The 67,044-nt window shown below is 39.7% G+C and overlaps 1 long non-coding RNA gene across 1 annotated transcript; it reads left to right on the top strand.

Annotated features, from left to right (window-relative positions):
• The first annotated feature begins 9,825 nt into the window (after nucleotides 1–9,825).
• On the top strand, nucleotides 9,826–52,482 carry LOC105024823. The gene is made up of 3 exons (XR_829083.3): nucleotides 9,826–9,884; nucleotides 52,121–52,161; nucleotides 52,340–52,482. It is a non-coding gene; the product is annotated as an uncharacterized LOC105024823 (long non-coding RNA).
• The last annotated feature ends 14,562 nt before the right edge of the window (nucleotides 52,483–67,044 follow it).

The following is a 67,044-nucleotide window of genomic DNA, read 5'->3' as shown; positions in this document are numbered from 1 at the left end:
TTGTCTCCTTTATGTTTCCTCAATATCCATACTCTATATTCCTAATCCTGACAGTCATTCTGGCAGGATTCCAATAGGAATTACGCATCAATTTGCCAAACAACATAATGTAAATGGCAGTCCTTATGTGGCCTCTACAGCAGGAGTTTTCTAATACATAATGTATTATTGTATTTTAATAGCTTCATTGTAATGATTCCATTGACATAGGAACTCAGTTGGTACAAAGACACAAGCAAACATTACTGAACATATTCCATAAAAAGAGGTAAATATACTTCACACAAAAAACAGAAGCCACCTGAGAAAAAGCACCACATAGGGTTAAACTACAGGTGTTAATGTCGTACACTTAGAACGTGTAACACCGTCCGTTTCCAGTCGGGTCAAAATCCGGTTCTGTTCAACACTAGTTGTTGCATTTGACACCTCAATAAAGTTCATTCGAACAAGAGTTAAAGAGTTTCCTGGTCTAGTTGTAAAAGTGGGGGTGTCGCACAAAGAAGCCCCCCCCCCCCCCCGAAGGTTGCGTACTATGTAGCGTGTGTCTCCACGTCTACATGTAACACAGGGTTTCCCTCTGAGTGGTTGGGGACACTTTTCAACCTCATTTTACGACATTGTGCAGGCTGGTGCTAGTCCCCTTATTTCAGAATAACAAACTTTATGAGCGAGTTCTGTACGGGAAGAGGTCGCTTAATTCTTTTACTAGAGGAATAATGCATGGTAATTGAATATTCCTCCCTTGTCTACTACTGCAGACTTAGACTTTCAATAGCTTGCAACCAGGAACACTAATTTAACATCAGCAAGGCTAACTATAACATTGAACATGAATTCTCTATCGGGCATTGGTGAGTATTTGCAAAATGCTGTAATCCTAGTGCAGCTTTAACTACAGTGGCAATGTGCAAAATGTATAACTTAAAATAAATACAAATATCTTTTTCCACAGTACCGAAATGAACCGTTACCTAACCGTGACTTTAGCATACTGTTACACCCCTATTAAAAATACTGACTTTGTACTGTAAATGTAAGCCACTCCATGCTATATACTATATCGAAAGTATAGAAAGGGTTTTCAGTGAGTATGGATTGATATCCTGCGAATGGTAGATGTGGTTTCAGTTGCTGGGTAGGATGGAAGGTCGCTAGCTACGATATGTACAGTACCTACAGTATTGTATCTTGTAAGCTAATGAATCATTAATAATAAGAATAGTCCTCACGGTGCACATACACTGTTTCCGGCGCCCCCACCTCCTCAGACAGATACAATTAACTTCCTATGGATAGCCGTCAAGGCATCGTTGGCGGCTGTGCAAAGCATCTTGGGAAGGCAGCGCGGCCGTTAGACGTTGCACGTCCAGTTTTCCGGCGCAAATTCGCTGCCTTGCCCGAGATGGCCGCTTATGTTTTTCTGCGTGGGGAGGGCTGTGTTGACATCTCTTCATGAACGTTTTTAATTTAACATGAAACCAAACAAAATAATTGTTCACACTCACGGGAAAAATAAAAACACACATTATCATGAGCACTATGCCATGATGCACCAGTTTTCTGTAAAACAAACAACTCACTGCTAAATAAACACACCACATTTTATAAACACATTGCTAACTTACAAAACTGACCTGAGACCCCAGCAATCTCTGCCACCATCCTAAGCAGTATTGCGCTTGTCTAGTTGGTAGCATAACGTTGAACATGGAACAAATATTTCAAGGGCCGTTGCAGTACAACATGACGTTGTGTGGATGTGCACTGTGAGCTGTTCAGGTGCATTCAGAATTTTGGCCACGGTCAATATTATTCAAGGAAACTTTTTCCGCTGGTTCCCTTTACATTGGTTGGGAATACTACTTATAAACACATTTAATTTGGTAATATAAAGCTACGTCGTCAACAAATACACAAATATTAGCTACATAGCTAGCTTCTACGACACTTACTAGTGGTACAGCAGTTGCTATGAGTCCTATAGAGAAATTAAGATTTTCATTACCCTAATTATCGGGTATCCTACCAGTGTGGATTGACATCATACTACTACTACGTAGCTGTAACTGAGCTGTAGGCCTGTACTAGCTAGCTACACAGGCCCTAGTAAACATGAACGTTCGGCATTGATAAACACAACAAATAGTAGTGTCCACGCCCACAAGAGGCTAGCGATGAGCGAATCAAGAGAAAAGCCAAAAAATCAGATGGACACCCACCGTCAGCGTTCCGTGAAGCTTGGACGCTGCCATTGGCACAGTGGCAGCAGTCATTTATTATAGTGTAGCAGCAGTCATTTATTTCAAAGGGGCATTCCATTATGGTTGACGGCTGATGGCAATGCTGAATGCTTGATGGCTCCACTGTAGCTTCTACGTTACACTATGGATTGTGAAGATGTGAGCAGCATATTACAACCACGTCTATGTGAGGAACGCAAAAGTGTTATTTTAAGTGTTATTTTGAACAAGGGGCCGCATATAATTTTTTATGTAATCCAAAATGTACAATGGTCAAACAAGATGTTTTGTTGTTTTTAAGGCATACAAAATATGAAAAACACATTACATATTGTTAAGAAATTTAATTAGCACCTCTCTCCGATTAGGTTTTTCCAGAAAAGAAAAAAAATAAACTTTCAACATTTGAATCATTCCATGAACAATCAACTCACTGCCTAAAATGAGTAAAAAATACTTGGTTCTGAAATTTCACTTTCTCACTTTTGAAAAATAAGTGCAATCAGAACGTATGAGGTCCTTATGGTCTGATTTTCTCAGTCTGGCTTTTCTTGTGAAAAACCTTTAAACAAGTTTGGTTATTTCAAATTAACATGGAGATCTCATACTAAATATGAAAACATGGCATAATGTTTCAAAAGTGGTGTCTGTGTTAACTTTACAGTGTTTTGTGCCTTAAATTCAGATAACAGTAAACATTTGTTCAAAAGGAATGGAAAAGATTGTGGGGAAAAAATTGTTAAACAGGATTGTTAGCCATGTATTTCAGATCTGTGAGCTGCTCAGCCTACAGTAGTTGATGAGATGACCAAAGTTACATAGCGCAACTACACATTTCCAGTGCCCATATTTCCAGTGCTTCAAATAATGTAAGTGTGATACATTTATTTACTATAATAATGAAAAACTGAATTAAATTTAAAACAACTTTTTTCAGCATCTTTAAATACTTCTTTCCCTCTAGCCTCTGGACTTGATTTAGCTAGTCGTCTTAATGTTGGCCATTCTAGAGTTCTAAAAACATTTAGAACTGGATGGAATGCTGGAATGCGGCCTGAAAGCTGAGGTATATAAGACCAGATATCAATGGAATGACAATAATTCACTTGTTATTGTTCTAATGTTATTAGTAACTGGTTTATAATAGCAATAAGGCATCAGGCTGGTTATTGTTCTTGTGCCTTAGTATTTAAGTAGGCCTAACATTTGAACGGATTATGGAAAACACATGAGGATTATGGATTACAGAAATGTAATATTATATTCCTCCTTACTTCCCCACACTGCCTTTACAACCTGGCTAACAACATTTTAATTGTCTTAGGACAAATATGATGTGATGTCCGGTTCCTGGAGAAACCTTTTGCATTTAATGACACTTTCTTGTATAAAATAAGGTGACCAGAATACCAGTTTTCACCGTGTGGTGGGGCCTGGCTGGGTTCATCCATACTGAAGAGCTGGCTATCATATCCCCTAACTTACTCTTTATCACACAGAAGAGTTAATGATCTGGCGAACGTTCATTATTTTCTTTATTACTTCCGGTAGGAATGCCATTAATGATTGGGAATACCATTGTGCAAAAGAAAAATCACTCTCAATCAATCGTGAAAGGAAACCCTCTCCTTTGCGTGGAATTCACAAGATCTTTCATGAGTTTCTATACTAAAACCAAATGTGACTTTTTAGCTGTTGATCCTAGTATAAAATATTTCTCATCTGTGCCCTCTTAAAATCATTATCTTACAGTATCTTTTCTAGTTTAAGCACCGCCATTGGCCATGCCTGATTTGTCCAAAATAATCAATGACGAAAACCCCAAAACCAGGTACTGCCACTGCTCGTAAATCACATTATTCTCTGTGGGCCTTGACAGATTCACAACATGTAATCTGTCCATGGGAATCAATGATGATCCTCCAATGTTTAATCTTTTCCTTAAATGGGTTGCATTCATCATTTTAGCATCCCATCAGGTTTCATGTTCTTCTTTAAATCAGCACATGGCGTGTTTATAAAACAAGGATAGGACTGTATTCATAATGCATTCACACCAGAAACTGTATTGCAAATTACTGGGATATATTATCAGACAATGTATACTGCATTCCATATGGTGCAAGATCTCATAAAATATTGATCTTGCTTTGTGAATTCTTAAGTGAACAAATGCTATTCTTATATTCTTCCCCCAGAAATGTATCACTTTGTTCTGGCTCCTCAACATAACATTCAACAATTTAAATTGTATGTCAGCTCAGAAAACAAAGATGTATTTGTCATAAACGGTGACTCAGAGGTAAATCAGACCCTTTAAGGTACTGATTATGAAGAAGAATTAGCTAATGCCTTGCGATAAATCTTATTAACAGTCATTGAGGACCATATGTATGGTTTGATAAAACATGAACATATTGCTTAGACAGGTTTTCTAGCAGTAACTAAAAGGTTCCATGTTGAACACCCCTTGTACCGGTGTAACTAAGTGAACTATAAGCATCTACCTAACTATTATTGTTACTAACATCAAGGTTTAAACTAACTAATCAAGGTTTAAACTATGAAGAATCAGTGTTAGAACTTTTGTTGTGTGTAGTAATCATAAATGCTACCATAATGTATCGATTAGAATTTGATACATGACCTTTATTTGAATCAACGTTTTGCTGGAGAAGTCATAAGTTACCTATACCAATGGACGGTGGAGAGGGTTTTCACCAGGTCGACCAATTCCTTGCACAGACACCTGCTCTTGCAGAGGATTATAGTTTTCTACAGTATATACCGATAAAAACTTGATCTAACTACAATTCAGACATGAATACACTTTGAATCTACACTGAGAACTGTATTGGTGTGCACTCTCTGAAACGTAGTTATTAACTAGGGCAGATTACAAAAGTAGTCAATTGAATCAACGTTTTGTCTGAATTCTTTTTGACAAAAACATAGATATGCTTAGTTGCAGTCAATGAAGTTCATACAGGTATTTCAATGGGGTAGCTTTTGATAGAGCTGTAGTACAGTAAAAGCAAATGTTTACTACAAATATTGACATATTTGTGTTTGATGATTTAATAAAGAACAAAAAAAGTTTTCTACTGTTGCTTTTTCCGAAGGTTTCTTCTTAGGGTCAACATGTCCAAGTTGGTAATCAATGTATGTAAAATATGTTTTCAATTCAATGGTTAATCATTATACGCATCTATAAGCCCTTCAATTTACTCTTAACTGCAAACTGGAGATTGTCGACCCAGTCAATGGAATCTCATTAAGTATAACATTGATGTCCAGATGTAGACATAGTCAATTGGGATTCCACTTAAGCATGTTGCCTGCCAAAACCACTAGTTCTGAAGCAATTCCCTGATTCCATCCTGATCAATAGGTTTTAATTATAGCCTGAATGGAGGTGAGGCCTTGCCCACCCTACCCGTTATGCAGGGTTAATTTGAGTCACAATGGCTCACTGGATCTCTGCCTGTCGATCTCCACAGAAGAGGGTCATAATCATTAAGCAGAGGGAAGAGCAAATTCACTGAAGATCACTGCCTTGGCCTACTGCTCCGAGTGAAATCATATAATCATTTTTTCTTTTAATAGGCTGCTGTTCAGTGACAAAAATATTTTGGCTCAGTTCCGGGGAACATGGAACTGAAAGAAAATCAGTGCTGTTATTTGTGGTTGTCCAAGGTAAACGTTGTTACTTTTTTGGCAGTCACTAGATTTGAAGAAATAAGATACTAGCTGTAACCAACAGCTGTGCCTACAAGGCCAGCATATTTGCATTTCATTGAAATACCAAAGACACAAATTGCTGCACTATCGTCAGTACTAATAGCATCTACTGAGTAGTAACAGAGGTCCAAATGGTGGCAGAATTTATATTTACTTTAGCAGACACTCATCCACTTGTAGCTGAAAACAGGTGGTCAAACAGTAAATTTAGCAGTTCCTATAGTGTTATAGTTACAGTGCAACACAAACCAGAGAAATACACATCACTGACCCTCAAAAGCGCTTGACACAGTCTATTAGGTTAAAACATTGGTGTCTATTCTCACCAGTATCGAGGTTGTGTTTAAGAATACTAGTATGATGGCACTAGTGGCGGCAGGAGTATTTGACTGGAGGAGGTAAGACAAAGCTAGGTCGAGAACAAGGGGTGCTTATCCCAGGGACGCTGATCATGTAGCCAGCTGCCCATGGCTTACACAGGCAGTAGGTTGACATGTGGCCGTTGGCTCAAGTGACATGCCTCGACACTATGTGCACGGTTATTTGAATATGGGAATGACCGGAATTAAGTTGGTATTTGAGTACTTGTGTGTGTATTCATTTTTGCCTCCCGCTTGTTATTTTTTATATGTATGTATTTTCTTTGGTTGAAATACATAGACCTGAACAAGATTTTTCTAAATACTATCAAATTCTCAAATGTTTACATACGATGACATACCACAATATTGATCAGGGTATTCAAGAATTTACAACTATTCTGTTGTTCGTGCTTTCATTGCCTTAAAACATTTTTGGCCGATTGGTTATGTTTTTATGGTAACACTTTCATAGCTGTATTTAAGCTGTTGAAGTTTTTTTAAATGGCATAAATCTGATGATAGATCCCTAAGGCCTGTGGAAATAATATAGTGTATAAACAAAAAATTTCTGAGCAATAAAAGCTCCACTGATATGACTTGATGTGACTCCTGAAAGAGGAGTTGAACTAGCTCAAACTTGTATGGTCTGGCATCCACAATGTTGCAGATTTTATTTTTTCCGCTTTCCATAGGCAGTTCAGGGCTGCTCTTCTTCATTTAAAACATTATTGAGTTATATAGGCAAAATTTTAACATTGTGTTTTACACTAACGAATAGCAACTATGGACGATAAGGTCACTTTTGATTATACAGCGCAATAATTTTTTTTTAAAGATATTAAGTTATTGCAATACAGTAGGGCTATGTTAGAAACCAGATCAAAATGGTCTTCCATTTTTCCATGCAGACATCCTTTTCTGAATTTAAAAGGTAATCCAAGGGCTGCTGGATGGTGCAGCGGTAAAGATACTGACTTGCATTTAGCTTTATACCAGGCTTTGTTTGATAATCTGGGAGGAAAACTGGGTAAATGGAGTTATCGAAGGAGCAGTATGTTTTATCTATTCTTACCCAACCCTGATAAAAACTACAAATAAACAATATGCAGACCATTGCTGGCAGGGTATCTAGAACTGAATAGAAAATATGAGAAATGTCACCCAGTAGAGATTACCATATATAATGTACATACTTTAACACCAAGAAATAATCACTAGTGTGAAAACATGACAGGCTCACAGGTGCCAAAGAGACTTGCTTTTGCCACGAAGATCTCCTCACTACTTTCCTGAACACACTTTTTTTCTTCTGTAAAATTGGACTATATTCTGTTCTGCCTCTTAAGAACTTCGACAAACAGACACATCCTAGCTACTCCCAGACCTAATTGGCGACAAATTTTCTTTCTGAATAAAATTGCAGTCTGAAAGCTGCTCCAGCAGTAGTTCCCCAGAGAACGAGCTATGGTAGCTCTGAGGCTGTCAACATCTTATGGATGTCTCTTCCTTCCCTACACTCCCAATAACAACCAAAGCTTTCATGCAACACACAAATGACCATCTTTACCCCCATAAAATGCACTCCCAGCAACGTTTTTAAGAGTATTTTTCTGTAGTGTTTTAGTAGTTTAAAGCAAAACATTTATATTTTTCTCTTTTACATTTTTTTGTGGATTACAGAATAATCTAAAAATGTTTTGTTTTTGTCAGTCCTCCCTGTTCCATATGTCTGTATGTATGCGGTAGGCTAATGTCTTAGGGCCCTGAATAACATATATAGAGCTTCTAAAATAAACTGGTAAACAATTTTCATATTAACTAAATTGAGAATAGCATCTTGCAGTTGATGGAGATTTGTGGGATGCACATCCAGGGCACGAAGCTCCCATTCCACCACATCCCAAAGATGATCTATTGGGTTGAGATCTGGTGACTGTGGGGGCCATTTCAGTACAGTGAACTCATTGTCATGTTCAAGAAACCAATTGGAAATGATTCGAGCTTTGTGACATGGTGCATTATCCTGCTGGAAGTAGCCATCAGAGGATGGGTACATGATGGTCATAAAGGGATGGACATGGTCAGAAACAATGCTCAGGTAGGCCGTGGCATTTAAACGATGGCCAATTGGCACTAAGGGGCCTAAAGTGTGCCAAGAAAACATCCCCCACACCATTACACCACCACCACCAGCCTGCACAGTGGTAACAAGGCATGATGGATCCATGTTCTCATTCTGTTTATGCCAAATTCTGACTCTACCATCTGAATGTCTCAACCGAAATCGAGACTCATCAGACCAGGCAACATTCTTCCAGTTTTCAACTGTCCAATTTTGGTGAGCTCGTGCAAATTGTAGCCTATTTTTCCTATTTGTAGTGGAGATGAGTGGTACCCGGTGGGGTCTTCTGCTGTTGTAGCCCATCCGCCTCAAGGTTGTGCGTGTTGTGGCTTCACAAATGCTTTGCTGCATACCTCGGTTGTAACGAGTGGTTATTTCAGTCAAAGTTGCTCTTTTATCAGCTTGAATCAGTCGGCCCATTCTCCTCTGACCTCTAGCATCAACAAGGCATTTTCGCCCACAGGACTGCCGCATACTGGATGTTTTTCCCTTTTCACACCATTCTTTGTAAACCCTAGAAATGTTTGTGCGTGAAAATCCCAGTAACTGAGCAGATTATGAAATACTCAGACCGGCCCGCCTGGCACCAACAACCACGCCATGCTCAAAATTGCTTAAATCACCTTTCTTTCCCATTCTGACATTCAGTTTGGAGTTCAGGAGATTGTCTTGACCAGGACCACACCCCTAAATGCATTGAAGCAACTGCCATGTGATTGGTTGATTAGATAATTGCATTCATGAGAAATTGAACAGGTGTTCCTAATAATCCTTTAGGTGAGTGTATAAAAAAGGAATTTCATGTTACACTGTGTGAGATTAATCTTAGTTACATCAATGCATCATCATAAGGAATTATGAAATATGTAAGTTGTTTTGGAAAACTGGAATACATTCAGTATTAACAAGGGATGACACTGATCAGGGTATTGTTGGAAGGCATTGTAATGACAGCCGCCCACCGGTGTCCCGACTACGACGCGCGATATTAAGAAAAGATAAAGCTATTGGGCCGCCGGTGGGCCGCTGGCGTGTTGCTTGCTCGGTATAGGCTTAACAATAAACCTTGGTAAAATTCCCGACGGTTAGTATTACTATTTCAAATTAAAATGGTAGTTAAAACCATGTTTGCTTACCGCGGTTTGAAAAACTTACGGCAAATACTTTCCAGCATCTATAGCAAAGTTAGTAACAGTTTTAAACTGGTGCAACATGCAAAGTGGGTTTTGTTTTGTGTGAAAACATGGTGGAAGGCATTTGCAGCCTTCTAAGTGGATCAAAAGTGTGGTCGTATTTTGGGTTTTACAAGAATGCTGATGGAAACTTAATCGCAGGTGGTCACCCTGTCTGCAGAACATGATAAAGAAAGTTCAGCCATCGAGATCTCGACCACCACTACTTCATAGCGAATGCAAGGTAGGTAAAATCAGACACAGTAAATAGGCTGACATGTATAAATTTTAACCTCAAGTGAACAAAGATGTAGGCCTATACATGCGCCTTTATGAGAGAGATTGGACATACAATCAGTGCTGTTCATTTGGTTTGTTCACACATTTTGTGTTGTCATTGTAATGTCAACTTCTGCACATTGGACTTGTTTATGTATGGTTGTATTGTTCTTACATGCACATTGCTTCACTTTTGCTTTTATATGAACATTTGATTTGCTTACTTAAGGTTATGTTCATTAAAACTTGCATTAGGGAAACTTTTACCTCTCATGGCCATTAATGTTAATCCTATTATTTTAATGTTTATGCACACAAAAATGCATAGCGCTGCAAATGTATATTTTCTGTTTGTTCGCTAGTTTTCAGTATAAAACCTGGTGAAATCATTTCAATGGGTGTATCAGCACTTTTTGAACATTTCCAGCATATTTTAAGACAACTGTGATAATACTGATAACCACTGCAACAGTGATATGGATTTTTCATTCTGTTTCATCTCTAGTATTAACATATCAGCAGTGCTATTATGTTCAATATCAATATATTCCATTGCTACTGGTCCTTATGATCGTGAATACGTTCACTGTCAATTATGAGAATTGTTGTTTACAGTCGGAACCTGGCCACTAGGGGCAGTTCCGACAGTATATTTTCGAGCCGTTCGGTACGCCCCCAACAGTTCAATACACAGGCGTGAACCGCAGAGTTACGATATGCCAGTAATTTTCCTATCATTTCCGAAACATGCTTATTGTGCTGCAATACACATATTTTAGATTCAGATCCACAGAACCAGATGCGTAACTTGTGAACCGATAAGACAGGCAACTGCTTGGGACCCCAGACCGTTAGGGGGCTCAGAGGGCTGACAAACCAATAGCATCCAGCTGCAGACCCACAGACTCCGCTGGCTAAAACTCATACTTTTCTGTTTTGTCATTTCCTGACACACTCCTTGCAATTTCAAACTGTTGTCACTTGAGTAACCTTAGTAACATTTGGACAATGCCACCGTTGTTTACTTCCATTTCATAATTTCCCTTACATCTACCTCTTGCTAAAACTAGCTGGTTAAAAACATTATACCCTATACATAAGGTGGCACGATACTGACATGTGCAATTTCCAAATCAACAATTTATGCAATTTTCAGCTCAAGAAAAGAGCGAATTAGATGCACTTCACGCAAGGCAATGGCCAATGGACTTCTAAGTCTTGTATGTTGTGAGGTGGGGCCTCCATGGATCTGACCTGTTAATCCCATCCTAACTCAAAACTCTTAAAACCCCATACACATTTGTAGTTGTACATCGACAATGATTATATTATTTGCATTGATATGCCAAAATGATCAGACAAACAATTTTGTCTCAATGTATTAACCTTATATAAATAAACAATAAAAAAAGCGTAATACCCGGTCCACTCCCCTGCCCTAAAACTGACATTCTGGGCACTGTCCAGGAAATCAGGGGTCCATAAAATATCCCCGGAGAACCCCACGCTTCCCGTTACTGGAGTGTCCCACACAGTCTTTATAAAAGCAGTCTGCAAATGGGACACACATTTCTTCCCTTACACTCCAGGGCATCTTGTTGAGGTTCAGCACACCAAAATCAAGAACAAAGGATTAGAATGAGCATGCTTATATTTACAACACTACCCAAGGCAACATAATACACAAGACAGGTGAAAGGGTAACAGCAGACAGTTTACTGTCATATATCAATCAACTGTGATCTAACATATTATAAGGCTGTAGCTCTGCTGCCCTGAACACAAGTTTGATAAGGGAATATACTTTTTATTCCTAATACTTACTCTACTGCCCGCAAAATTGGGCCAGCTTTCTAAACTCCAGTGTTTAGTGTTCACATCCCTGAAGGATTTGCAAGTTACCGGGGTGAACTGAACACAATGCGTCAAATTGAGTAAAAATAAGTTATGCACTCCCTATCATGTTTGTGTATAATAAACTGGTTAATATCCGTAGTAACTCATCTACAGTCTATAGAGCACACCGGAGTTGTCCATGAAGACTCTTTAAATATGTGTATATGTTCTAAAAACACCTGACACGTCGACAGTTTTCACAACTGACTGAAAACGTGGTTTCGATCTCGGCGCGAATAGAGATAAATTGCATCCAGAGAGAAGCAAATTTGAAGAGGCACCGCCGTCTTTCGAATCCGCTGCATGGGAACATTTCGGATTCGATGTTCAATACGATGACGAGGGTAAGAAGACCGTAAACAAAATATTGCTTTGCCACGGTCGGCTACTCGAGTGGAAACATTTCTGGCATGATGACGTCATTCAGACAGAATCCTTACCATTATTGGTTGGAGTATGGTTGGAGTACGATTCCTCGAGGAGCATGACTTTTTTTGCTAGGGAATTGTTTAGTTTAGACAGGCGTTTTACTGTTTTTGTGAGTTCGATTCCAATGACATGCATGACATTATTTGTTGGGGCATTGTGTGGTTTAGAAATACGTTGTTTTGTCTTTTGTAACCTTACCCTTCATCCTAATTCTAACCTCAGTGCCGTGTTGTAACCTTAATCTTAAATTAACCTAAACCGGTAACCGTAAATGTTATCCACAACCAGACATTTATTATTTTGAATCTGTTACATTTCCAACCAACACAACAGTGAAACATTAAGGAGAAACATAGCGATTAAGGATCAGTAGCACAGTCTTGATAACAAACGTAATCACATCAATTTATGTTTATACTGAACGGAATTGCAGTCTACAAAATAATTCCATACCAATGTAATTCCTGACAGGTAGGGCATGGTTACATATATTCTGTACTATATTCCCCAATTGTTGGATTAGAAGAATAACATTTATGGTGCCGCGATTACTTACTAAGCACTTTGTATGTGGAAAAAACACAGGGATATTGTTTGTTGAAGCTATTTGCAAATTAAAAAAAACAATCCAATGTATGGTTACAAAAGAATAAAAGGATGATGTGATTAAAATACATTAATAAAATGGGAAAATAAGAGAACACACGTAAAGTTGCCTTAGTTGTGATGTAACTAACACAGTAATAGCAGGCTGCATTTACCCTTCATCCTTCTGCTGCCTTGCTTCTGACGTTAAGATGGTTTGGATCTGATTGGTTCCTGGATGGGAGACCAAATACTGCTGGAGGTAAACTAATCCCTATAGAGCAGTGATAGGGACATCGCTCTGCCTAGGGTGCTGTCACTCAACTGGGATGCTAAATGTATGTCCTGAGTGTCCAGGGTCACACAAAAAATTACACACATTTAGCATAAAAGTTGGGCCGCTTGTCCAGGTTTCATGGCTAAATTCCCAACTCGGTCTCATACACATATTGGGTACACTCATCTGGTATTATGCTGGACATACGGCCTGCATTCCACATGGCAATAATTTTACAGTGGCTGAAATATTTCACAAGGTTATTGCTCCATACTGACTTGATAGCATCACACAACAGCTGCAGATGGTGGTACATACTGTACATGCCACAAATAACCCATTCCAGCTCATCTCAAAGATGCCCTATTAGGTTTAGGTATTTTTACTCCTCTGGCCACTCAAGTCAACTAAACTTGCGGTCATGTTCCTGGACCCAACCTGAGAAAATGTGCTTACAATACATGCTTTGTGAGAAGGTGGCTAATGATGAACTGTAGCTATGAAAGGAGGAAAACTGTCAGCAACCACCCTCAGATACGCTGTGGCATTTAAACTTTGGTCAAATCGTATCAAGGGATCAGAAAAACATTTACCAGTCCATTATGCCAGCACCACCAGCCAGTACCATTTACCACCGGCAGCATGAGTTCATGGATATAATGCTGCTTTCATCGAATCCTGACACTTCCATCACCATGTTATTCGTCAGACCAAGACTTTTCTTACAACTCCTCAATTGTCCAGTGTTTATCTGCTGCCCGCTGAAGCTCCTTTTTGTTATTTTTAACTGATAGGAGGGAAACCGAATGTGCTGTCTGCTGCAACAGCCCTCCATGAAAAGGACCAACACAGTGTGCTTTACAAGATGCCATTGTAAATACTTATAATGTGTGAAACCATTATAACAACATTGAAACTAAAGTTGGTTGTTAAATATTCTTCTAATGGAAGTTAACATTGACTTGTTTTTAATGTAAATTAAGTTGCTTTCTCCTGAGTAGGTAAATTATAATAACAATTCTGTCATTTTGAAATGCAATGTTTGATTACTCCTAATTCAGTATAGTCTTTGAGCCATAACATAGAATGGGATTTGATATTGGCGACACCTCATAGTAACATGTAACAATGACACAACTTGGTATGAGTTACTAAATTATACTACTTTGGCAGGTGCTTGTGGGTGTCTGGTTTCACAAACATTTGAAGGTGTTGTATATACATTTGTGAATTGGAAATGTTATATTTGCATATCCCACTCGCTCCAAGATCCCCTCAGAGAGCAGGGTCACTACTGGTGGACAAGCTATTATAGATTGTGACTCTGGAGCAATTAGGGTTAACGGCTTTGCTGAGGGGCTGAACAGCCGAATGTGGCTTTCTAACCTGTAATAAAAAAACAAATTATTTTGCTACAACTATATAGCAACATACTTATTATATATAGTAATACTTATGTTACTACTGCACTACCATTCAAACGTTTGGGGTCACTTTGAAATGGCCTTGTTTGTAAACTTTTTGGTCCATCAATTTAGACATTGTTAATTTTAATCATGCCTGTATTCCAATGGCACGTCGTGTCGATATGCTAATCCAAGTTGATCATTTTAAAAGGCTAATTGATCATTAGAAAAAAGAAACACTTTGCAATTATGTTAGCACTGCTGAAAACTTTTGTGCTGATTAAAAAAAACTAAAGCTGGCCTTCTTTAGACTTTTGGAGTATCTTGAGTATCAGCAATTGTGGGTTTGATTACAGGCTCAAAATAGAACAAAAACTTTCTTCTGAAACTCGTCAGTCTATTCTTGTTCTGAGAAATGAACATTATTCCATGCGAGAAATCAGCAAGAAACTGACGATCTCGTACAATGCTATGTTCTACTCCTTTCACAGAACAGCGCAAACTGTCTCTGACCGGAATAAAAAGAGTGAAAGGCCCCGGTGCACAACTGAGCAAAGAGAACAAATACATTAGAGTGTCTAGTTTGAGACAGATTCCTCACAGGTCCCCAACTGTCAGCAGCTTCATTAAACAGTACCCGCAAAACACCAGTCTCAACATCAACAGTATTGAGGTGACACCAGGATGCTGGCCTTCTAGGCAGAGTTGCAAAGGAAAAGCCATATTTCAGCCTGGCCAATAAAAAAAGAATAAGATGGGCAAAGGAACATAGACACTGGACAGAGGAGGATTGTAAAAAAGTGTTATGGACAGACAAATCTAAGTTTGAGGTGTTCGGGTCACAAAGAAGAACATCTGTGAAATGCAGACTAAATGAAAGGATGCTGGAGGAGTGCTTGACACCATCTGTCAATGTGATGGTCTGGGGGTAGATTAGAATATTTTTTTTTGGCATTGAACAAGTACAAGTACAGTACAACAAAATGAAGTTAGCATCTAACCAGAAGTGCAAATAGAAGAGGGCAGACATTTACAAGTATTAAGTATATGTATATTACATATAATAATAAGTGGAATGTATAGATGTGTAAGGAAGGCAAATGCACTACAAATGGCAATACTAAATGTGCAATTAAGGCACATTTAGGTGTGTGGGTACAAATGGCAATTATAAAATGCTTTCTAAATGTGCATTTGAGGAAAATTGAGGTAAGGTAGCATTGAGGCAAACTGAAGAAGGTACCAGCTACGTATTTGATACCAGCAACGCATTTACAAAAATCTGGGACAGACTGAAAAAGGGTTGAGGGTTGTCTGTGTATGCTGGGAGCCGGCTATTGTCAATTTGGTTCCAGGGGCATGTTCATGAGGCCTACTGCTGTAGGAAAGAAACTGTTCTTGTGACATGAGGTTTTGGTCCTGTTTGACATCAGCCTTCTGCCAGAGGGGAGAGCCCTGAATAGTCCCTTTCCAGGATGAGTGGGATCAGCCACAGTCTTTGCCGCTCGCCTCCATGTCCTGGAGCTGCATAGGTCATGTAGAGACAGCAGAATGCAGCCAATCACCCTCGCTGCGGAGAGGATGATGCGTTGCAGCCTGCCCATGTGCATTGGTAGTGGCTGCAGTGTACCAGACGGTGATGAATAGGTCGGGATTGAGAAATGCACCATCATAGTCGTTGCCAGGTTGAACTTTTTCAGCTGTCGCAGGAAGTACATCCTCTGCTGTGCATTCTTTGTAAGAGAGGTGATGTTCAGCTCCCACTTGAGGTCCTGGGTAATGTTGGTGCCAAGAAAGTAAAAGTACTCAATAGAGTTGACTGGGGAGCCACACTCGGCAATGGGGGGAAGGGAAGCTGGCTTCTCCTGAAGTCCACTATCATCTCCATAGTCTTTAGGGCGTTGAGCTCCAAGTTGTTCTGACTGCACCAGGCCACCAGATGCTCAATCTCCCACTTGTTGGCGGACTTGTCTCCATCAGAAATAAATTTGATGTGGGTGGACGTCTAGTGGCTGCATCCAAGTCACAGCATCGGGGTACTCATCCAGACTATTAGCGCCAGACCAAAAAATCTCCCAATCAGTGCATTCCAGAGATGCATGCACATCCTCTGTGGCTTCACTGCTCCACATCCTTGACCTTCGCACAACAGGCTTAGAAAGCTTTTGCCTGTATGTGGGTATTAGATGACCATGACGTGGTCTGAGAGTCCCAGAGCAGCATAGGGCACAGTGTGATAGGCATTTCTGGTTATAGTGTAGCAGTGATCCAAAGTGTTTGCCTGTCTGGTCGGGATTTTAATAAACTTTATATTTCGGGAGTTTGTGGCTTAGGTGACCTTTGTTGAAGTCACAGAGAACAATCACTAAGGAGTCCAAGTATGACTGCTCTGCCTGGAGAATCTGTTCGGGCAGCTGCAGTTGTGTCTCTCGTGCACATTGGCTGACAGTCGAATGTAGACACCACCCAGGATAAATGAAGAGAATTCCCCCAGGCTGTGGAAAGGTCTACAGTTGATAAAAAAATTATTCCAGGTCAGGGCAACAGTGCCATAGTATGACAGTCACATCGTTGGCTCAGCCGTTGTTAATGTAGAAACATATCCCTTTTGTTTTGACCAAGAATTCTGTGTCACGATCCGCCCTGAAGATTGAAAAACCAGGCAATGGAAGCACTGAGTCCAGTATGGATCCACACAGCCATGATTCTGTGAAACACAAGACTGAAGGTAAGGAGAGGTCTGTGTTTTCCCACAACAGCAAGTGAAGTTCATACAGTTTATTGCTGAGTGATCGCACATTGGCGAGGAATATTCCAGGTAGCGGAGTCCGTAGTCCACGGTGCCTAGAACGTGCCAGCGCCCCAGCACGCTTACCTCTCCTGCGGCGTTTCCCTGCTTGACCAAGAGCAGATGCAGCTAGCCAGAATTTCCAGTAATTCAATGGATGATATGAGAAAATCCAGGAATGAATCCACAGGTATTTTTTCCCTGATATTCATGAGCTATTCTCTTGGGAAAACAATATGAGAATTGTCACAGAACATTGATTTAACACACACAAAAAAAAACACACAATTGCGCACCAACTAACTGAGACAGCCATCTTTGGCGCTATGCTAGGTCTGTGTGACTGAAAAAGCCAGCATCTGTGATGGTATGGGGCTGGATTAGTTGACATGGCATGGGTGACTTGTACATCTGTGAAGGCACCATTAATGCTGAACAATATATACATGTTTTGGAGCAATGTATACAGCCATCCGGACAACATTTTTTTCAGGGAAAGCGTGTCTTATTTTAGCAAGACAATGCCAAACCACTTTCTGCACGTACTATAACAGCATGGCTTTGTAGTAAAAGAGTCCGGGTGCTAAACTGGCCTGTCTGTAGTCCAGGCCGGTCACCCACTGAAAACATTTGGCGCATTATGGAATGAAAAATACGACAAAGGAGTCTGAGCAGCTGAAATCCTATATCAAGCAAGAATGGGAAAACATTTCATTTTCAAAACTAGAGCAACTGGTCTCCTCAGTTCCCAAACGCTTACAGAGTGTTGTTAAAAGAAGATGTGATGCAACACAGTGGTAAACATGCCTCTGTCCCAACGTTTTTAAAACGTGCTGCTGGTATCAAATTCAAAATGGGCATATATTTTTCAAGAAACATTGAAATGTCTGAATTTCATCATTTGATATGCAGTCTTTGTACTATTCTCAATTAAACATAGGGATAAATGATTTGCACATCATTGCATTCTGTTTTTATTTGCATTTTACATAGAGTCCCAACGCTTTTGAAAACGGGGTTTTACTACATTGATAAGGTTAACTTAGTATGATGTGTATACTTCAAATATTGAAGTATGTTATGTGACTGTTCCATTGTGCAATAGGTTTTCTTGCATTAGGGAGAAAGAAATACATTGTCAAATGCCTATCAAGTTTTAGGTAGCATACAGTTCTGAATTGCTAAAGCAGAACATACTCATTTAAGGAAAGATTTATGCATGCACTACTCAATGAGGCACATCGAAAATGAGCAAATAAAAACACCCAAATTGTCAAGCACTTGCCTCTTCACAAAAATTACATTACATTTCTGGCTGCAATGTGTTGCTTGTAATGAAAAGTCATCCACTGTTAAACTTAATGTGACCCAAGCATTTGAAAATAAATCATTAAAACGCCACCTGCCAGGATAAACTTAGAGTGAATTCCCTGATAGAATCCTAGATTAAACTTTTAACTCTCTTTATCCCCCTGGCCAGCATGGAGCATGATAGAAACTCTATATGCATAGGGCCACTGGGTCAAGGGGGTTAGAATTCCAGGTGCTTCAGAGCAGCTGTGACCTTGATCACAATGCTCCGTCTGGGAAAGCCTGTAATAAAGGAAGACGTTGATGAATAGTTAAAGGCAAAAGGTCTCTCATTGCTTTCACAGCAGGTAATAAAGAGTAGGTAAACAAAATATAGGTTGCTCTTGTTTTAATCTTTGAGTAAAACTATTTGTCGTGATGAAACAGCTGATATGTATTTGCTGTGACTGCCAATGCAATTAATAATACAGTATAATGTTACTTGTAAAGATGCTAGGAGACTTTATTCTGTTTATTTTTATAGTATTCAATGGCTATCCAGTGTTCAACCCCTTTGGACTTTTTCACATTTCATTGTTATAGAAATCAAAATGAATTATCAGTTTTTGCCAATGATCAACACCAGAGTCCACAATATCAAGTGAAAAATAAAATGTGCAAATTAATTCTAAATTAATTACAAATACAAAACAGAAAATAATAGATTGCATAAGTATTCGCCCTCTTTAATCAATTTTTGTCAGAGACACCTTTGGCAGCAATTCCATGAGTCTATTTGGATAAGTCTCTAACAGCATTGCACATCTTGAAGCAGGAATTGTTGCCTATCCTTCTTTGCAAAATTGCTCAAGCTCCATCAAGTTGGATTAGGACCTTTGGTGAAAAGCAATTTTCAACTCTTTTCACATTTCCAATTGGATTGAGGTCCAGCCTTTGTCTGGGCCGCTCAGGGACAAATGTTTCGGGTCATTGTCCTCCTGGTGTTAGAATACAACTCTGAGAGGCAGGTGGTCTGTTTCCAAAGTGCGCAGGTTTATAAACCAGGGACAGGCAAAACTCGTTGTTAGAAATGGGCAGAGGTCAATAACAGGTAAGTAGTAGTGCCCCATCAGGCAAAAGTATAGAATGGCTGGCAAAGTCGTAAATCCCACAAAAAACAGGCAAGTAAGTTCCAAACACGGATCTAGAGCGAAAATACAGGCAGGGAAGAAACTATCAAACGTTGTCAGAGAAAACAGGGTAGAGAACTCGATTCATGTGAAGGCTATCCAAAAGATAGACAGATAGCAGGCTTAGTAATGTCATAGAGTACAAACAATACCTAAAAGAAAAAGAACCTAACTAAATAGTGGGTGCTGATGAGAAATGGGAGATTAGAATTCCAGTTATTGTGATCCGGGGAGTGAGCTGCGTTTAGGAGATTGGTGATGTGGTCAAGGGCGTGAGCTGGAAACAGACCTTACAGCTGGAAAATGAATCTTAACCCAAGTCCCAGGTCTATTGTAGACTTCTGCAGGTTTTTTTCCCTGAATTTCTCTACTTTGCTGCATCCATTTTCCCCTACATCTTCTCAAGCTTTCCAGTCCCAGAAACTGAGAAGCATCCCAGTAGCATGAGGCTGACACCGCCATGCTTCACTTTAAGGGTGGTGTTCTCAGGATGATGATGGCGGTGTTAGGTTTGCACTTAGGATTGAGGCCAAAATGCTCTACAGTAAACCCCCAGCTATTCGCGGTTCCACATTCGCGAACTCAAGTATCCGCAGACATTCCAAAATTCTAAAAACGCGCTAATTTCAGGCATCCAAGCGTCGATCCGGTTAATTGCATGAAGTGCAAATATAAAGAAAATATAAAGTAAACTGTCCATTACATAACGATTATACTAATAAACGGTCACGCGCACGATACGTTGTTTTCCTAGATGCGATTGTGTTGAATTAATACTTATCCGCGATTTGTGTCACTTATCCGAGATTTTCCACATCCGCGAGGGTTTACAGAATGCCTCGCAGATACCGGGGATGTACTGTATTTTGATCTCATCAGACCATAGCACCTTCTTCCACTTGGTCTCCGTCTCCTTTATGCTTCTTGCAAACTGGCTGAGATTTGTGGTTTTCTGTTTGCCTCTCTCCCATAAAGGCTACTTTTGTGAAGCCATTTTTGAAGTATGCTGTGTCAACTGGCTCTGCCATAGAAGATTGTAACTCTTTTAGAGTTGCCATAGTCCTCTTGGTGGCTTTCCTGACTAGTGCCCCTTTTTTTGCCCGGATGTTCAGTTATTGAGGACGGCTTGTTCTAGACCAGTGTTTCCCAAACCTGCATGTTCTATTGGTTTTTCTATTAGTCTGTCACACCTGATTCAAATAATCAGCTCATTATCAAGTCCTTCACAAGCTACATCAGATATGTTAGGGCAGGGAGAGATCTAAAACATGCAGGGCAGGGGGGTATCCAGGAGCAGGGTTGAGAAACATATTCGGTTTAGCCATATTCTCTCCATTTTTGTAAGAAGGGACTTAACTGTGCTGTTAGAGATATTCAATGCCATGAAAATTGTCTTATATCCAAGCACAATAAAATGTGTATAAGTGCAGGGTGGTGACTACAGCCACTGTAGCACCAACACATATATCTTCAATCATGTATTTTCCTTAATCTGTTTCAGCCAGATCATGTGGGCTTTAAAAAACACTTGTGAAATCCTTTAAAGGCCCACAGCATATTACTTCTGTTATTTTCTTGAAACAATACCCAACGAACATAAGTACTGAGTAATGATGCTGAATCATGCACTAATGCGGCTAGCAGTGTTGTTACTAGCATTAGTACGATGGACGAAACTTGTGTACTTTTTTGTTGTAGTTTTGTCAGACGTGTGGCAGGGGCCAAGGGATATTGTGTACCTGTAACCTAGCTAACAGGGTCAGTTTAAAACTTCTAGGGGCAGTTTGAATGGTTTATCAGGTTTTTAGAATATTATTTGTCTTACTGTCAATACTTGTATTTAGATGTTGATAGACTAAACGCATGGTAGTTGGGTGTGAGCCAATGCTATAACTGGTTGGAAAACACAGTTCTCAAGTGCACTGCGTGTGAGGGATTTCACGTTAGTGATGAAGGAATTAATGACAAATGTAAACAGTGGTCAGAGATCTAGAAAAACAACAACTAGCATGAGTTGCTGATACGGACTAGAGCTGGGCTTTTGTTCCTGGACAATGAAAGCAAGTATAATCCAATAGAACATGAGAGAAAGTAATACTGGTTAGTGGCTAATGAAGAAGTGTTTATAAAAGATAGACCTGCCTCATAAAATAACATTTAAATGAACAGTGATATGGCACTCAGCTGTGAGGCTGATCAAGCAGCAATACATGCAGGAGGAAGCAGAGGATACAGAGAGGAAGCAAGCAGAGAGAAAGTTGAATACAGTGTGTCCAAAACTTGGAATTGAGCCCTGTGTGTGTTCTCCTGAAAAAAGCTTTACTAATCTTATCAAACAAATCAAGAACGTGTCAAGTTTGTTTCAACATGTTTCATGGCCTGTGTTCCCTTTAGGCCTAGTTAAAATATTAACAACACTGTGTTTACCAAATATCAAACAGATTCTTATAATTCATGTGAATGTGATATTACATGCATCAGTGTGACTCAGATCTGATTGTGCAGACTTTGGTTGGTTATGCCAAAACTTTCCTATGTGACATTTAAAAAATATATACACTGCTCAAAAGAATTAAGGAAACACATAATCATCACAGGATAACAGCAAGTCAGTTAAACTTCTGGGATATCAATCTATCCAGTTAGGAAGCATAAGCGATTGTGAATCAACCTGTTTTGATGCAAAAGAAAGTAACAAGAGGTTCACTGGAGAAGCAACAGCAAGACAACCCCCAAAAAGGGAATGGTTTTGCAGCTGGTGGCCACAGACAATTGTTCTCTCCTTATCCTTCATTACTGATTATTTTCTAGTTTAGCTTGTGTCCTTTCACTGCTGGTAGCATGAGGCGGTACCTGCAGCCCATTCAGGTTACACAGGTGGTCCAGCTCCTCCAGGATGGCACATCCATACGAGCTAATGTAAGGCAATCGTCAATATTATTTGTAAAGTTAGCTAGCTAGTAAATTTGCAGAGGAAGTAGCTTGTAGCTAGCTGCCATCATTGCCTGATAGTTAGCTAACAAAGAGGCATTGAACAATTGATGTAGCTTTTATTATTGCTATGGATAATTCAATTGTTAATTTAATCTGTGGAGAAAGTTAAGGTTTATGCATTAATTCTAAATTAGACATATCTGGACATCTCTATAACATCAACAAAATGGGATGTGTTGTTAAATGGGATAAACAGTTGCAATTTAAATGTTGTTAGTATATTGAATTCCTACTCTGTTTATATCCTCTGTATATTAAGTGTTGGTGTGTTTCAAGCAAAACAAGACAAGAAAAAAAATATATTTTCAGGATTCATTGATTTATGCTTCAGCACTTAGCAGAATAATATAAACAATGTCTCAAAGTAAAATGCTGCATCTTTTCCCTAAACACTTAAGTTGCATATACAGCTCCAGAAAAAATTCAGAGACCACTACACCTTTTTCTTTCCTTTAATACATTTTTTAATGAGGAACAGAGGCATTAACATTAAGAGACAACTGCAAATTGAACGCTTCTTCGCTTCCTCACTCAAAACTTTCCTTTTCGACTTTTTTGGAAATGAAAGATAAAGGTGCAGTGGTCTCTTCATTTTAACCCTTCTGTTCCTTTATTTTTTCCAGAGCTATATTTCCAGAGCTGTACTGGTGAAATTGTTAATCTTTGCCAGAGAGACCCATAATAATTTATTCTGAGCGAAACGCTCTTTTGCTTTTTGCTTTAACCCAGCTCATTCACTGCAAACACAATAGACTGTATTTGTGTATTTGATAATACAACTTGATGTACAGTAATATATTAGGCCCTACTTTGTTGTGCATTGTGTGTAGTTGGTGGGTGTGTGTGCTTGTGGGGTGCTAACAGACAGACACCCTTACTGTCCCATAGGCCTAAAATTACATGTGATGGACCCTGAGATGATTCTTCAGATATGTGTTGTTTGTGTCTTTGAGCGCCATCAAATCTGGCAATTTGCCTCCTCGAAATATTGGGCTCACCTCTTTCGTTTAGCTTAAAACCAAAATGCGCCCAGGGCAGTGCAGTTCTGTTCAGCTTTAGTCATTGCCTTCGGTGAACTATCACAAAATCAATGTTGTCAACGAGTGCTCTTCACAAAACACTACCACAAAGCAATGACAATTATATTTCCCTGCACATCGTGACGTTTCAGCTCTCACTCTTTAGCAAATATTATAGCCTAGTTATTCCTCAAATGGAAAAACGTGTTTCAACACTAAATAAAAAATATATGAGGACGATTAATTTTCAAACATTAATATGCAATAACATTTTTCTGGTGCTGTCTCGTTGAGAACAGTAGCACTACAATCTTCTGTTAACCACATTTCAGTGAGAAACATTAAATCTAGGTTGTAGGATATTATCATGTCATTTACCAAGAATGATTTGTTTTGTGAGAGATCTGATATTAAGTAAAGACAGCTTAATTGAAATAATAGGGGTTCCTGGACTAGTAGGTTGGCGTGTTACAGATAACAGCTTGGACAGGTTACTTCAGAATTTACATACGCACTTGATTCCTTCTATTTTATTCAGCAAAGGAATGGAAATAGTGGGTCCTAGCTTGTTCTCAAAACATTCGGCATTGCTATATTTACAATAGCAATAGCAGTACATTCTGTGCTCTGTAGAGATTAAGGACAAGGTTGTTGACGATGTGGCATTTGTCTAAGCAATCGTCACATGGGTCAGCCTGGGCAGCCTGACTGGTCTGCGGCTACGCAGCAACATACGCAACAAACTGGATGCACTGTGTGTTCTGACACCTTTCTATCAGTACCCGCATTAACTTTTTCAGCAGTAGCTCGACTTTTGGACCACAAAGGCCAGCCTTCCCTCCCCACGTGCATCAATGAGCCTTGGCCACTCATGCCCTTTTACCGGTTCAGCGCTTTTCCTTCCTTGGACCACTTTTGACAGGTACTGACCACTGCTGACAGAGGACACCCCACAAGGGCTGCAGTTTTGGAGATGCTGTGACCCAGTGGTCTAGCCATCACAATTTGGCTCTTGTCAAAATTGCTCAGATCCTTACGGTTGCCCATTTTTCCTGCTTCGTTCAGTTGCTGCCTAATATATCCCACCCACTGACAGGTGCCATGATAATCAGATTATCAGTGTTATTCACTTCACCTGTCAGTGGTCATCATGTTATGGCTGATCGGTGTATACAGTTGTGCTCATACCCTGGCAGAAATTATGAATTGTTGGCATTGATTTTGAAAATATGACAGATCCTGGAACATTTTTATCAAATAAACATTATTTTATTTATGGATAGGGGTCATATGAATCCATTCATTATCACATAGTTGTTTGGCTCCTTTTTAAATCATAATGATAACAAAAATCACCCAAATGTCCCTGATCAAAAGTTTACATACTCTTGAATATTTACAGACACACAAGGTGACACACACAGGTGAAAATGGCAATTAAAGGTGAATTTCCCACAACTGTGGCTTTTTGAATTGCAATTAGTGTCTTTGTTTAAATAGTCATGGATGTCGTGGATTAACTGAGCAGGCTAGATACTGAGCCGTGGGTTGCAAAAAAGAACTATGACAAGACCTGCATAACAAGGTAATGGAACTTTATAAAGATGGAAAAGGATTTAAAAAGATATCCAAAGCCTTGCAAATGCCAGTCAGTACTGTTCAATTACTTAAGTTGATTACAAGCCAAGGTCAGGTAGACCAAGCAAGATTTAAACCAAAACTGCCAGAAGAATTGTTCGGGATACAAAGAAAAACCCACAGGTAAATACAGGCTGTGGTTGTTTCAAGGAGCACAATACGACGATACTTGGAAATGTGACAGTGGTGGTAGAGAGGAGGACCCAGTCGCAGGTTTGCGTTTTCGATGTGGAACAATCATCAAAAAAAATACTTTGATATGATACAAATTAAAGCGCCGATAATCTCAAACAACGCATAGCACTCACCTTACATGCAACAAGACAAGCAACAATATCCGACAAACTGGGGGGAGCAGAGGAGAAACATTTACACCTGGTGTGCATGATTATGGGAGACAAGACAATGAATGAGTCGGGAACCGGGATGTGCACGGCACGATGACGCTAGTCATCACCGTACCGTGACAGAAAAATAAATGAGCTGCATGGTAGAGTTGCCAGAAAGAAGCCTTTACTGCACTAATGCCACAAAAAAGCCTGGTTACAATATGCCGACAACACCTTGACATGCCTCACAGCTTCTTGAATGATGACTCTCATTCTCATGTAGTACCATGGACTGCAAAGTTGTTTTTAAATGTAGTTCTGCCTTTGTACACTGCTGGTTTATTTCGTTTTACAGTATGTCCTGTGTAATGTTTTGCGAAGAACACAAGAGGAGTAGCTGCTGCTTTTGGATTTAGCTTTTTCCCATATAGCCATTTATAATAACCTAAAAACATTTCATACATTAAATATAAATTAACAGGTTTTTCAACATGATAAAGCTTGAGAAACTACAAACTAATAAAAACTACAAACTGCTAGAGACAGCATATGATATCACTGATGTTACAGTACTTCCAAACCGTTAAAACCTTTGAACTCAAAATGTGCATCTCTAGACATACTTTAGGACACAAAAGCATACTGTACATTCCATATAACTTTCAACAACATTAAATTGGAGCCATTGAAATGAATGATGGACAAGAAGATAAGAAAATCTGTAATACTGTAGATATCACTTACACATCCTTAACTTTATAATATAACATGGTTCATTTATGTTACAATGGAAAATTACTGAAGGGCTTTGATTTAACCAGACTCTCTCTCTCTGTCTTTCTCTCTCAACTCTATGGGTAGCCAATACATAAACCAGCCTAGTGTGAACAAAACCCCTGGAGGAAACTCCAAGAACATGGCTCAGGGTGGAAAGGTGGCATTAGATCACAGCTAAATAGAGGGAGACCACTCCTTAGACAAAACCCTTTTATAGCTGGGGAAAACCCCTCGTCTCATGGCTGTTTAAATGTAATGACAGGCACGTTGGTAGATAGACCTCTGGTCCAGAGTTCACATTACATGTTAATGAGTTGGAACATGGACAGCAGAGCAAGAGGCCCAAACTGCCAATTAAGCATTTGCTGCAGACGCTACTCATGTTTCAGATAGGACCGTGTAATGATGTTTCAGCTTGGCGCACGGATCTAAGTCACTCCACGAGATGTGGAGACACTCCAGTGGTGAGTTGTTAACCACCGACATCCCTGGAAACCACTCGTGAAACGGACAGGCCTTGTAATAGTATGCCACAATCTCTTTTCTCTCTTACTTCCACTCCCTCCTTGTTTTTTGTTCACCATTGTTTTACCAGGGAGGCAAGACAAGGCTACCCTGTGGTCTCCCTCTCATTGTGTCATTCTCTCAAACTGTAAACATTTACAGTTCTTTCTCAGCAGTAGTAGGACCATAATGTAAAAAATCATATCTATTTTATGAAGCTCTTCTACCTTAGCAGTTGTCAAAAAAGCGATACAAAGACTCAGACCATAGAAGAGTGGCCAGTCCTATTTTGCTTTGCTGTGTGGAGATTAAGAGTACATGGTCAAGGTATTAAAAGGTTCCATGCTGACCAGCAGGGTCCAGTAACAGTGGTTATACAGGAGAATAACGCCTCAGGAGATAGATGTCAGTTTGTTCTGCAAACCTGAGACTTAAAAGGTGGAAACAGCAGGTTCAGGCGAGGGAGAGACTCAGTATGTAGTTGTTCTTTGTTGACCAAAAGGCCAGTGAACCTACAGCCATTCTCTCTAGTTCCCTCTTTGTCCTACAAACTCCTACTGGGACTTCATATCACTCACTGCATTCTTAAAAGGAAAATGTTCCTGCCGATATGCTATGCACTAAAATCGATAGTGACAACTCAATTTTCCACATTCCAGGTCCCCGCGCGGGGAGGCATCTCCTCAGTCCAAACCACACACATCTGCAGATAACCAAACGGCTGCCTTAGCCGGAGAGAGGGGAGAAAGTTGGTGCCAGAAGCAGTTTGCTCGGCATCCTTTTAACCTTGGCATGATTGCCTGTGAGGCAATTTAATTTAATCAGTCTCCCCCTCACTCGGCTTGGAGCGGACGGCGTCTCATTGTTAAATCGGAGAGAGTGGCTGAGAGAGTGAGGCCCGGGACTGTGGGGCGCTACAGCACAACTCAGCGTCTCTGTAACAGAGACATGGTTAGCAATAGACCAGAGCCCCTGGGAACATCCTCCCCCACCTCCCATCCACACAAAGGCTGACAGACATAGGAATTAGCCACACACCAGGCATCTCCATCAAACCGGCCCATCATTAATTATGCCATCAGTCACGGCCGGGATAACAGACAGGTTCTCAATTAGCAGCCTTTGGAATGTAGCTCACAGTCTTTGGGCATTCTGACATATCCAGCTCCTTGGAGAAAGGAAGGCCACACATTCACCACTGTGGATTGTGAGGAGAGTGACTGGAGTGGAGAATGTACTTTTTAGTGGGTCTACCGGAGGTAGATGTTTATGAACTGAAATGATGTGTGTAAATATTGTATGTTAGCTGAATGATAAGGAAAGAGATGATTTCTGGAATTCATTCAGTTGATGCTGTATGCTGACAAAATTGCAGCATCAATGAACAGGATCTTGCCGATTGATAGCATTTGGTAACTTTCACATCAACACCCCAAATTATATTTAATCAGATTTTTTTTATATGGTAACCCAGATAATCCAATACCTTCTTACACTAAGTAATGTTCAATCGCATAGCCCCTCAGCCCACACGTGGACGTGTTAACAATACTCATTAGATCTTAAGCTGTAGAGGCGTTATGGCTGCTTGTGTATTGATGGCTCTGCCTCAATATGCAGCTTACAACAGATAACTCTGCTGGAAAGACACAAAAGCTGATAAATTGATGGGCAGAACTGCACACAAACAGATTAATTGGATTAGTATAGAATGAGTTTTCATGCAGTAGCTCGACACTGTCCGTGTGCATGCATGTGCTTTTCATGGATTTTCCTACATCTAAAACTCAAAGGCTACCGCCTTCCCAAAATCTCACACCGACGCTGTGTCGGTATGGTTAAACAAATTTACAGATACAGCAGTATAGAAAAACTAGCCCTTGACTGATTTTGCAGTTTAACCCTGCATAGAGGACCAGAGTAATGGAGGAAAAACAAGTGGATTCTTGTAGAATTACGGTGGTGGAGGGAGGGGGTTCTAAAGAGAGGTTGCAAGACAGACAACTGGTGAAAAGACGATCAGATTAGGATATAGGTTCTGTCCCCAAAAACATTATACAACCCTGTTTCCTAAAGCGTTGGTACGCTGCGTAAAACGCAAATAATAACAGAATCCAGTGATATGCAAGTAATGTATCGCTATATTTAATAAAAAATAGTACAAAGACAACATATCAAATGTTGAAACTGTTGTAACTGTTGAAAAAATGAATGTTGTATTTGATGCCACCAACAAATTGCAAAAGATTTGTGACAGGGACATGTGTACCACTGTTTCGCATCACCTCTTATTTTAACAATACTCTATTAGCGTTTGGGAACTGAATCGACCAATTGATGGAGTTTTGAAAGTGAAATGTTTTCCCATTCTTGCTTGATATAGGATTTCAGCTGCTCAAGAGTTTAGGGTCTCCTTTGTTATATTTTTCAATTAAAAAAGAGTCAAATGTTTTCAATGGGTGAGAGGTCTGGACTGCAGGCAGGCCAGTTTAGGACCAGAACTCTTTTACTACGGAACCATGCTGTTGTGATATATACAGAATGTGGTTTGGCATTGTCTTGCTGAAACAAGCAAGGCATTTCCTGAAAAAAGCATTGTCTGGATGACAGCATATGTTGCTCCAAAACCTGTATATATTGTTCAGCATAAATGATTCCTTTAGAGATGGGCAAGTCACAAATGCCATGTGCACTGGTGCACCCCCATACCATCACGGATGCTGGCTTTTGAACTGTGCCCTGATAAAAAGCTGGATGGTCCCTCTCCTCTTTAGTCAAGAGGATGCAGCGTCTATGATATCCAAAAATATTTTCCAATTTTGATTCATCAGGCCACAGGACAGTTTTCCAGTCTCATCTTAAATGAGCTTGGGCCCAGAGAAGCTTTTCTGGACCTTGTGTATAGAGTTGTGCTCTTAGGTTTGCATACCCTGGCAGAAATTATGACTTTTGGCATTGATTTTGAAAATATGACTTATCATGCATATACATTTTCTTTTATCTTTTAAGAAAAGTGATATGAAGCCATTTATTATCACATAGTTGTTTGGCTCCTTTTTAAATCATAATGATAACAGAAGTCAACCAAATGGCCCTGATCAAAAGTTTACATTCCCTTGAATGTTTGGCCTTGTTATAGACACACAAGGTGACACACACAGGTGAAAATGGCAATTAAAGGTGAATTTACCCTTTCTAAATTGCAATTAGTGTCTGTGTATAAATAGTCAATGACTTTGTTAGCACTCACGTGGATGCAATGAGCAGGCAACATACTGAGCCATGAGGAGCATAAAATAACTGTCAAAAGACCTGTGTAACAAGATAATGGAACTTTATAAAGCTGGAAATGGATATAAAAAAAACAAGAATTGCAAATGCCAGTCAGTACTGTTCAATCATGTATTAAGAAGTGAAAAATTCAGGTATGTCTTGATACCAAGCCAAGGTCAGGTAAACCAAGAAAGATTTCTGCCAAAACTGCCAGAAGAATTGTTTGTGATAGAAAGAAAACCCCACAGGTAACCACAGGAGAAATGCTGGCTGCTCTGGAAAAAGACAGTATGGTTGTTTCAAGGAGCACAATACGACGATACTTGAACAAAAATGATTTGCAAGGTTGAGTTGCCAGAAAGAAGCCTATACTGCGTATGTTGCCACAAAAAAGCATTGGTTACAATATACCCAACATCACACCTCACAGCTTCTGGCACACTGTAATTTGGAGTGACAAGACCAAAATGGAGCTTTATGGTCTCAACCCTAAGTACTATGTTTGGAAAGGAATCAACAAGGCCTATAGTGATCAGAATACCATCCCCACTATGAAGCATGGTGGTGGCTTACTGATGTTTTTGGGTTGTGTGAACTCTAAAGGCATGGGGAATCTTGCGAAAATTGATGGCAAGATGAATCCAGCATGTTATCAGAAAATACTGGCAGACAATTTGCATTCTTCTGCACGAAAGCTGCGCATGGGACACTCTTGGACTTTCCAGCATGACTGTGACCCTAAGCACAAGGCCAAGTTGACCCTCCAGTGGTTACAGCAGAAAAAGGTGAAGGTTCTGGAATGGCCATCACAGTCTCCTGTCCTTAATATCATTGAGCCACTCTGGGGAGATTTTAAATGTAAGGTTTGTGCATGACAACAAAAGACTCTGCATGAAATGGAGGCATTTTGGCAAGACAAATGGGCAGCCACCTGCAAAAATTCACTATTACAAAAGTAACACTGACAGATTAATGTCTTTTTTTAAAATCAGTTCTGCCCGAGGGCCAGAAGATTTTACTTTGAGAAACTGTATTCTTAAATTGTTTCACTTTTTGTGAAAAAGGTTACACAACTTTTCCAGTCATTTGTTGCTTCTGTCCCATTTTTGTCCTAATTGTTATCATAGGTACTCTTCAACTGTGAGTGACAGGATCTAAAACAAAAATCCAGAAAATCACATTGTATGATTTTTAAGTAATTAATTTGCATAAGTATTTGATACATCAGAAAAGCAGAACTTAATATTTGGTACAGAAACCTTTGTTTGCAATTACAGAGACCATACATTTCCTGTAGTTCTTGACCAGGTTTGCACACACTGCAGCAGGGATTTTGTCCCACTCCTCCATACTGACCTTCTCCAGATCCTTCAGGTTTCTGGGCTGTCGCTGGGCAATACCGACTTTCAGCTCCCTCCAAAGATTTTCTATTGGGTTCAGGTCTGGAGACTGGCTAGGCCACTCCAGGACCTTGAGATGCTTTTTACGGAGCCACTCCTTAGTTGCCCTGGCTGTGTGTTTCGGGTCGTTGTCAAGCTGGAAGACCCAGCCATGACTCATCTTCAATGCTCTTACTGAGGGAAGGAGGTCGCTGGTCAAGATCTCGCGGTACATGGCCCCATCCATTCTCCCCTCAGTGCGGTGCAGTTGTCCTGTCCCCTTTGCAGAAAAGCATCCCCAAAGAATGATGTTTCTACCTCCATGCTTCATGGTTGGGATGGTGTTCTTGGGGTTGTACTCATCCTTCTTCTTCCTCCAAACACGGCGAGTGGAGTTTAGACCAAAAAGCTCTATTTTTGTCTCATCAGACCACACAACCTTCTCCCATTCCACATCTGGATCATCCAGATGGTCATTGGCAAACTTCAGATGGGCCTGGACATGCGCTGGCTTGAGCAGGGGGAAATTGCGTGTGTGCTGCAGGATTTTAACCCATGACGGCGTAGTGTGTTACTAATGGTTTTCTTTGAGACTGTGGTCCCAGCTCTCTTCAGGTCATTGACCAGGTCCGTGTAGTTCTGGGCTGAGCCCTCACCTTCCTCATGATCATTGATGCCCCATGAGGTGAGACCTTGCATGTAGCCCCAGACCGAGGGAGATTGACCGTCATCTTGAACTTATTCCATTTTCTGTCATGCAATAAAGAAATTATTAAAAAATCTTACAATTTGATTTTCTGGATTTATGTTTTAGTGTATCAAATACTTGTTCTCCCCACTGTATATTAATATGTTTTGTTTATGAGGGTCAACTTGACAAGAACATAATATAACAAATGAAAATAGACAATAATAATACTGACTGTGATTAATTATACGGCTAGTGAGTGATTTCATATTTTGTTATTTGATTCCTAGATCCTCTACAAAACATAGAGCCAGTGGTTTTGACCCCAAATGTTTTCGGGTGGCTCAGACATAATGAAGAGCGAATGATAGGCTCCTCAATGCTTCTAGCATACTTCGTAAACAGCCAAGCAGAAACTATAGGCTGGATGCCTGTAGGGCAACACTTGGCAGATGTAACACTATAATGGTTTACTTTTTTCAAGCATTGTAGCAAGATATTATATAAAGTATGTCATGTCCATTGGAGCGTGAGGGTTGAGGTACCACTTTTGCCTAATTTGAGGAAAAAACAATGTTTGTATATGTGTACTGTATGTGTGTATAGAATGTGTTTAGAGAAAAGTTCAAGTTAGCATTCAACATTTGTCCAGGGGAATTAAATGTCTATAGATTTAAATGGAAAAAAAAACATGAAGAGGAAGTGGAAGTAAACCTTGGAGAGTATCCTGACTGGCTGTATCATCACCTGGTCTGGCAGCTGCACTAGTCCATAAGGCTCTACAGAGGGTGGTCAAGACAGTGCAGCGCATCATCAGGACTGATCTGCCAGCTCTGCCGAACCTGTACGCCCAGAGGTGCAAGAGTAAGGCCCTGCACATCAAGGACCCCAGTCACCCCAGCCATAAACTGTTTTCTCTGTTTCCGTCCGACAGGAGGATCTGGCCTACAGCAACCAGGTGCTGAGACAGATTCGTCCCCCAGGCTGTAAAATTGTCCTTTCAGAAAAACATTAAGGAGGAATTGATGAAAAAATAATTAACCGTGTATAAACCGCACCATTCATTTTATAGCTTTGTGTGTATACAAAACCGAGTATTAACCACATTTGTCCAGACAATTGACCTTTCGTAAAACCCCTCCCCCAAACGGTCCTTGTCCAATACTACCTTAGCGTCCGACAGCAGGTACCCGAAAAGTTTAGAGGGGGGAGTCATTTACAGTGAATTCTCTTGGGTTGTGAAATGCTATAGTAAACATTTATATACAATTATTCATTAGAGAACAATGTTATCTAACACTGATGTTAGAGTTATTTGTGCTAATGTGACAATTAATAAGACTTTTTACTACTATGTTAGCTAGACAGCTAGCTACCTCTAATATTAGCTTGTTACATCAGGGCACTCACAGACTTAACTTTAACAGGTGAATTTCTGCTTAAGTTGACGGGATGATGTTGACTGATAAAAGAGTTCAATAATAGCTAATCTTTATAAACAGAACTTACCCGACAGTGCAATGACTGGTCCACAAGGCTGTGCTGGTCGCATTTTAGTTCATGGGGTTTCTCATTCTTTGATTGAGATCTGTATGCTTGTTTCAGTTATTGTGTCCCCTTCCTTGTTTATCTGAATATTGTGAACATATCTTTCCACTACATATTGCAATGCCTCGATCTGGAGGATATCGATGACAAACGAAGCCTCACTTGTCTGTAAACCCACATGATTGGTTCGCCTTGTGTGTCTGTTTCAGGCTGTTGATTTAAGGAAGCAAAGCATCCCTTCGTGGGTTGTTGGTTGGTTGGTTGCTCCTAAGAGAGCACAGAGAGCTTGTTGAAGTAAATATTGGTAGTTCATTTGAGGAGTTCATTAAGAGTTCTTGTATTTTTTGGAGAGATTTTTGTTCTTCATTTTGAAATGTCTTTTCACATTTTTGTTTAGAGGAGTTTGCAAGATGTTTTCATCAAGGAGTCTTTTCAGAGAAGCCACAAAAGCACATTCATTTTCCTTGACTGTTTACAGAAGCACTCTTTCCCAGTTACAGATGCACTCATTCTGGTTGGGAGTACAAAGTGAGACAAAAACTATTTTCATCCAAAATAATGATAATTATTACCTGGCCTTATGATGATTTTAACTTAGGTTCTTAGTATATTATAATGTGTGGTGATTTCAGCACTAGTACACTTTGGTACAAGCTACCGTAGACATAGGGATACTGCCTGACACATAGCTAATTTATGATTCGGTTGCTTGGAATTATTTTAACCACAGGTATCCATAGTGTGCACCGTGTTGAATGAGTATTGTGCAGCACAATTGCCTGGAAAGTAAATTCGCCATCAGTAGCTGCAAGGGAGGTGTGTTCCTCTTCCGCTCAGATTTTTCACTGCCCAGTTCTATGGGTTTCGGGCACTTTTATGCTTACCCTGATGAGGCTTAATTGTAGGGAGGTGTGCCTCGTCATATGATGGCTGCCGAGCAGCTTTCAGTGGCCCCATTTTCAGCTATGGGCCTGCTGGTCCTCATGTGGGCCTGTCAGTGGAGGCCGGCCTGTTTTTACATTATGAATTATGTTATAGGTTCTAATAAAAGTATGGTAAATGTGCTTACATTTGACTCTTTAAACATCTTTTTAAATCAAGCTTTTTAGTTACCACAGTACTGCTTTTGGGGGGATTCCATCAATGAGATACAGAGGAGATACTAGGGTTTTAATCTCATTACTTTTATAACACAGTGTTAATGGAAATGAAACACATAACTGTGTCTCTAGGTATTCATGAAGATAGCTCTTTATGTCAGGCATTGCCAAGATTGCCTGATAGATCAGCCAATATAGTCATTCAGCCATTGTCATTATGATGGCTCTTTGAGTGGCCGTAAGGCCCCAATAAATGATTGCAGCCCAAGTTGCCATTATGCCGTAGTTTGACTGGGATAAAAAAAAAGTATTTACACTGCTCTTTCCAATCTCTGATCCGAAGCACCAGTCACTGGCAGGAACGGCGATATCTCAATTGTTATTGGCAAATGCCCACCCGTGACCATCAGTTATCGATACATCTGCATAAGGGAACAGGGCATCATTCAAAAAACAACACGAAAGAAAGAAAATAGTATGATATATGCTATAGTTAATGTATGGTGCTTTAATTGGTGTTCTATTTTAGGTGACATTAACTCAAATGTAATCGGTGAAGTTATTTTCTGAGTTAGCTACTTAATGACTGTTCAACAGCTAGCTACTGTAGCTAATTGTCAGTTGTTAAAATGTGTCCCTAGGCTCAGGCTGTACTGTACATATTAAGGTAGCTAGTGTTTCCTTTGTCTTTCTGTGCAGCTGGCTAGCATGCTAGCTAACATTTATCGTTCTCTCTCTCTTCACAATCTTAATCGAGACCTAACTACACTAAATATAATATGGCCAACCTACCTTAATTAATAGTAAATTCCTTATCTTATCACTAATACTTTAGTTATGATGTATTTTTGTACTCCCCATTAGCATGTGTTATGGACATTTTGAATTAAGGTCCATTTGAGAAATGTCTGTCTTTCCATTGGCTGGTATGTAAATCTTTACTTTGATTGTGACACACGTCTGTATAATATCAGAGGATTATTAGGTATTTGGGCCATGTCCTCCTCCCTAGACAAAGAAGGGTGTCAGTCCTTTCTGTTCCTTAGGAATGTAGGAGAGGGGGATCTGGTGTTTGCCCTAGGGGGCATTCTAGATTATAGGGTTAATCGTTAATCTGCCAATCTGTAGGTTGTCCAGATGAAGTCCCCCTCAAGGGTTGAGAAAGTTAACCAGATGTGGGAAGACAACATGTCCCTTGTGTCAAGCCCAGGACATGTGATAGAACAAAGGGCATGTGTTTTTTTGACATAGGACAGATGGGCAACAACTTACCACACCCCTTTTTCTATGTAATATATGCAGATTGTGCATGTATTGAGTTAGAGACTCCTCGGACGATTATGTTTGTAAGCGGTTGACGCGTCTCTCTTATTTGCAAATAATGAATAAACTGTTAATTGTGCCGATAGTATTTCGTCTCTGTACTTCCTTCTTAAAGAGTTCTGATCGAAAAAATTACCATCACACATGTTAGTTACTTGCCTAATTTCAATTATATAAATGTTGCTTTCATTTAAAATATAGCTAGCTATCTGTGCTAAATCAGATGGCTAATTCAGCCCTACAACTCTCCTAATGATATGACCACCCTAGCTTAGAAATGACTAAGTAGATCACAGAATTTTATATCAAATGGCCATGAAACTTTACCCAGATCCTGCTGACATCTTTTGAATCAAGTGGAAAGTTCCTCCAGGTTCATAATCCATGTTTGACCTTCCCCCCTGCAATTCAAACATGAGGAGGAATTTAGTTTTTTTACAAAAACACATGTTTTTGTTTTGTTTTATCTTCTGCCAAATCTATTGTGTTATACTATATATATATATATATATATATATATATATATATATATATATATATATATATATATGTATAATTCCTACAAACTACAGAGTGTCTCCTTTCAAATGGAACCATTAATATGTTTCTACTATATTCAGGCCATGAGCTACAAGCATAGATTTGGGTACATCATTAGGCGGAAATTTACTTTTTTCCCTAATCCATGAAAGGTTAAGATATCTTGATTCATTGGGGGAAAAAGTATAAAATTGAAAGTGATTTAGGGCTTTCTTGATGAAGCATTAGCATTGAGCTAGTTAACATCATTTAAAAAAACATGCTTCTAATAACAAAACACACACACAAGGGTAGAACTAGGAGGTACGTTTGGTGATGTCTGTCAATTATGAATTATTTGTCATTAGTTAATAAAGCCTGAGGAAAACTTTTTTAAATCTGATAGAATTTAGCAGATTCATATTATTCTACAAATCATTCCAGTAAATATAAATGTTTTTCTTAACAGAACGTTTTATTATTGGCTATTTTGCTTTATGTCCTTGGTGCCCTGACTGATGGCCTTGGCGCCCTGGCAAAAGATGTACCCTCTTAAGGCTAAGTGGCCTTGCCCTTAAAATCACAAAATTTGAGGCCTGGTAGTAGCTCTAGTCATGCCAACCTAGCAATGACCATCTTTCCTCTGAAGGCAGCCTGTCGGGTTTCCTTATGTTACGTAATTCCCCCAAGTTCACATTGTTGAATCAGAATCCCTTGTTGGCTAGTAATTGTTCAAGCTATTGATCTAGTTATATTTTTTCGTCAAAGCTGGCATTTTTTCTTTACAATATAGTATGGTATGCAACATTAACTGCGATCAGTATTCCATTGTTAATATCTGTGTTGTGAGCTAAACCCATGCTCGCCCCTGCCAGTTTTATTCATTCTTGCCTGCATGTTAAGTTCAAAAGACTGCTAGCTGTAGGTTGTATTTATTTGAGCAACAATTGATTGTTTGAAAGGAGCAATATACATATTGATGTAAAAACTCTATCACCATTTGGAACAGCCCCTACAACACAACCACTCAGCAGACGCCACTGGGTCACAACACTATATACACAGTATAAGATTTGATTTGGCCCAAAAAAACAGAATCATATTTGTCAAAACAGACAGTTGAATAATTAGCAATTTTGTTTTGGAAGTCTATTTCCTATATTTGATAACTTAGACTAAAGAAAGGAGCAAAATGTCACCCACGTTTGGTCATTGTGCTGTTGTATCATTTCTGTGGCTCTGTCTTGGGTTAGCTTCAGACTCGGATGTCACAGACAGTTTTGTGAGAACACCCCTGTGAAAATTGGTTGAGCAGGGGAACTGCAGTGAAGCGTGTAGAGCAACAAAGCCGACATGTTATGATCCTGAGTACCTCCCCTCTCTAATGTTTGGTCACATGACTTCCTAGCTTCAACGGTCGTGGATTTTGCCACAACTGACTTATCTTGATCATCTCTTAAGTGAAGAAAATTCATCTTTTGCAAGCTTAAGGCTGTGAAACAAGCAACAACGCTAGATGGGTGATATGAGGGTGCCGTGAGTCTTCGGGCATGAACATGCAGATCTATTCAGTTTTCAAAATGGCGTCAGCATGTATCACAGGGGTGTGATTTCATGCTTACCAGCTTGATCAATAAAACACGGCCCTGTCATGCCCCTCTAACACATTAAAAAACAATGGATTCTATTAAATACAGGCCATAACTTACCTGTGGTATTGGCTCTATGCCAAAAACCAAATAGCATTATTAATAGGGCGTTCTATCTCAGGATGACTATTGATTTGGTAGAAAACCACGCTCAATGCTCCTATTGAATAAAGGGGACATTCAAGGATAGGCCTGTGGGGTGTTCTGATTAATGACAGCAAAATATTCCGGTTGTATGCAATCTTACGATTGAACTCCAATAAGAAAAAAACTGTGTGTTAAATTGAGACAGGGAAAAGTGGAGATGGGGTTTGAAGATATCCAATACAGATAAAGATCAGTGTAAGAGAGAGGAACAAGCCTAAAAACAGACATTTATCGCACAAGAAACATGGAAGCAAGGACAGGTAAAACACTTGAGTTTCGAAAGCTTTTAACTAAAGCAATGAAGCCCTATACCAATTCTATGCCCACATTACAGAGTGATGCCTGTTATTTATTGACCATAAAGATAATGGAAAAATAAAAACCTCTACCGTGTAGAAATCGAGCATGGCTGAAACGTTTGTGGTCCTTAAGGCAGACAAAATGAGCACTCTATCAACCCAGACAAATTATCTCCATCCATCCTATAGCTTGTCTTCTGGCTGACAGAAGATTCTAGAGACTGGCCAAGAGGTCTAATAATTTTCTGTTTCTCTGTCTTAATGGTTTTGCACTAGTGATCCGGCTGATGGATATCTGTGATAAGTTCCATTGTGTACAGCTGACATTACAGTCATTTGTGTCAAGTGGAGCGGTGTCAATAACACTCGCGTGAAAGGCCGTTGGGGACAAACCAGGTTTGTCACTATTAATTGTTGGTGTCGTCATGCACGTTCTTAAAACGATCAACAGTGTTTCTAGTGCTCTTCTTTAATGTCCTTGTCATGTCCCGGTCTGGGATGTCTGTCTACACTTGCACTCACATGGGTTAACATCATGCTGCTGCTGTCGAGTGTCTGTGACCCAGCTTTAGATCCAGAGGCTGGAATGTGATAGACAGGAATGGCATGGAGATGATGCAGCCTAATAATGACTAATTAGGTTGAAGAGGGCGAGTGGTGCTGGACAGCCGTGAGACGCTCGCGTGGCCTCAATTCCATCGCAGCTACTTGCGGGACTCAATACATGCCTGAGAGGAGAGGGTATTGTAGCTTGTTTTTCCTCAGTAATTTCAGTGTTTTTTTGTTCAATTCAATTCATTTCTAATTTCCTTTTTCTATAAATGTGCACAATACATAAGCCATCACAAAGGTTTAAAAAGTAGTGAGTAAAAATGATAGAAGCACTCTTCAATACTGCCTCCAGAATGGTGCAGAAACCTCAGCCACTGCATGAAAGGTCAAGTCCACCCAGGTTCTGTCCTGATCAACACGTCCAAGTCTGCTGGGAGTTGCAGGGATGAGATACAGTGGGGCGAAAAAGTATTTAGTCAGCCACCAATTGTGCAAGTTCTCCCACTTAAAAAGATGAGAGAGGCCTGTAATTTTCATCATAGGTACACTAAACTATGAGAGACAAAATTAGAAAAAAAATCCTGAAAATCTCATTGTAGGATTTTTAACCGCTTGACGCGTACGATCACACCAGTGTGATCAGGCTAGAGTGATCCCTGAAGCGTACGATCACACCGGTCTTGTTTAGAACGCACCATTACCATGCTTAGCTACAAGTAAAGTAACAATGGCTGGTCAGACAGCGCTATTTACTCACATTTCGCTCAAACAGTGTTTATAACTTTATTTCCTGATTGTAATTGTTTCAAGACCACACTATGATATTAACCAGGTAGAAAGCATTCAAATCGGGACAAGAAGTGTTGCTTACGTACCAACAGACAGCCAACACTAATACACAAAAACAAATTATATTAGCGACTACTGTAGAGCATCTTAACATTTCCTGGAAGAGCTGACAACTGATCAAAACCACTGTAAAAACATTTTAGAAGTTGCGTTATCCGTTGTATGCTTTTTATATAGTTTATTAATTTTCACTGCACTGAATTACTGGTCACGCTTTTTTAGCTAGCGGTTAGCTGACGTTTGCTAGCGGTTAGCTGACGTTTGCTAGCTAGCTACAGTTATACATCAACCAACTTTTGCAGCTCTTTGAATTCGAGTCAACGAGAATAACTTGCAATGCAATGTATGTAGTGTTTCTTACCTGGCAAGGTGACTGTTCAAATGCTGGAGTGAGTTAAAATGCTGTAGTGAGTACTGAAGTCACGCGCAAAAAAACTCACGCTGGGGGGTCGGTATGGTATATTTGAAACTCAAGTGTGAAAAGGTTCATGAATTTATTGGTAAATTTCTCTGTAAAATAAGTATTTGGTCACCTACAAACAAGCAAGATTTCTGGCTCTCACAGACCTGTAACTTCTTCTTTAAGAGGCTCCTCTGTCCTCCACTCGTTCCCTGTATTAATGGCACCTGTTATCAGAATAAAAGACACCCGTCCACAACCTTAAACAGTCACACTCCAAACTCCACTATGGCCAAGACCAAAGAGGACACCAGAAACAAAACTGTAGACCTGCACCAGGCTGGGAAGACTGAATCTGCAATAGGTAAGCAGCTTGGTGTGAAGAAATCAACTGTGGGAGCAATTATAAGAAAATGGAAGACATACAAGACCACTGATAATCTCCCTCGATACGGGGCTCCTTGCAAGATCTCACCCCGTGGGGTCAAAATTATCACAAGCAAAAATCCCAGAACCACACCTAGTGAATGACCTGCAGAGAGCTGGGACCAAAGTAACAAAGGCTTCCATCAGCAACACATGCCACCAGGGACTCAAATCCTGCAGTGCCAGACGTGTACCCCTGCTTAAGCAAGTACATGTCCAGGCCCATCTGAGTTTTGCTAGAGAGCATTTGGATGGTCCAGAAGAGGATTGGGAGAATGTCATATGGTCAGATGAAACCAAAATATAAAAACTCAACTTGTCGTGTTTGGAGGAGAAAGAATGCTGGGTTGCATCCAAAGAACACCATACCTAATGTGAAGCATGGAGGTGGAAACACCATACTTTGGGGCTATTTTTATGCAAAGGGACCAGGACGACTAATCTGTGTAAAGGAAAGAATGAATGAGGCCATATATCGTGAGATTTTGAGTGAAAACCTCCTTCCATCAGCTAGGGCATTGGGAGTTGAAAGTTTGTGTTGCCCAGCAACAGCCCCAAAATCACTGCTCTAGAGGAGATCTGCATGGAGGAATGGGCCAAAATACCAGCAACAGTGTGTGAAAACCTTGTGAAGACTTACAGAAAATGTTTGACCTCTGTCATTGCCAAGAAAGGGCATATAACAAAGTATTGAGATTATCTTTTGTTATTGACCAAATACTTTTTTCCCATCATAATTTACCAATAAATTCATAAAAAATCCTACAATGTGATTTTCTGGATATCCTTTCTCATTTTGTCTCTCATAGTTGAAGTGTACCTATGATGAAAATTACAGGCTTCTCTCATCTTTTTAAGTGGGAGAACTTGCACAATTGGTGGCTGACTAAATACTTTTTCGCCCCACTGTACCTGCCTGTAACAGAACAGCAACACTTCACATGACATATGGTGCAAATAATAGCAACTCTTATTGCAATGCAGATGTCTTAAAAGGCAGATTTATCAGTCACATTTGATGATATGAAATGTGAGGGGAAAAAATTGTAATTTGGAGGGATTTAATTCCTGCACCCTGCATTCATGTTTAACAGCAACATGTACCAAAAAATACTTCAATACATCAACATATCATTCAAGTGTTTTTCAAACAGTGTGGTGGATTAGCTCTAGATGCAATTTGAGGAGTTACCAAGGTTGGTGCATAACACAAAAACATTAAAAGAATCTGAGTACTAAACAGATCCTGTCATACCTTCTCGTCTTTCTTTTTTTCTTTAATTATTTCTTTAATTCTCTCTTTAATACCCTTTAATGCCATCATGCATGACTGAGATAGGATGGTAAGATTTTACTGCTTTACATTTTCTTGCTATCCATATTATGCTATAGATCTGAATGACCTGACACTTAGACAAGCCCATTCCAGGCCAATGATATTGAGCCATAGATCCCAGCAACTTGACATAAACACCAATAGGCTGTTGAACAAAGAGGCATTAGAGCAAAGATAAACCCGGCTGGAAGACACATAAATCTGATCCCAGTCACGGTTTTAGATGGTGCCCAACAAAGAGTCAAGGCTACTCTTAATGAATAAGATGCTTGTAAGACAACGGTTCTGTCTCACTGTCTTACACTAAATGTACTGAAAGCATATAGGGAGTGATCCGTTTATAGAGCTTGTTGCAGTGGTGTGAAACATTGGTTACTAGGCTTGTCACTTATTAAAATAATGAATCATGTGTAGCTGTGTGTGTTGTATGTGGTGTGTGGAATATCGAAAACCAATAGCTAAGAGTCAAATCCATTGATGTGAAAAACAACAACAAGATAAGTGAGAATCTTTTTTTTATTAAAGTGAATGCTACAATCATTGCAGTTCTACTTGAGATATAAAAATCCCTTATTATCTGTTGTGTCACTCGCCGCAGAGTTCCAAACTGCCTCTGGAAGCAACATCAGCACAAGAACTGTGCGTTTGGTGCTTCATGAAATGGGTTTTCATGGCCAAGCAGCTGTATGCAAGCCTCACATCAACATGAGTAATGCCAAATGTCTGCGGGAGTTGGGTGAAGCATGCGGCCACTGGACTCCGTAACAGTGGAAAATGCTGAATCACCCTTAACTATCTGGCAGCCTGATGGATGAATCTGGGTGCCGCGGATGCCAGGAGAACGCTAATTACTGGAATGCGTAGTGCCTACTGTAAAGTTTGGTGGAGGAGGGATAATGGTCTGGGGCTGTGTTTCAGGGTTTGGGCTAGGCCCCTTAGTTCCAGTGAAGGGTCATTGTGATTTTATGGATTGCAAAGACATTTTCCAACTTTGTGGCAACAGTTTGGGGAAGGCCCTTTCTTTTTCTAGCATGACTGTGCCCCTGTGCAAAAAATGCGGCCCGTAAAGACATGCTTTGATGAGGTTTGTGTGGAGGAACTTGAGTGGCCTGCGTCTAGTTTGAGAAACAGACGCCACACAGATCCTCAACTGGTAGCTTCAATAAATAGTACCAGCAAAACACCAATCTCAATGTCAGCAGTGAAGAGGAGACCATTTCTTCCTACAGCAGGACAATGACCCAAAGCACAGCTCCAATCTATGCAAGATCTATTTAGGGAAGAAGCAGTCAACTGGTATTTTGTCTATAATAGAGTGGCCAGCGCAGTCACTGAATCTCAACACTATTGAGCTGTTGTGGGAACAACTTGACCGTAAGGGTACTTAAGAAGTGCGCATCAAGCCAATCCAACTTGTGGGAGGTGCTTCTGGAAGCATACAGTTGTGCTCAAAAGTTTGCATACCCTTGGAGAATTGGTAGTATCGGTAATAAAGACCACTGCACTGTTTTCTTTCCTTTCCAAAGTGAGAAACAGAAGGGTTACACATTTCAATTATTCCATATAGACTAAAACTTTGCAGGCTAAAACCCTTAGTATCTAAATTATAGTAAGCCTGAAATATAACAGTTTACGGTTATATTGCGACTGTTTCCAGGTGGATTTTCGAAGTACGCATGTGTTTTGGGTCAGGATAGACAAACACATTTGCAGGCTACAACATACAGTAGTTACGTTATAGTAAGCCTTAACTTATACTGTATACGGTTATATTGCGACTGTTTCTGGCATGGATAAGTTCATCTTCAGTCTCGCTAGCAATTACTCAATTCTTATGATTATTCCTTGGAAGTTAGTAGATACTAATAATGCCTGTTAAAACGGCCAGTGACAAAAGAAATACAGTTCATAGACGCTATGGTGGAGGTAAACATAATAAGAAATGGAGTCCTCAATTGAGAAACGTGTAATAATAATAATAATAATAATAATAATAATAATAATATTACATTTATATAGCGCTTTTCAAAGAACCAAAGACGCTTTATAATACATACATAACAAACAACTACAGATAGAACAATGAGACAAATGGTAGCTAACAAAACAAAAACAAAAAGGGGGGTGGGCCAAACAACATAGGTCTGGGGCTAGGGATAGGCTTGTTTGAACAGATGAGACTTGAGGTGGTGGATGAAGATGGCAACAGATTTGCATGGATTAATTGTTGAAGGGCATTCCAAAGTCTTGCAGCAGCCCATGAAAAAGCCCTGTCTCCAAAGCTCCGCAGCTTGGATCGAGGGATGCTAAGGAGGCCAGCAGTGGCTGAGCGGAGTGACCTGGAGGAATGGTATTGGGGAATAAGGTCCAAGAGATAGGGTGGAGCAAGCTGGTGGAGGGCTTTATACGTGAGAAGAATTTTGAAGTCAATCTGTTTAGATATTGGGAGCCAGTTGAGTTCTTGTAGGATAGGGGTGTTGTGCTGCCAAGATTTGGTATGTGTGAGAAGTCGTGCAGCTGAATGTTGTAGTTTATGAAGAGATGAAGTGTTAATGCCAGAAAGGAGAGAATTGCAATAGTCAAGACGGGCAGAAATGAATGCATGTATTAGGGTTTCAGCGGCAGTGCGAGACAGGGAAGGCTGTAATTTGGCAATACTCCTAAGGTGGAAGGATGAGGATTTGACTGTCTGTTTTATGTGTTGTTGGAAGCTGAGTGAGGAGTCCAGTATGACACCAAGGTTGCGTGCATGAGGGGATGGAGATACAACAGAGTCATCAATATTGAGGGTGAAGTGGTTGCCATGGCGTAGTGGTCAAAGACAGTGCCTCCATGTGGAAGACCTAAGCTCAAATCTATTGAGAGCAACGACATTCATTAATTATTTGTAGTAGATTCCACGATTCTCTCTACTTTTCACTTGATGAAAAAGTTAGTTACCGTCGCCTTTATTGATCGTTATTGTATAAATGTCATTCACGAATGAAAGAAAACGTATGCTGTTTTGCCATGAAAGTTGTAGGGTTTAACGACATAGCCTTTCATGTGGGCGACCGGGTTCGAATCTCGAGATGGCAACCCTTTCTATTGCGGACCGACTGATCTAGGCTTGCCTGGTTTCTTGTTTGGAAAGGAAAGAAAAAGGTGCAGTGGTCCCTTAATTTTTTTCCGGAGGTGTATGTACTGTTTTTAAAGAAAACATGAGTGAGCAGGCAAAACACGTCTTTTATTTCTTATGGGATTCACATTCAACTGTAGATCATAACAGAATAGCACAATCATAAAACAAAACATGGCAACAAAGAAAAAATGAAAGAAATGAACTGACCCCTGTTCAAATGTTTGCATACTGGATTTTTGTTTAAATTCCGTCACTCACAGTTGAAGAGTACCTATGATAGAAATTACAGACTTCTACATGCTTTGTAAGTGGGAAAACCTGCAAAATTGGCAGTGTATCAAATACTTGTTCTCCCCACTGTATATATACAGCTCTGGAAAAAAATGTAAGACCATTACGCCTTTTTCTTTCCTTTCCAAAAAAGTTGAAAAGGAATGTTTTGAGTGAGGAACAGAAGCGTTCAATTTGCAGTGGTCTCTTAATTTTAACCCTTCAGTTCCTCACTCAAAACCTTCCTTTTAAATTTTTTTTGGAAAGGAAAGAAAAATTTGCAAATGTGGTCTCTTAATTCTTTCCGGAGCTGTATATACACAAACATATATACATGTATAAACAAGGTGGTTTACATCCTGAATGTTATATTTATATGCTTTATATCTCCTCACTTCAGTGTTTACATTTCTGTGGTACTACCATACTATGGCGTTGACAGGGACATGTTTGTTGGATGATAGTGTTTACTGCAGTCAGAGACGTTCCCTTGCTGGGTTGTGAGCCATTGTGTCCTTGACATTACATTAAGAGAGGAGACTGACATAATCTCCCAGGTGTGTAGAAATGGGAAACAGGAGTGGCAGGTGAAGGTGTGTGATTGATTTACAGAATTCATTCCACCCCCATGTCATTTGTGCCTCTCTTTTGGCTGAGACAGATCCATATTGAGCAGTGGTGTTATCATGCTACTGCCATAGAGTTGGAGATTGTCATTCCAACACCCCTTTCCCTATGGCTTGTATGTGACAGAATATCCACCATAATCGACTCACTGGGTTTTACACTACTACTCGGAGACCCTTTCTCGAACCAAGAGTTACTGCCCAACTACTTTTTTACATGGTGACTGCTAACCTTTCAGAGGTTATGTGAACTTGGGTTTTCGCTCTATCTTTTCTAACCCAATCACTGATGGAAGCCGATCCTGAGATAGGATAAATCAACAGGGTCGGTTGACAATCAGGGACCGTCTTCAAGACAATCCTGCTGGTGTTTCAACAAGAATGATGTGGATAAAAATATGTTTGTGTAATCTTTCCAATCGGATTAAGTTTCAGTCTTCTTGAGTGGCGCAGTGACAGCCCAGTATTGTGTATCACGGCTCAAAGATTTCTTAATGAATATTCTGCCGCCTCCCTCATATAAAATGCCATCTCCAATCTGCCTCTGGATTTCTCTTCTGCTACTTAATCCTACCATGTCCGTTTTTTCCCCCCACATTGTCTTAGAATGCTAACCCATTTCATCGAATATCAACCTAAATACGAAGGACAGTTTATACAGCTTAGATGGAAGGAAAGTTGATGTAAAATCAACAATTCTTGGTTCAAGGGGGTGTTCTGTAAAGTTTAGTGTTGTGTGGAAGTTACTGCCCACACTAACTGCTCCAAGCGTCTTTCTTGGCCGTATGTTCTTGACATGCATCACACATGCTTGGCCTACACATCAACACTCCTTGAAGCATGGTGAATTCAAAAAAGCACATTCTGCACAATTTTCCCATGAATTGTTTGGATAACACACAGTTGTGTATCCTTGTCACAGCTGGAACCTCCATCTGCAGACTGCTCCTCTCTCCCTAAATATGATGTGTTTACATTCCCGCATCTTTAATATCATGGACAGTGACTGGGTTCCTGGCATTGGGCCACGGCAAAGAAAGGCTCCGTTTAATTTATTACACTGGAAGTAATACCACCGACAGCATTCATTTTAAAATATGACGGTTCGGCAATTATAAGCATGCAAATTTTAATTTACCCATCCTTTCCCCCTCACCATTAATGTGGCCTTCAATTCTTTGTTGAAGGGTAACATTTCTAAAATGACAGTAATTACTCAGTAGAAAAGTGTAGCTCTCCCATTCATATACACCACAGCGGCACAAATGCCACAAATTCATCCTTGTGTCCTTTTAACAAACACTTAAGATTGGTAATTACGAATATTTGGCTGCAAGGCCGTGACTAGGTTTTTAGATAGTTATAATTATGGTGAAAAACACTGAAGAGCATCAGGGGCTGTTTGCAGCATATGGACCAGCACATGAGCACATATGGTATTTATTTACTGCTATGCAGCCCCAATATTATTCAATGTTTTGTGGGAATGTGTGTGGGGAGCAATTAGAAGTGCCGGTTCTGGCTGTGCTGTTATTAAAAACAATCATGCATCAGCAGGAGGAGTTTGTAATTCTCATTGATTTGTTTCATGTTCAAGAATTCAGAGCTCATTCTTGAGGGGAGGGGGTTCTTTAGGAGCAAGTGAGAACACAGGTGGCGTGCATGGTTGTGTGTGTGTGTGCATTCGGAGGTTCAGGTTGCAGACAGAGGTGGCCCAGGACATACACAGAGTAATAGTGACTTCCATTTCTTGCGTGAGTGCAAAGAGACTGAGGAGGACCAGTGCAACCTGCTGTTTTTGGGTGATCACATTTTACACCACCACACCACAACCTGGACCATAAACGCTGGATCCTCTTGGCAGAAGTTGCAGTACAGTACCTGCCAAAAGTACATTAAAAGCCAGATGCACATGCTGTAATAAACTGGTTAAATCGGGCTAGGGCTTGCCGGTGCTGTAACTCTACACCTATGGTCCAAATGAATGCCAGAAATGGCAAATTTCCATGTGTCGTTCTATATAAATATTAGAGAAAAGGGGTGTCCAACATTTTGTCTCTTTTTTGTCTTTACCTTTACAACTGGCTTCCAATAATTGGGGATCTTTATGAGTCAATCAAGTTTACAAATGTGTTGTCACATTAGTATTTAAACATACATATTTTTTGAATGTTTTTTTTTTTTTGACTGAACTTTTGTTGTCAAGATCATTTCTGTATAGGAGCAACAGGGCCACCATGTCAGAAACGTTGGAGTTTTGCAATCACTGGTAAACAACTTGTTTCCTTTTTTAAGCAGTAGTAATTTCTTACTTCTTCTAATTTCTTATTTCTTGATTGGCTGTTGGTGTTAGGGTATCATTTATTGGCTGTTGGTAGAACAAAAATTCTTGCTGTATAAAAAAACAGCAAAGAGTAAAAAACATAAATCCCTTCATCAATGCAATTCTTCTGTTTAATAACTCCAAACCTTCTCGATAGTACTGAATACTAACCCCCAGTCGGCGTCACTGGATAGAGGTGTGTCTTAAGGCCTGCTTTAAAAGCAGTTTGGTAGTAGATTTTATTTTAAAGCATATACAACTTTGTATTTTAGTGCACCATCAAGAACTCACATGCTCCCAGACTTTTCATTGTATATTGCCCATTAAGAGAAGCAAGGCTTGCTTCTGCTTTTGTATTCAAAGTGGTTAAAAGAATGGGTAAATTCTTAAAGTTTAACACCCAGCCCATTGGTCAAACAGTCATCTAGACTCAATTAAATTTCTGCTGCTTTGGGACAATGTGCTTTCACTGTCCATTGTGCTCAGAGTAGCGGGAAAGAAATATGTTTTATTTTTGTGCAACACGTCGAAATGCAATTACTGAAAAACACTTTCTTGAAAGCATCGTCTGCTATTGTTAAAGACAGCGTATAGAACTCTGTGCTGATAGTAAACATAATTTTTTTGTGGAATGAAGTTGGGGACAATGACATGTATTTGGGCTGACATTCATTAAAGTGTTTAGATATGTAGTCTATGTATCCAAAAATACTTGGAAATACACATACAGTTAACCAGGAGATTGATCCGGTCCAGGGAACAGAAGAGAAAACTATAAAAGATATTTGTTAACAAACAGAAATAGAACCGTCACCGTACAGTGTTCTGGAATAAAACTATTAGAATGGGAACCTGTATATAACGTTATTTTACATTCCAAAATGAAATATAATGTAGAGCTCCAAAATACAGGAATAAATCGCACATGCTGAACACCCCTTCTGTCAGTCTATGAAATGTTTCCTTCTAGTGTCAGCAATGCCAGTTGAAAATAATTTCCAGTATGTGCCTCTACATGTAGGCTGTACCAAAATAAATAGGGCGTACTAGGATGCTGTAATCGAATGGCTGGACATTGATTATCACTATTCGGGACATTTTCCTTTGTCAAAGAGTAAGACACACCCATTGGTGGACAGTCTCTGGATGAAAGGATTTGGATGGACACCAATAGAGGTGTGATGGCTGATAAAATAAATTAATGTTATTGTGCGGATTCAACTGTCATGTTCTGATTTCCTTTAATTCCCAGGGCTAAGAATTCCAAAATGCTGTTATTCTTTACTGGTTACATTTTACTGGGAGGTGTAGAAATGTCTGCCGGATGGCTTCAGATTTCGCTTTGTTGATTCATACATGAATATGTGGGAGCATTCCTGCTGTTTGATTCTTTCTTTTAGCCAAGGTGAAGTGAATACATTTGGTGGATTTTGGGGGATTTAGTGAGATCGTCTGTCTTAAATAGTAAATCTAGATTTAGAAATGGGAGGTTTTGAATGATTGACCTGCTGTACATAATACAGCATGTGCATCAGTGCAGTCATCAGTGCAATAGGCTGACTATATTTTAGTCAGGCACAATTTTATTACATTGATGATTGCTGGTATTACTATATGATAAATTATATAATCATTGCTTAACTGTAATACACAATTTTAAATAGAGACAACTGCATTCCTTTTAATTTAGGTCAATATTTGCACTTTAAAAATGTAATTGTTTATAGTAAAAGTACTTACGCCTACATGTTTTATCTTGAGTTAACAAATTGCCCATCCTTAATCTTCGATTGTGACCTAATACATTGAATTCTAGGATAAACATTTCAAGGATCAGCTGTTTTGACATAGTCTTTAATAATTGAATAACAAAGACTTATGACAAATTGATGTTTCTTATTGAAAATATTAATATGAGGCAGTCAGATTATAAGTATACACATATTGCAAGTATATTTCTCTTATTTTACTCTCTGATTGTCACGTTTAGCTAAGTTGTGAGTGGTTAAATACCCCAATCTATGTATATGGGCTAACTGGGCCCCAAAGTAATAGCCCTGCTGTAGCCTACTGATGGTAAAGATAATTTAGAAGACATATTTTAAATTGGAGAATAATTGAATCATGTTTTCAAGGATAGTTAAATATTCTGTCTTAATCATTTTCATTTTGTATTTATTAACCACAACATTTTAAGATGATTTTCTTTATTGATGTTTGGCTCTGCCCATATGAACCTGTTACCCAGCTAACTCTGATCCCGGTCTGGAACCTTTTTTTAGGTTCAAAGGACATCCATAGTCTCTCCATATTGTCCACTCATTCGAGCTATCTAGTATATTATTCTGTATTTTAGTAGATATTATTTATTGTCTTGCTGAGCATATCATAGGTCGTATTAAGGGTTTGATGCTCCCACTGGCATAACACAGAGCCTTTGATAAAGAGACAGGGTCATGGTAATTGGCAATAGATAAAGTAAACTTACCCAAAACAATTTGTCATGGTCAACAAAATGTATTTGAATGTGTATGTATTTTTAAATTCATTCTTTATGTTCCAGTGTTTCCCACTCAGACTTATTGTATGCTCAAATGACAGTGACTTTCATCATAGGTCATCCTGCAGGTGGTTCTGAAAGGAATTAAGGGAAACCACTGAGTCTAATCAAGGGAGTAGTTTCTCTCATGGTTGAAAATGGGCCTATTCTGTGTTATGTCAACAATACTGAGGTAATGGTGAGGAAAAGGTGGATTGAAGGGATAACTGATGTTTATACATCTGCTTTATCTGTCTGCTTTTTATCCTTACTCTCTGCTTCCGATGTGTTGTTTTTCAGCATTGAAATGTGTGTTTTGTTTTTAAGAAAACATTAATTGACACACTGCTACTAAATGCTTTAAGACAGCATAGGGCCATTCATTGCATGATGCCCGTCATTTCAAGCGGATGGCAAGGTTTTGGGGCGGTGAGTTGCTCGACCACCCACAAACCCTGCAAGCAAGAACAAGTTCATCGCACCACAACACTTACAGCACTGTTATTCCTCGGCTAAGACCTCACAGAGTGGACAGAAGTGCCCTAAAATGAGACTTGATGCAGCTTCTAGTCCATCTGAAGCTTCATTGTCTATCAGCATAGAAATACTTAATGCCCAGTAAATAAGTATTAAATTCCTCCTGCTGCACAACCACAAAGTGCGCAAGACGCCTGACATCATGTGCTTAACTGAAACCTGGCTTCATCCTTAGGTCCACTCAGCCCTAAATTTGCCTTGCTCATCAGGGTACAGGTAAGTCCTGCAACACTGCCCGGAGAGATTTTTTAGCCAACATACATTTAACCTTCTTCAGCAATATGCATGTCTGTATGCTTGGTGTGTCACACAGGACTTATTTCCCCCCTAACCAAGTCCAAGCATCATATGATTCTAGAACTGGAAAAGCACTGACCTACTCTGTTTGTCCTAGTCAGAGACGTGGTCCAGCGTTCTATGCTGCAGTGTTCGGTGCACATGTGCTGCTGCAAAATGGATTTGAATGTGGCCCACAGCTCTTTCTGCATCTCCTCTACCTCCCCCCACTTCCCTTTCAAATGAAGCTTAAGCATTTAGCAGCACCAAATCTAGGCCTGTATTCCAACAGTCACTCAAATTATGAACATCTGCACTCAGCCCTATGATCAGTGGCCCCGGCAGCTGCAATCTTGTATGCACCGTGCATACATTTTTAAATATATATCTTGAAAAAATAATTGTGACAACAGCAGATCCTGTCTTTGTGTTATGTTTTCATTGAATAACATGCTTTTGATGCATTTTTGACAGTGCCCACTCAATAATGTTAGCCTAAGCCAATGAACACTCAAGCCGTTTGACATTTGAAGGCAGATGATTGGTGTTAACATCACTGGCTCATGGCTACAGGTCATTGCATGATAAACATTTTGGTGCTTTTACTGTTACTGATGTTGGCAACATTGGATTTAGCTAACCAGTATTTTATGCGCAAAGAAGTAACCTAGAAATGAGCAAACGAAAACAACTGTACTTTTTTCCAGCTTTTGTAAATAGAAAGCAAACGATGATGCAAGAGTTTAATGCAACAGGGAGACGCAGAATTAACTTCAAATAGTTCGGAAGGCTATTTCATTTTTTCCCCCTCATCTAGCCCTTCGGATTGTTTATTGAGCATCTTGGTTTGGTCTTGCTGTTCCATATTGTTGTTACTAGCTTTAGGCCTAACTGTTCCCATGATGATGCTGCTAAATGAGGGAATCCGTTGCTTTTGCACTTAATGTTAACTTTTGCACATTTCTCTGGGCTATAAAAACAACAACTATATGAATCTGACTCTCTTGCTCGCTCGCTGAGTAGACTGCATGTGCGGGCGCGTGGGAACCTAGGTTGGCCGGTTCTTGTCCGTACTGTGAACTAGAATCCTGCCGGCGCCACTGCCTCTGATCACCCACATCATCAACTATTCCTTCCAGCCTGGGAATGTCCCATCTGCAACTAAAAGCATTGTCATCAGCCCTCGTCTGAAGATGGCAGCCCTGGACCTAGAACTGCTGGAGAACTACAGGCCAATAACTAAACTCCTCTTTCTCTCAAAAGAATTGGAAAGACAGCTCCGGGACAGTCTCAATTGGAGCAACCTATTTGCGAAGCATCTACCCTGCCTGAGAACCATTGTTTTCATATTTCTTTCCTTCACCAGATTTTGTTCAGCACAATGAGGGACGTATACTGAATTGTGAGTTCCGAGTTGTTTTTGGTGCAACTTAAGTGAACTGTGCTCAGCACTGATGTCTTACTAGATTGCACATACATCATGATGAGATTAATTGAGTCACAATTTTTTATTGAGTCACATAGTTCTTTCATGGCATATAGAAAATGTTAACCGTACATTGAATGTGATTAGTTCAGACATTTTCACTGGTTACAGTAGTAATATTTGAAGAATATCAACCTTGCAATGAGATCCTTATTTGAATAAGTTATGAAGTCATCACAACATTGTCATTACATTGTCATTATTGTTGTTCACAATATGTTCGCAATACGCTAAAGAAACATTCAGTGTGTTCAACTGTGTTGCTTGTTTCCAGAGAATTACACCGCTCTGTTCACTTCACTGGCACCAAAACCAATTGAATTTTGAAAGACAAGAAGAAAGAAATCCCAGATATAGAGTGATATCCTGGAGATAGAAAAAGGTCTGTGAACATCACTGGTTTTCATTGTGCCTGTTAGGGCTGCAGATGTGACAGTTTGACAATGCTGAAATCACAGGGGACTTGCCCTCCAAGACCCAACGGGAAATGAAATATGAATTGTCTCCATCTCTTCGCCATTGTTTGCATGTGCAAGATGTTTTTTGCGTGCGTGTGTGGTTGTGTGCATGTGAACTATATAATCTTATAGATCCTTATAACCAGAAGATTCTGTGACTAAGTAGGCAGTGTAAATGGATGACTAGTTGAAACATTTGAGTTTTCTTTTTCATGAATTAGGATGTTTGTGGGGGTATGAACTCTAAACAACCTTTCTACAAATTGTTTGATGTACAATAGACAAACATAGAGCTTGTGGTGGGAAGACCTTGGTAAAGGACTGGGTGGAGTAAGAATTCTGGGCCTTATGTACATTTGCTTTCATTTTCAGCTTTAGACCAATGCCTGCTATTCACTTAAAATGTTTCTTTTGTTTCTTTTGATATATTTTTATACTGTATATGGCTTTTAAAGATTGTGATGTTGTAAGTAAATTGTAAGTATATCGCTTATACCCCCCTGGGTCATAGCCGCAGTAAGTTTGGGCGCTGGTGGTGGTGTAGTTTCAGCACCCCCTGACGAAGTTCTAAAAGTCATTTTTGGAGTTGTATTGTCAACTTTTCTGACAACCCATTTGTCCTGCTGTCGGAATGAGTGCGCTCACTTAGAATGTGTAAATAACATGAGTGGTTAGAATTGTTTAATAATAGCAAGCAGGTGACTATTTAATTACACATTCTGTAATAACGGATTCTGCAAAAACTTATTACTGTGTAATTACCTAATACCAATCAATCAAATGTTTTTCATAGACTATTTTGCATGAACATACATGTAGGGATTATACTTTCCAGAATCGTTCATGGAGATATAAAAGTTAAGATGACCAGTGGGTCAAAAAGCCTTAATCCTCTGGAGTAAATGTGAATGTCAATTGGTGTTTAACAACCTAGCATTAATACATTATCTCCTTGAATAGAAAGGGTGCAAAAAGTCAATGCAAATGTAATTTGGCTTTTCATAGATGAGTGTTACGAGGACGAGACAAAACTAAAAATGGAACCAGGGGTTCTGTGGGCATCGACAGTAGGAGTTGGCAGATCAGGAATTCCTAAGAATTGGTTCTGGGGTTCAGGTCCAACAGGGGTGAGTAAATGAAGGAGGGAAATCGTACATAAAATCCCACAGGAAGCCAGATAAGATAAAACAGACTGAAACTAGCCCCTCTGCAAATATAACTATTGCGGAGTATACTATTTACTGGGGACTTAGACGAGGTGGGGTGGGGGGGTCTGAGACATTATGGCAGTATCTAAACATAGCGCTGGACAGGGCCGGCATGTCCCACCCACATTATAAAGAATAGCAACAGAACACAAAGAGACATCAACATACCACTAACTAACTGCGCTGCCTGCTGAGTATAGCCCACTGCACAAGCCCGAGGTAGCTCAAAACCGACAGACACATCTCAGTGACTCAACCCACTCATCTTTAATCATGCTAGACGACGCTAAGTCTAGCATGACGTGATGCTTCCTCTAAAGGATGGCATGGGAGAGGGGGAGCAAGTCCAGTGACTCAGCCCTTGTAATGGGGTCAGAGGCAGAGTACACCAGTGGAGAGAGTAGGCCCAGCCAGGCGGAGACAGAAACTTTGGTTCTTCAGGATCATGCCAGTCACCGTCATACCCCTGGGCCAGGTTACATTCAAAATGATGATCTACTGTACTACTGAAAAGATGTGTCTGCAGTGAAGAGTTAAACGTTAAGACAGATCCCCGGCCTCACATAGATCAGCTGATCATTTCATAAACTGTTGCTTGAGAGGAGAAAACCCTGCTTCCAGCTGTTTGTTTAGTGATTCTAGGAAGAATAAGGAGCACTGTGAATGTATAGGTATGTACAGCAATATACAATTAAAAAGAGTAAAAAAGCAAGTCCACGTAATAATTAAGAGTACAATTATGAAATCAGCTCTAGGGTTAAGGCTCGAGCTGTGATGGTACGTTTTCTTTCTAGCAGCCATATTTAGCACTAATTTAAACATAGTTAGTACATCATCTTGTAAGCCAGAGATAAGAGTGTTGCAATAGTCTAATCTTGAAGTAACAAAACCTTTTCTAAATCTTTCTGCCTAATGCAAGAAAATGTTTCAGATGTTTTCAAGATGGAAAAAAATATTGGATTTTGCTAAGCGAGATCAGTATCCAATATAACACTGAGATAAAAACATTTAGCTACATTTTTCACAAAGTAATAATAGTAAATAATAAGAGTTATCAATGTACCACATTATTATTTTGGCATATATTTCATATTAATTTACAGTGGTTTTACAGTGGCTACAGTATTTACCCCATGGGACAAATTGTGTTGCATCATAAAATAAAAATGGATGACATTACATGTTGTTGCCACTGATCACAAAAAATGAAGTGCAAGGAATAGGCTGTCATGTCACCTCCACCGAAAAACAGCCTTCATAGCAGAACATTTATGTTTGGTGTTTTTGTGTGCGTGTGTGTGTGTTTGTGTGTGTGTTTGCGTGCTTGCGAGCGTGAAGTCTATTCATAGATGTAGGCCAGAAATGATCATTGATTTCTTTAAAGTGTTTCCATTAATAGAAACTATCCATCTGCTTAAAGTAATCAGGTAAACTTTAAATAGAAATAGTATGAATAATTGAAGTAGGTACTTCAGAAAGGATACATCCAACTATGCCAAGATGTCAACAATGTACAAGTAGCAAATATGTCTTAAGGTATTTTATAAAGCCCTTTTTATGTCAGCAGTTGTCACAAAGTGATGATGCAGGTAACCAGCCTAGAAACCCCTAAGAGCAAGCAACAACAACAAATTGATGCACAATAGCTTGGAACCTAGGATGCAACCAAGAGAGGAGTCGGTCTGTGCAAGTTGGGCAGTCCTCCTCTGGCTGTGCTAGGTAAAGATGTTCTGATGACCACTGAGTCAGAAAATATAGGTAGGCTGTATCCAGAGTATTTAGGCAGAATCCAAATCAGCTGCACAACCAGGTGGTCAAGGACAGGGACGACCAGGTGGGCTGTAAGCAGGAACAGCCAGGAGTCGCCAGGTAGTGCCTAGCTTCTACTAGGCAATATTCCTACTGGGCAATATTGGTGTATTCTAGCATGTTTCTATTAAGTGTAATAAGTGTAATAACTCATTTTGCCCAGCATTGTTTCTAAACAAATGCAGTCAATTAAAAGATTTTGCAAACATTAAAGTTTACAAACCTGTCCACTCTGTAACACATCCTATTTTTGGGAACAAAATTGGTAATCATCGGGTGTATATTCAATGGCAAAATTATGACCTCCAAGTTCTATGCTGCTCGATAGGCTTCTGCCGTGCAGAATAGAAATAATGACCTGATGTTTCAAATGTATTAATTTGCTAACAACATTTTTTTTCTTCTGTTGTAGACATTGTAAATCTCAAGTTAGGTTGTGAAGTAATCATTTCCCTCAGCGAAGCAACAGAATAACCTGGATTGTAAGTGAGAACAGCTTTGTGGCATATTGCTTAATGCTAATGCCATGACTTGTAAAATTGCTAATTGCCTATAGCTAGTTGACATTAGTTACAGTGCATAATGTTGTTAACTAGTTAACTCTAGCCTAGATTTCAAAATGGATGAATACCCTTTGTCCATCTTGGAAGAATGGAAAAGTGATTCTAGCTACCAATGAACATTAAGGCATGCCCTCAAATAACTCATGGAACTTGTGACTTAACTAGACATTATTGTCCCTCACCCGATCCCAGGCGATAATCGTAATTCAGGACCACATGTCGCCTGCAGCTCAAACATCTCCTCCCGCTAAAGTCCATCCACTAGGGATAGTTCACAACCAGCTGTCCAGCCCATCTCACCCCTGCTTCCCTTTAGCCTATTCAAACCTTCTCTTCTGCAAGCTTGCCAGCCCATCCAACGCTCTCTAAGGTTGCCAGCGCTCTAAGGTTTCCACCTGTACATTGTTGATTGCCAATGTTTTTGCTTTCATTATATCCAAGTGGCAGTCATATCCTACACAATAAAGGTACTAAAATGTGTATTGTGTTCCAAACATTTATTTAAAGTTTGCTATTCTTTCAGACAGGAAACAAGAAGTGGGCACTGAGTCACATGAATGAGTGTTACAACCCTCCAAAATTTATGATGGCAAATTCACCTTCATGTACTGTATGATTTGGTATTAAGGGAACTTGGCAAAAGAATAAGCAATGACAAAATATATATTATTTCTGAATTGGCTTAGGTGGAATGTTGTAATTTGCCAAACACTGGCCACCCATTCTGTGAGATTGACAGTAAATCCAAGCAGTTCTGACCACAGGATCACACAGCTCATCTTATTAGTCCATGTTCCAGGGTAGAAAAACACCAAAATGTGAAGTAAACATATACTTTTATAGGTGAAATGAAAACATTTTAGCATTAGGTTTTCAAGATAGGCTTAAATCTAGGATTAGGCATTAATGTTAAGGTTCATTTTTCTTTTTGGAATGGTTAAAGTAAGGGTTAGAGTTTTGGAAAGATTGAACTGAAATAGCACAGCCATGTACAATCAGAAATTTTAAGTCCCAAGTTGCCTGAATTTGACACCAGGTACAAAGTAGGTCAGATGGGGCCATATAGCCCAGTGCGACAATGGGCCAGTCTGTGGTAATGGAAAAAGAAACGTCAGAGGTTCTAAGAATAAAACACCAGCAAAAATCCTTGATGGAAACATAATTACAGAGCAATAGTTTTTATCTGTCACTCTGACAATATATCATTACAACCAATAAAAAAATGTGTTTTATTGAGAAGTGGTTGGTTCTAGTTGAGTGAGGCAGCTGCTTATGGATAAAGCAGAGCGCACAATAAACTTTCCAGAAAAGCTGGGCAGGCTTGTAAGAGCATTTTGTGGCCACGTTAATTAAAGGATGAATACTGAGGACGAGGATTCACATCAAACAGTGCATATCAGTATGAGAAGACCATTTTTCAATGGTTTTTATCAACGCTGACAGGCTACATCCTGACCAAAATAGCCTTTAGGCCTACACTATGACTGGCTTGTTAATGGACGTTCTTTACTAAATCGAGAAAATTCTAATTACCAATCAGGCCTAGTGTAGATTATCTTTCTTTTTCATCTATTTAAATCAGTGGGTTTTACGCAAGAAACAGAAAATTGATGGGAGAGCATGATGGTGGTCCTCTTTTCATTACTGAAAATACAGTGCATTCTGTATATGAATAGGCAAATCACAGCAGTATAATGATAGATATAATTGATATGAAGCTAATGCTTAACTTGTGGCATAGCTTCTATCTTAGGATGTTTTAAATGGTTGTTTTTGTGCAATTATGCACATGACCTCTTTACTGTTTCCAGCCTTCAGCTACTCCATTTAACCTTTAGAATATGTCAAGAAAAGATTGATACTTTTGAAAATAGTAACTTTACGGTCACTTTGAAATGTCCTTATTTACCATGAAAACATACATGAAATTAGCTTTCGTCAAAGAATCCTCCATTTGCAGCAGTTACAGCCTTGCAGATCTTCTAGTTATGAATTTGTTGAGGTAATCGGAGGTAATTATTCAGGACCATTCTTCCTGAATAACCTCCCACAAGTTGGATTGGCTTGATGAGCAGTTCTTACATACCATATGGTCAAGCTGCTCCCACAACAGGGAAATAAGGGTGATATTCGGTGACAGTACTGAACACTCCATTATAGACAGAATACCAGCTGACTGATTCTTCCCCAAATAATCTCTTGCATTGTTTGGAGCTGTGCTTTGGGTCATTGTCCTGTTGTAGGACAATGACCGCTTCAATCAAGCGCTGTTCACGGGGTATGCCATTGCATCATGGAGAGAGTGGGTTAAGTACATTTATACACCAAAATCTACCATAACAAATCTATATATTTTGTTTTTATTTTCAACCATGTGCCATCAGTTTATCATTCTTTTTTCTCTCAAAAGCAGTATGCTCCTCTTCCTGTGTGGCATGCCCTTTGCATTCCCACAGATTTGAGCTTAAAACTCTGTCCATTAACCAAGTTTAACATTTTAGTTTTTTACTCCTAAATTGCTAGTGCAATTTAAGCTATTTTACAAGTTTGTAACTACATCACCTGCTGATTGACTTTGTTATTGAAAATGTTCCTATCTCTATGTACTTAGCTGCTGAGGTAAAATGTATCCTCTACAACCAGCCTGTTTTCATAAAACATTGCATTGTGGGTTCCAATTGTATTTTTTGTACCGGTATGTAGAAGTATAATTTTCAGTTGTCACTGACAATTAATGCGCACAAAATGAAAGAAAGAATGCCAGGGGTCTTCCACCAGGGGTTGGTGGATCTAGGAATCACATGAAAAAAATGAATTCAATCACTAGTTTTATATTTACTCACCATCAATATTATTACTGTCTATTTTCGTTGTTAAGCTATGTTTCAATTAATTAACCTTGCATAAAAAACGCAACAGACGCTAGACAGACAGCCTTGTAGCATTGTTTCTTTTCCCATCATATACAGGTGCTGGTCATAAAATTAGAATATCTTCAAAAAGTTTATTTATTTCAGTAATTCCATTCAAAAGGTGAAACTTCTATATTATATTCATTCATTACACACAGACTGATATATTTCAAATGTTTATTTCTTTTAATTTTGATGATTACAACTGACAACAAATGAAAATCCCAGATTCAGTATCTCTGAAAATTTTATATTTTCTTAAGACCAATACAAAAAAAAGATTTTTAGAAATGTTGGCCAACTGAAAAGTATGAACATCAAAAGTATGAGCATGTACAGCACTCAATACTTAGTTGGGGCTCCTTTTGCCTGAATTACTGCAGCAATGCGGCGTGGCATTGAGTCGATGAATGCGATAGCTGAAACCCATGTCTAGCATACGTCTGTGCGTGGTGGTTCTTGAAGCACTGACTCTAGCTGCAGTCCAATCTTTGTGAATCTCCCCCACATTTTTGAATGGGTTTTGTTTCACAATCCTCTCCAGGGTGCGGTTATCCCTATTGCTTGTGCACTTTTTTCTACCACATCTTTTCCTTCCCTTCGCCTCTCTATTAATGTGCTTGGACACAGCTCTGTGAACAGCCAGCCTCTTTAGCAATGACCTTTTGAGTCTTGCCCTCCTTGTGCAAGGTGTCAATGGTCGTCTTTTGGACAGCTGTCAAGTCAGCAGTGTTCCCCATGATTGTGTTGCCTACAGAACTAGACTGAGAGACCATTTAAAGGCCTTTGCAGGTGTTTTGGGTTAATTAGCTGATTAGAGTGTGGTACTAGGTGTCTTCAATATTGAACCTTTTCACAATATTCTAATTCTCTGAGATATTGAATTTGGGGTTGTCATTAGTTATAATCATCAAAATAAATAGAAATAAACACTTGAAATATATCAGTCTGTGTGGAATGAATGTATACAAGTTTCATTTTTTGAATGGAATTACTGAAATAAATCAACTTTTTAATGATATTCTAATTTCATGACCAGCACCTGTATTTATATTGTTAGTGACTATGTTGATAATATATTTTTAACACTGTATCTTGCATATGTAATGTTTTTGATGACAGTACATACCCTAATCTGATTGTCTTTTCACCAGCCATCATTGTTTATGTGGCGAAATGCACATTGGATATACACTCACCTAAAGGATTATTAGGAACACCTGTTCAATTTCTCATTAATGCAATTATCTAATCAACCAATCACATGGCAGTTGCTTCAATTTATTTAGGGGTGTGGTCCTGGTCAAGACAATCTCCTGAACTCCAAACTGAATGTCAGAATGGGAAAGAAAGGTGATTTAAGCAATTTTGAGCGTGGCATGGTTGTTGGTGCCAGACGGGCCGGTCTGAGTATTTCACAATCTGCTCAGTTACTGGGATTTTCACGCACAACCATTTCTAGGGTTTACAAAGAATGGTGTGAAAAGGGAAAAACATCCAGTATGCTGCAGTCCTGTGGGCGAAAATGCCTTGTTGTTGCTAGAGGTCAGAGGAGAATGGGCCGACTGATTCAAGCTGATAGAAGAGCAACTTTGACTGAAATAACCACTCGTTACAACCGAGGTATGCAGCAAAGCATTTGTGAAGCCACAACACGCACAACCTTGAGGTGGATGGGCTACAACAGCAGAAGACCCCACCGGATACCACTCATCTCCACTACAAATAGGGAAAAGAGGCTACAATTTGCAAAAGCTCACCAAAATTGGACAGTTGAAGACTGGAAGAATGTTGCCTGGTCTGATGAGTCTCGATTTCTGTTGAGACATTCAGATGGTAGAGTCAGAATTTGGCGTAAACGGAATGATAACATGGATCCATCATGCCTTGTTACCACTGTGCAGGCTGGTGGTGGTGGTGTAATGGTGTGGGGGATGTTTTCTTGGCACACTTTAGGCCCCTTAGTGCCAATTGGGCATTGTTTAAATGCCACGGCCTACCTGAGCATTGTTTCTGACCATGTCCATTCCTTCATAAAGAATGCTTTCAGCACCTTGTTGAATCAATGCCACGTAGAATTAAGGCAGTTCTGAAGGCGAAAGGGAGTCAAACAGTATTAGTATGGTGTTCCTAATAATCCTTTAGGTGAGTGTATATATGTGTGTGTTTTTCCAACATTACTCATCACTGCAATGTCAGGACCATTGAGGTCCTGTATAAGGTTGCCAGATTGTATTGACTGTAAACTGCAAAATCTCCTAGGGACAAAAAACACTCAAACTACTACTACCCTATATGTAAAATGACCTGCCCAAGCCCATTTAAAGTACCCCAATTAGGGGGAAACCTCAACATCTGCCAACAGTGCCAATATGGAAAACATTTCCTCCTACGGTCAAGTTCTATCCAGTATTTCGTTGGTATTTTATGTATGAGTGCAAAATCATGTCTTGCCATGCTAACACAAATGGATGGTGTGAGAGTTTGGGAAGGCGGTTGTCTGAGTTTTGAATGAAGGGACAAACCCTGATATGACTATGACCTGACAGGGCCTGACTGTAGTGATGTCGCTCTAGGCATTGCTATGTTTAGTTTTTGGTTGGATTATTGTTTGTGCCTCGTGTAGGTCAGTGCTTGGTTGCTACCTCACCTGTTGTATTTAATTGAAAGCAAAAAAAGAATGCATACCAACAACTGCTCTGAATAATCTGGGCCCTGAAAACATTTTTTGACAGTGCAAAGATTACCTTTAGGATGTGAACAAGAGCAATAAATAGTAAAAATATAATTTTACTGCATTTTGATAGACATAAATTCTGTTTCCAATTTCATACTTTACCCAAGTTAGCTGTAGGGGCCAACATGTAGTGGGGGTCTCAAGATCTTCATTTTGGTGGGGTCCCTGGAGAAGAAAAGGTTGAAGATCTCTGGACCTACACTACACGTTATTGACAGTCCTACCTGAAATTAAGACTCATGGTCAAAGTTTTTTCAAGCAACATTTAGCTTCAACACAACAACATTGGCAATACTGAGAATTTATTTTCACCCCATGTAAATGTTGATAAAGTGATGACACACAGATTTGTTTGAAATGGCCCCATATGTTATCCATCAAATCTCGCACCTCTGTAGGTTAATGTAGCCATCCATAGAGAACTGATGTCACCAAAGACCAATGGGGATAACATGAGAAGCTGTTAGCAGGGACTTCAAAGGATCAGGCTTCTGTACGGTCACTATAGAAGCTCTACCTACCCTTTAAGAAAGAATTTCACAAGAGATTTTATACACTGTCTCATGGTCAGGACTTAGACAACTCCAGTAAGATTTATTAACGCTCTATGTAATGTTTCGAAACCTCTCAGGATTACTTGTTTTAATACTCCAGCAAAGTTGTCTCCTTCACGTTGGTGACAGTTTGGTTGCCACTGGTTTTGTGGTTTCAGACCACTTCAATTTATGTTAAACAATGTTAAAATAGTTGAGGGATCTGGTGCCCATTACAAAGGGAAAAGAGAGAATGGAAAATCCCATTTGCTTTTTCTATTGAAAAGCAAGCACAGCTGTCCTTGTTTCATGCACCTGCAGAGGCTGATTAATTTGAACCTTGATATTCAAAGTCTAAAAAAAAGTTTCTTGTGAGCATAAATTGGCTTTATACTCAGAAGAGACTTGTTTATTTTCAGACTTATGGGCTCCAACACAAAATTAATTGGGTTTGTTATATTGCAACAATTCAATTTTACAGAGAATTTGCAGACTAGGCAGGCAGCATCATATTTTCTTTCATATGATGCTGGGTGTATAGAGACCATTTGCAAGACGATTTCTTGGGGACAGCATTTTGGGAAGAAAAATGCATGCCATTGTTGTTGTGTTGCCTAGCAACCTGTTTGCAACTCATGGAACTGTATATTGCAAATGTTTTTTGAATTTATTAAAAGATAATTATTTTTGTCATCTCAGAACACTCTAAACTACTTTCTGGCAACATTCAAATCTGATGTGCAAATTTCTGATTATGGCCTTTGTCCCTGCTGTCTCTTGTACATGTAATGATTGGTTCATAACTCTGGTAAACTCATCCATAATCCATCAGCTCCAATTGGTCCCACATGAAAACCTGAGGTAATGTTTTATTTAGTCTTGAACAAGTTGAAAATAAGTTTGTTTCCACATCAGATTTCCATCTGATAAATGAAGAATCTGAACAATTAGAATTAAATCAGGGTTCATATTAATGGAGTTAAAATGAAACATCAGTCTTCCAAAGATATTTTTAACTGCAGTTTCACTTAACTGCAGTTTCACCTAAAAAATAGAGTTTCTGGGTCAGCGCCAAAAAACAAATGTATCTATAGCGTTAACTTTGAATTTGTGTACAATAAAGCTATTTGCAGTGGTGGCACATGTGATCTGAAGTCTGGTCACTAATGACGATTTACCACTTCCTTGCTGGACAGAATCACGCAGAATGCATAATCCAATAATCCAGCTAGACATAATGTAGAAAAGCTAACATAGAAATACAATTTGACAAAGGCTAATTTGCTAGTATACATTAATAAAACCTAGATGTTGTATATTATTGCATCCTATTAGTTGACTGTGTGAAATTCTTTGTAAATATTGAGCTAGCATTTGAAAAATGCATGCCCAATATGAGCTCCTGGACTTCATTCTCACCACAATGCAAGTTAATAAGAATCTATTCTATTCAAAGTATTGACATTTCTCCCTTTTTGGTTAGTGACGTAACAGTATGACATTGTCAAAGTTTTGAAACTCCAGCTTGATAGTAAATGCAAAATGCCACCCATCTCTGCACATACTCCTCTGCCAATCAGGAGCCACCTTTGCATGGTAGAATCTATTATTGAGTTGATTTTATACTTATTCAAATTATTAGATATACAATTCTTGAAACAGCAAACTTTGATTCAGTGACACAAGGCTTCTATTTATTTATTCTAGCTGAAGGAAAGTTAACACTTTGACAGAGTTTTAATGAGTTTTAATTCCTTCTAGCTGAATTCAGGCTACCCATTTTTCAACAGTTGCACTGTAGTTCTGTTGTATTATTAAAAAAAATAATGCAGCTGGCCGAGGTCTTCACTGACATTTTCAACCTGTCGCTAGCCCAGGCGGTTGTTCCAACGTGCTTCAAGACCGGAACCTTTGTACCAGTGCCGAAGCAATTGACTGCGTCCAGCCTGAATGACTTCCGACCTGTCACACTCACCCCCACAAACATGAACTGCTTTGAAAGACTAGTTCTGGCACACCTTCGATCCTGCCTCCCCCCAACACTGGATCCCTACCAGTTTGCCTACCGGTCATACAGGTCTACAGCGGACCCTATCTCCACAGCTTTACACTGCCCTGACCCCACTGGACAAAACCAACATCTGAGAATGCTATTCATAGACTTTAGCTTAGCAATCAACACGGTCATCCTCTCTAGCCTGGTCAACAAACTCCATGACCTGGGGATCAGCCCTTCTCTCTGCAGCTGAACTTTGGACTTCCTAACCAACAGACCCCAGTCTGTCAGATTAGACAACATCACCACCTCCATCTTGATCCTGAACACTGGTGTATCACAAGGCTGCGTGCTGGGCCCCCTCCTATACTCCCTCTTCACCCATGACTCCGTTCTTGTACACAGTTCCAACACCATTGTCAAGTTTGTTTTCACCATCGTCAAGGTAGGCCTGATCAGCGACAATGACGAGTCACCCTACAGGGAGGAGCTCAAGCGCCTGGCAGCATGTTGCGCTGACAACAACCTGGCCCTCAAAATGCAAAGAAAACCAAGGAGCTCATTGTGGATTACAGAAAGTCTAAAGGCAGCAGTCACATACCAGCTCTCATCAATGGCACTGCGGTGGAGCGTGTGTCCAGCTTTATATTCCTGGGTGTCCACATCTCTGAGGACCTCTCCTGGAACCTCAATATCTCAACCCGGGTGAACTTTTACTGCTGCACAATTGAGAGCCTTGTGACTAACTGCACCCAGCTTCCAGCCATTGTAGACCTCCAGCGCAAGCTGTGTCTACACAAATGGTGCTCAGCATCATCATCTACCTCTGAGACCTCATTGCTACTATCTCTGCATCCCGGTTGCACATGCTGCCTTACTCCTTCAATTTGTTCTAATTGCACATTTATAATTGTCATTTGTACCCACACAACTATTTATCCCACTTGTACATAAACTATACTTAATACTTTTTCTGCCCTCCTCTATTTGCCTTAATTGCACATTTAGTTGTACCACTTGTACTTCATTTGCCTTCATTGCACATCTATACATTCCACTTGTAATATACATGAACTTCTATTTGCACTTCTGGTTAGCTGCTAACTGTATTTTGTTATGCT

Source organism: Esox lucius, chromosome 18 (genome assembly GCF_011004845.1).
Source record: "Esox lucius isolate fEsoLuc1 chromosome 18, fEsoLuc1.pri, whole genome shotgun sequence".
NCBI lineage: Eukaryota > Metazoa > Chordata > Actinopteri > Esociformes > Esocidae > Esox > Esox lucius.
This window is presented reverse-complemented; position numbering and strand designations above follow the sequence as displayed.